This window comes from Polyodon spathula, chromosome 4 (genome assembly GCF_017654505.1).
Source record: "Polyodon spathula isolate WHYD16114869_AA chromosome 4, ASM1765450v1, whole genome shotgun sequence".
Taxonomy (NCBI): Eukaryota; Metazoa; Chordata; class Actinopteri; order Acipenseriformes; family Polyodontidae; genus Polyodon; species Polyodon spathula.
This window is the reverse complement of record NC_054537.1, coordinates 92,786,220-92,858,308: the sequence shown is the minus strand read 5'-3', so window position 1 is coordinate 92,858,308 and position 72,089 is coordinate 92,786,220. Positions and strand designations below refer to the sequence as shown.

Here is a 72,089-nt window from a genome sequence, read left to right as displayed (position 1 = left end):
TTGAGTTTTAAACAACGGTTCTAGTTTCCTTTTAATTAACACAAATTTACTGAGGGGGGAAAAAAACGGACTGTTTTATTTTGAAATTGATAATTACAGCAGAAATTGAGTCATGTGACTTAATAATCTGTGAAGTTACAATATATCCATGAGGTGCCGGCACAGTCAGAGCTACAAATCTCCAGCTATAATCTTTATTTATAAAACGTATTGTTTGGATGCTGCAAGCTGATTGGCTGTTGAGGATTTTTGACACTAGTTAAATAGCACAATGCATGGCTGAACTTATTTTTGCCGAAGCACAGTTCAATGACTACATTATCATTACACAACATATTAAACTCACAATAAATACACATTGTTGTGTGAGGTCTGTGGCAAAGTGCCCGCCCCTGTGTGTATTTTGTGTTGTATGTTGTGTGTTAATGTTGGTGTGTAGTCATTGATACACAGGATATAAACGGGTCTGTGTAACACAAGTTTTTAAAATGTATATTTGTATTTAGGCACAAGGATTGCACAGCACTTCACATGCAGGTAAAATGTAATGATATGCGAGCACGGGGAATTGCACTTTATTAATTCACATGCAGTTGTACCGCGACTCCAACTGAATGATTGATTAGCAATCAAGTCTCGGTACAGCTGCATAAAAGCTGCATATTTTCACTCACTCTGGGTTGTGTGTTCGGGAGTGGAGAACGGGAGAGAGAGAGGAGAAACATAAACTATATCAATTGCTACGAGTTCTGGAAGGACCAGACCCTTGCTTGTTTTGTGTAGCGTTCGTCCACCCTGTTTTCTTAGTGTTTACTCGTTTTGTTTGTCAATTTATTTTGGCCACAAGTACCATGTCCTATTTTGGTGTCAGTGTTTTCGTACAATTATTTTATTTTCTAGTAATAATAAACCATGCAGCAGCGCATTCATTCATTATTTTACTCACAGTGCTGTGTATTCACTAACAAGTAACTATGATGTGATAGGTGTTACAGAAACTTGGTTGTCTGAGAGTGATGGGGACGAATATAATATTTGTGGGTATACACTGTATAGGAAAGACAGGCAGGACAGAAGAGGAGGAGGGGTAGCGCTATACATAAGAAACAGTCTTGAAGCCCAGGTGTTAAACCTGGACAAAGAAAATAAAGCCGAATCAATATGGGTTAGAATAACGGACAAAAATTCAAAGGGCATAATAATAGGAGCATGCTATAGACCGCCAGATTCAGACGGTGAGCAAAATAATCTGTTATACAATGACATTAGAAATGCGTGTAGCAAAGGAGAAGCCATACTAATGGGGGATTTCAACTACCCCCATATAAAATGGGAAAACCCGGTGAGTAGCACGAAGGATGAAAGTGAAATGGTGGAAATGACAAATGACTGCTTCCTAACACAATTTGTCAAGGCACCGACTAGAGGGGAGGCATGCCGTGATTTAGTCTTTTCAAATAACGAAGACAGAATAACTAAAACAGAGGTCAGAGAACCATTGTCAAACTCAGACCACAACATGGTCTCATTTGAAGTGTTTTTTAAAACCCCAAAAGTAATGGCTAAAGCTAAGGTTTACAATTTTAGAAAAGCAAACTATGAAGGTATGAAACAGAGACTAACAGAAGTAGACTGGAGTAAAATAGAGAAAACACCCACAGAAGAAGGATGGTTGTTCTTCAAAAATGTAGTACTAGAGGCGCAAAACAATTACATCCCTAAAGTAGACAAATCTAAATGTAAAACTAAATTGCCAAAATGGTTTAATAGATCAATTAAAAAAAAAATTCAGCGAAAAAAGGCACTTTATAGAGCATTAAAAAAGGACCAAAAAGAAAGTACGCAGAAAGAGTACACGGAACTGCAAACGCAAGTCAAAAAGGAAGTTAGAAAGGCCAAGAGAGAAATAGAAATGAACATTGCTAAGGGAGCTAAAACCAATTCCAAAATGTTTTTCCAATATTACAACAGCAAGCGAACATTCAAAGAGGAGATTAAATGTTTAAGAGATACAAATGGCAAAATCGTAGATGAAAAAAAAAAAATAGCAAATATATTAAATGATTACTTTTCACAAGTTTTTACAAAGGAAGATACTGACAACATGCCCCACATGTCATCCAGTTCCTATCCAGTTTTAAATAACTTTAGCATAACTGAGGCAGAAGTGTTAAAGGGACTAGGAGCTCTTAAAATAAACAAATCCCCTGGGCCAGATGAGATCCTCCCAGTAGTACTCAAAGAAATGAAAGAAGTAATTTACAAACCGCTAACCAAGATCATGCAGCAGTCTCTTGACACAGGGGTGGTACCAACAGACTGGAAAATTGCAAACGTAATACCGATCCACAAAAAGGGAAACAAAACTGAACCAGGTAACTACAGACCAGTAAGCCTGACTTCTATTATATGCAAACTTATGGAAACTATAATAAGATCCAAAATGGAAAATTACCTATATGGTAACAGGGTCCTGGGAGACAGTCAACATGGTTTTAGGAAAGGGAGATCGTGTCTAACTAACTTGCTTGATTTTTTTGAGGATGCAACATCGATAATGGATAATTGCAAAGCATATGACATGGTTTATTTAGATTTCCAGAAAGCTTTTGACAAAGTCCCGCACAAAAGATTAATTCTCAAACTGAACGCAGTTGGGATTCAAGGAAACACATGTACATGGATTAGGGAGTGGTTAACATGTAGAAAACAGAAAGTACTGATTAGAGGAAAAACCTCAGAATGGAGTGTGGTAACCAGTGGTGTACCACAGGGATCAGTATTAGGTCCTCTGCTATTCCTAATCTACATTAATGATTTAGATTCTGGTATAGTAAGCAAACTTGTTAAATTTGCAGACGACACAAAAGTAGGAGGAGTGGCAAACACTGTTGCAGCAGCAAAGGTCATTCAAAATGATCTAGACAACATTCAGAACTGGGCAGACACATGGCAAATGACATTTAATAGAGAAAAGTGTAAGGTACTGCACGCAGGAAATAAAAATGTGCATTATAAATATCATATGGGAGATACTGAAATTGGAGAAGGAATCTATGAAAAAGACCTAGGAGTTTTTGTTGACTCAGAAATGTCTTCATCTAGACAATGTGGGGAAGCTATAAAAAAGGCTAACAAGATGCTCGGATACATTGTGAAAAGTGTTGAATTTAAATCAAGGGAAGTAATGTTAAAACTGTACAATGCACTAGTAAGACCTCATCTTGAATATTGTGTGCAGTTCTGGTCACCTCGCTATAAAAAAGATATTGCTGCTCTAGAAAGAGTGCAAAGAAGAGCGACCAGAATTATTCAGGGCTTAAAAGGCATGTCATAGGCAGACAGGCTAAAAGAATTGAATCTGTTCAGTCTTGAACAAAGAAGACTATGTGGCGACCTAATTCAAGCATTCAAAATTCTAAAAGGTATTGCCAGTGTCGACCCAAGGGACTTTTTCAACCTGAAAAAAGAAACAAGGACCAGGGGTCACAAATGGAGATTAGACAAAGGGGCATTCAGAACAGAAAATAGGAGGCACTTTTTTACACAGAGAATTGTGAGGGTCTGGAATCAACTCCCCAGTAATGTTGTTGAAGCTGACACCCTGGGATCCTTCAAGAAGCTGCTTGATGAGATTCTGGGATCAATAAGCTACTAACAACCAAACGAGCAAGATGGGCTGAATGGCCTCCTCTCGTTTGTAAACTTTCTTATGTTCTTATGTTCTTATTCATTTCTGGTCCGATGTTACCCACTACAGCCGTCTTTGCGACAGGTCATTTAAACTTTTTTAAAAATGAGTGACATTCCTTTTTTCACATTTGATCTTAACTTAGGCAAGATAGTAACAAATGGCTAGAATTACAAGGAGCAAAACAAGTTTTAGAGGTCTCTCTTTGGGTTTGCAATGGGATCTATAAACTATGCTGTCGTTTCCTTTCCGTAATTATGTAACCTTTCCACAGACTCCCTGAAGGGAGCCGGCGGACCAGAGATTGAGAACCATTGAAGTAGACAAGCGTTTTGGCTGCTGCCTAATTAAAGTCCAGGGTCCTTCTCCTCAAAGCTGCTTGAACCTCAACCCATTTGCACTAAACAAATGTTAAAATATATTTAATTAGTACCATAAACTAGTGGTTTTACTTTACATGTGACTGATCATAAACCTTTGGGTGGTCCATATGGGAGAATGTTCTTCTTGCAAACAGGCCTTTTTGAAATCAATGTATAAAAATCATGTCCATTTAAAAAACATTTCATTCTGGCAAATAGTCAAACAAAACTATATTGAAAACATCTGATAAAGTTAGAATCTCACAGGCATTCTGGTAGTTTATTGCAAGTCTGTATTTTATAAAATACTTTTTAAAATCAATACCATATTTTTATAATGAAGAGCAGTGTGCTGTTTTCACCGCATCTATTACTACCATTAATTCACTTTGAATTAAAATACATGTCAAATAGGGGCTTAAGTAACAGCTAAGCACCTTGAACCGATACTGCAAGCGTGGATCCCTATACGAGATGCTACCAAACAACTTTTGTTAAATGTTTAGTTTTAATCATTTCCAGGCAAGAAGTGACAGCAGACAGATGCAAAGTGCAGATGTATTATAACCAAGGGTGGCTTCATTGTTTTTGCAAAACACCTTTCCCACACTTGGCTATAGAAGGGACATTAATTGCTGGAGTATCATTATTTTTATATTAATCCAAATAGCCATAATCATTCTTCTCAACATAATGTTGGCACCAATGTATAAAACAAATTATTTTTCTTTCAATCAAAGTCTTTGCTTGTTTTAAAGGGGAAGCTTCAACATGGGGTTGAGCACACAGGTCCCTATCACACAGCATTAACCTCTATGCTAAGTTTGCAGCATTTTGTTTTTGTCCAAGTAAATACTACTAATGTTACAAAACTACTGTAGCAAAAAACAACAAAGGGCTATATAGGAATTCTTTAATGAACCCCTTGATTTGTTTATTTAAAGTACAGTGACGTAAACACTTGTTTTCATTTTGGGAAGAAGAAAACAGCCGAAAACTACTTGTAACTGTAGATTTGTCTAGTCAAAAAACAAAAACAGGCTCCAAATGATGTAAACATGTGTCTTCAATCGAGAATTCACTGGCCTGCCAACGAATGCTAGGTACTGTGCTGTACGACTATGGAGGGCCAAGAACCAAATTAAGTAAATATTCTACTAGTAGCTGCTGAGTTTATATGTGACACAAATGTATATTCCAAGTGCCCAGTGAGCTCAGAAAAGACACCTGCAGGGCTGGCCTTAGTCCTCCAGAGGTCAGTAGCTCACTGACATCTGCTCTCGAGTTGCTGGGTGGAAGAGGAAGCTGGCTTGGTCGTGGGATCGGAGGACGCCCACTGAACCTTCAGGTCTTCTGAGCCATGAGCCATGTAGGGAATTCCAGAGGTGAGGAGAAAAGCGATTGGGCATTCCAAATTGGGAAAACATCGAGGGGTGGGGAGGAGATTCTGTATCATATAAGTTATAATTTACATTTACCCTCCACCAGAAATTTGATATGTAAGTTATCAATTCAATGTCAAGAATTATATTCAATATAGTGATTACTGATACAAGTAAACGTGAATGGTAAGCTGTCTGTTCTCTGGTGTCTATTTCTTTTGCTGTGGTAAAATCAGCAACATCAAACCAAACTGCTGAGCATGTTTGCTGTGTTTTGTGAATTCCACTCAAGGGCATAACAAAGCAAAGCCTAAGGGATGAGACATCCTATTAAATCATAAACGGTATAGATAAAGTTAACCCAAGACACAACTTAAAATGCAGCACATAGAGAAGAACAAGAGGACATAAGTGGAAGCTGAGTAAAGGCTGCCACACACCAGATTTTTCATGGGGCCACATAAAAGCTAAAGAACTTGCCTGAACATAATCTAGTTCAAATGTTATACATGTTGTGATTTAAACTGATTTGGGGAACAAAAATATATTGAGACATGTAAAAAAAAAAACACAGGTGAACAGGTCTTGTCTCATCCCCACTTCCATCTATCAAACCTAGATTAGCAATGATTGTTTTTTCCAGTGCTTTTTAGAATATGCTAGTAGATAGAATCCGTTATGTGCAAATCATTCAGAGACCAATTCATTCAAAAAAGAAGTGTTTAATGGTAAAAGAATGACTAAGATCGAAACTGGAAGATCGATTTGTGTGGAGTCCCACAACCACAATAAATCTCAACTGTTCGGGAAACATTGATTAACTGGCAATTACAAAAAAAGACAAGGTTAAGTGTTAAACTAGTTTCATTGCTATTGCTGCAGTACCTCAAAGACACCTTTATTCAGGGACCAAAAACAACATTGTGCAGGTATATAATCGCAGCTAACAGATTTCTGCTCTTCACATTCTGTGACTGACTCTTTAAAGGGGGGGGGGGGGGGGGGGGGGGGGGGGGGGGTGGGGGGTGGGGGTTTTTGAACTGTGTTCTGGAGAACAGTAAGTTCAATACATTTAATAAATGGTACCAAACAAAAAAATAAACTGTCTATCTGTGTTTAATGCTGTAATCCATGATGCAGTAGGCCACAACTTCCTCTACAGCGTTGAAATGAAAAATGTGTTATTTCAACTTGCCTGTTTGCTTTATTAAGTTTGTATTTCAAAGGACAATCTATAGTTGCTACAGAAAGTGTGTGTATCATCTTTAACTGAAACTGTTTTAAAAGCTCTCTTAGCAAACTGGCAAAAACTATTGTATAGTATATTGATCTTGAATGTAATAAAAAGCCCAACTTGCGTAAATAGTTTTTCAATTTTAAAGTTATAAATAATTCCCCTGTTGGTCAGAAGCTAGTTCCAGTGACGCATACAGTACCGTGGGGTCAGAATAGGAGAGATGCAAAGCCAGCACTGCATGAACTATAGCAATGACTTGCAATACACCTCTCTGTGCCTGCTAGCCCTAAACTCCTTTGCACACAAAGCCTGAGCTAACAGGCCAACAGTAAACATCCAATCCCACACTTGAACTATTTCATCATTGAAAGGTACACAGTAAACAAACAAAAAAAAAAAACTAATACATTTTAAGGAAAATTACTGTCAGTGCGGATGCCAGTCAAATGAAATAAAATAACTGTTCAACGTGTATTTATAGACAGTCATTACTGTAGTACAAGCTGACAAAACAGAAGATTTTACAGTAAATACCAAATACATTTATGTGATTTAACACTAGATAAGACTGCAAAGTTTTAATTTGAGAATCTGAACGGCATGTAAAAGTTAAAAATTGCACTTGAAAAGTTTTTGTTTTAAATGAAAACCTATTTAACATTGAAAATACACTAAACCCAGTCTGGCTTGGAAATGATAGGGCTAAAGCTCACAGCCAGCTCTTTATTAATGTGATGTTTGCAAATACATTTCAAATGCAGCACATGTTTCCGGAAGGCAGTTACAGAGATAGACTACTTATGCAAAATGTAGCCTTCTTCATGTTTTTTAGAAACATTAAGAAGCTAATTAAAAAGATAAATAATATCCACAGCACAATAATCTTAATACCAAGTTTCATAAGAGCTGGATAAGCAGCTCTGGCGATATGTATGTAAACAATGTAAGGATATCCCTCATGTTTTTCAAATGAAAATACAGAAATACCTGCTTGCTATTATACGCATGTCTCTTGAACCTGAATGTTTGAGACATACAGTGTGTAGCAACTGGATCTCCAAACAGGTTCGATTTATAGAATTTATTATTATTTGATGTATAGAAAGTACCCAAGAACAATAAAAGTTAAACAGTGGCAGCTCTGCCCACACTTTATTATTTATGTTGTGTTGTCTAACTCACTGAAACAAAAGCTTTTGTAAGACGATGGTTATTTAGGGTTTGTACATGTCTAACACTTGGATTAGGTTTCTACTTAAAGAAACTATTTTAAACAACCAGATTCTTAATAGGGTTTGCTAAATAATAATGCTAAGACCAAGTTTGCATTTTAGCATCTGAGGCAGCAAATCACATTTGCCCCGCCACCACCACCCACTTCCACCATCACCCCCTCACGTTTTTTTCCTCCCACCCATACTGCAAATACTTAATGGCATGAAGCATATTCAGAAAACATAAAATCACATTTACATCTATACAGTTAGCAAAAAGAAAATTTGTTGTTGGCACTTTTTAGTAATGAGTCCATCTGCAACTAAACCATATTATAGAAAAAAAATTACCTAATGAGAACACAACATGAAATGACAACAGGGTGACCCATTTACAGAGGATCTTTCCTAGCCTTAGCACTCACAAACTCGTCTATTATACAGTGTCAGAGTTTATTGAGCTGGTTAAAGTGTGCTTGACGGAGAGAATCGCCAAGTTAGAGAGATGTGCTTGTCAAGCTTCCACCTGACCACAGGGACCTTTGTCAGCCAATTCTCCCACTGTTGAGAAAGCTTACGAATTCGGTTCTTTGGAGGCATCTTAGTCATTTATTTATTTAGTTTTCACTTTGTATTAAACGCTTCTCACATCAAATGGTTTGTGTAGAACCAGGTTAGTGGTTGTTAAGACTGTTGCTAAGGAAGTGACACAGAAAACATTGAGAACTGCAAAATAAAATGATTACTCGGATGTCCCGCTCGCCTCACCCTAGTTACAGCTCTGCAGACAGTTATCCCCCTATAGCCCCAGAATCTTATACTTTCCATAACTTATGCTATATAATGTTAATACCAGCTTTCATGATAACTGGAGATTGGAGACCAATGACAGTGAGATGACACTTTATTAGCAGGCCTTGTATTGATAAAGAAATTAATGCTTTAGCAGTGTGCACTATACAATAGGTAGTTGTAATGTAAAAAATCAAATTATACAGAGGTGGGCAGCTGATTACAGTAATGTCACATTTAAGATTGTACGGCAGTTGGCTTCTTGATGAGACTAAGTGTAATCCTTACACTGTGCAAAACACATTTTAGAAATTAGCTTGTATTACAACATAATTGGGTATGTGTTAATTTGAAAACAAAAACAGTTTCTCAGAAACTACTGTGTTTTTTGTATGTTGTCCAATGTCTACACGTTTAAATTTTCTTTTTTTCTGTTAGATGTGATTTTGTTGCAAATGCTTTTGTTGTAAAACACAGATTTTACTAGAACAATAGAGATTCTATCCATGATGGTAGACAACATTTTAAGCATATATTAAGCATTTACTGAAAAAACATGAATGAATTTTCTGTTGTTACTGCATCTTGTAAAGCGCTTTGCGATGGCGGTCCTCTATGAAAGGCGCTATATAAAATAAAGATTGATTGATTATGTAGGAACTCTTGATTGATTGATTGATTGATTGATTGATTGATGATTGATTGATTGAATAAATAAATAAATAAAAGGCTTTGTGAAAATAAATACAGCATAGTATATGACCTGCTTGTAGAAACCCAGTTCCGTATTAGATCTAACTTTAGTATCAATAAGTACATGTTTTATATGTTTTAAAGGGTGGGAGGTTTGAATATTGCAGTAGATACAGTATTCAAGATTACTTTAATCCTCAGTGCATCCTTCAGTCAGGACAGGCATGTTTCTACAATGCTGAAGACATCGGGTTGGCTGATGGGAGCTGTTGGGCTAGTGGAAACACACTTGTGTTTAACATCAAGGACCAGTTCTTATTAAGCAGAGGGAGACAACAATTGATTCTGAGTTGACAGGTTTATAACACTGATATACGCATACTACCCATACTTACCTCTCTGAGAGCGAGCTAACTGTTTATTTGAGTGGTAGGATGTTGAACGGTAAGACACTCTTATTTGAACCGTTAGGTACAGTAAGTGGCTTGTATCCTCTCCATTCAATTCATTCAAGATGGGAGCTGAGGAGTGGAATAACACTGCACAAATATTAATTCAAGGAAAAAAATGAACATGCAAGTTTCAATACAGACTCGATCCCAATGGAAAGTGATGACAGAGAGATTCCACTTGTCATATAATTAACAGTATTGCATCAGTATTTAAGCAACAACACATCAGTTACAACAGAGAGGATCTGCTGCCATCTACATGCTTATAATATATCCATCCTTACTCATGCAATATTATACATAACAGAATCTGAATGCACAGAGAACAGGTGATAAAGTAAATGTTTTATTTAGCATGTCTTGTTTCTTTCCATAAACCTGGGATGACCAGTGGTAATCCTATGCTCTGCAAATATTGTACTGGTACTGTTATCCGTATGGTGTCACAGTTCTAATTGAGAGCTCTCTAAAGCAAATATGTTTGAGCAATGCTAAAATCCTCTAATACACTGGTTCAGATCCTGGTATTTTTTCCAGACAGGATGCAAAATGTACAAAATGCTGCTGCAAGAGTTTTAACTAGTACTAAGAGATGTGATCATATCACTCTGTGCTGGCATCTCTACACTGGCTTCCTGTCCAATTTTGGATAGATTTTAAGGTGTTATTAACCTATAAGGCTCTAAATGGCTTTGCTCCTCTTTACCTTAAAGATATTTTAACACCATACCTCCCCAATCGGTCACACTGATCTGAGGATGCCAGGTTACTTTCTACACTCATTATTCAGAAAAAAAAAAAAACTCTGGTGGCAGATGCTTCAGCTGTGTTGCACAGAAATTATGGAATGACCTGTCCAGTACTGTAAGGGAAGCTCCCACGGTTGATTGTTTTTAAATCTCGATTAAAAACACATTTTTATATCCTGGTGCATCCAGTTATCTAAAAAGGTATTCTCTCATCTCTATATGGCATATTCTACTATTTGTACCATTAACATTGTTTGACTTTTATTTATTTAAAATACTTTAAACTATTTTATGGGTATTGTTCTTGTTATTATTACAATTACTGTTATTAATTTATTAGTTTTTTTTTGTTTTTTTTCTTCATGTGAAGCACTTGTGGTGGCCCTCTTAAAGGCGCTGTACAAAAAGAAAGATTGATTGATTGATTGATTTTATTTGGAGATTTGTTGGTGAATATGTATGCAAATACTTGACACTTTATAACACACACACACACACACACACACACACACACACACACACACACACACACACACACAAGAGCAACCACATTGTAACAGTTAAACTACTTATCTCTTACAATCTCAGTACTCATTTCTCAGTTATTCTGATAAAACATTTGAATATGTATCAAGATATCCATTTCAAATCTATTCTTAATTTTACACTTTAAAAAGCACTGCGACTTTGGCAGTGTGTTCTATCAAGGTTTTGAATACGCATCACTACATCAGACAAATGAAACTCACAGAATGGGCACCCACCACTGACACAGCCTATAGTGTTTCACATTCAAAGACAGAGTTGGATTTTGTCTTTAGAAAGCCAAGTCACGTCTCCAGTATTAGTTTCATAGCTATTAATTATATTTCAGATATACTTGGTGAAAATATGAATACGACTACTACTACTACTACTACTAATAATAATAATAATAATAATAATAATAATAATAATAATAATAATAATAATAATAATAATAATAAACAAACGATTTCAGTGAAAACGAGATCGACAGTAAACTCTATATTCGTGACTGTTGATTTAACACTTGCGGCAGTGGTGAGAGCTACCAAAGCGCCAGATGTTTAGCAGGCTTTTAAATATTTAAATGTACCCAAGAAAGAGATTCCAAGCAAATAATTTGTTATACAGCCAGTGTTACACATTCTTAACATCTATTGGGTTCACTAAACATCCAGAAATGGACAATACAATATTTACTTTTATTAATTATTGTTTGTTGTCTGAATTGTCTATCGGCCAGAATGTACACATAGTCTCGTAGTTTTATGGTAACAATTAATACATTACTGTATATGTATATTCAGGAATCGATATGACTAAATGTATTTGCATACACTTATTTTAAAGAATTCGGCACACATCTACGCATTCTATACAGGTATTATTTTTCGATGTATGCCTATAAGCTCTTGATGTGTCTTTTTATTAGTTCTGTTCAGAATGGCTTGAGGAAGTTATTGGAAAATAAATTATACATTTACCTTGCTTATAATAATAATAATAATAATAATAATAATAATAATAATAATAATAATAATAATAATAATAATAATAATTTATCTTTTGCAGTCAGTATAGCAGAGTTCTTGTATATTCCTCTCCAACGATTTTAAAACAAACAAAAAAAGTAGTTCCATTTAAGCCGTACATCATAAATTATAAATAGTTAAAAAAAATAAAAATACAACATTGTTTTTAAATTAAGGTATTCTCACTCACCAGTGCCTCAATCAGTCTGGCGGCTGCATCTGGTCCTCAGTGGCGGCTTCGGATCCAGAACCACGGGCGATAAGATAGAGCCAGTCTGGCCGCTGCGGATCCAGAACCACAGGTTACAAGATAGAGCCAGTCTGGCCGCTGCGGATCCAGAACCACAGGTTACAAGATAGAGCCAGTCTGGCCGCTGCGGATCCAGAACCACAGGTTACAAGATAGAGCCAGTCTGGCCGCCGCGGATCCAGAACCACAGGTTACAAAATAGAGCCAGTCTGGCCGCTGCGGATCCAAGGGGTACAAGGTGGGGGGAAACGTTCATACATACAGGTGAGCATGATGTCGCGTATACCGTTCGTCTTTTTAAAAATTTTACCCTTCGTGATGTAGTTAGTGTAAACATGTACAGGTACTCTGAAGTTCTTCGCCAGAAATGTTTTTTCCAGTAGTGTGTTACGTGAATAGGTCGAGTTCGTGCTCACAAAAACTTAATTTCCATTAAAAAAGAAAAGAAAAGCAAACGCAACTAAATCAGACGTTCTTTAAAAATGCACCTGGTAATTAAACACTGGTCAGAGTTGACAAGTCATCCATGCTTTATCTGAAAAAGAAAATTGTTATAAAAATATGTATATATTTAGGAGAGATGTTCTGTACTAAACAGTTGTCTCATATGCAATTACACGTGCCTGTTCTTGAGAATCCTATTTTAATACACAATTCACTGTTCTTAAATAAATAGCAAAATACTTTTTTTTGAGTGAATGGATCATTCTTGAACGCTATTGTACTTGGATTACCAGTCGATAAAATTGTTTTTATAATAATAATAATAATAATAATAATAATAATAATAATAATAATAATAATAATAATAATAAAAGATGTTAAAGGGCGCAAGTGGTGGTCTACTGGATTATATCAGAAACCCCTTTAAACGAAACGTTGTGTGGTAATATTGCATTGATAACTTTGCAAATTTGGTTAACCAACTATTAAAAAGTAGGCTTTAAATAACTTTAAATTCGAAACTTGTACATCAGAATTGATCACAAGCATTAAGCATTCACGATAAGGTAACTTCAGTTGAATACATAATTTATTGCCAAGAATTTACATTATTCTAAAGTCCAAAGTAGGCTACGTTTATTTTATATTTAAAACTGAAACCTTTTATTTGAAGCAGTTTAATATAGCCCTCTGTGTTTTAATATTGGTCTACATAAACTGCTGTTTGTCAAGTAACGTAAAATAAATAAAAGGCGTTAACACATACCCGTCATGTTTTGCTTGGCTTAAAAGCAGCTACAAAGAATTTGTGAAAAACTTGCAAATATAACATGAATTGCATTGTAGGCACTGGCCTTAGTTTAAACTGTTTTTATTTATTTTTCTTATGACAGGTAAGAATGTGGAGTGCAAAAATTAAAATAAATGAGAGTGTGACTGAAAAAAAAAAAAAAAAAATCTCCTGGCAGCCACTACTTCTCCCGGGTACTGTAAAAACTCAGCCCCCGAGGAGCTCGCATTACAGCGAGTGTATAAAACAGCACTTGTCTTGAGAAAGGGTTCTGCTAAGACTGACAAATCATCGATTCGAGCATCAGAAACTGGGAGGGGTTGTTCTCATTTACCTGACTTCCTTTCCGAAATCCCTCCTCCCGCGTCTGTCTAAGCACCTCGTGCTTTAACCCGCGCTGGGCTCACTTGCATTCATTCCATTCACTCAAATGTAATAGACACAGCTGCTGAGAAGAAGAGGGGGAGAGAGAGAGAGAGAGAGAGAGAGAGAGAGAGAGAGAGAGAGAGAGAGAGAGAGAGAGAGAGAGAGAGAGAGAGAGAGAGAGAGAGAGAGAGAGAGAGAGAGAGAGAGAGAGAGAGAGAGAGAGAGAGAGAGAGAGAGAGATTAAGTCTGCGCGAGTTTTTGATCTGAGGACTTTTCCCTTATTGGATCCATCAAGGTGGGCAACAGCTAAACTGACTTCTCAACTTTTGATGGGAAACCAGACTCTTGGCAGGCTCTGCTAACTTTGGCGTCCTTGCAGGTACAAGTAGTAAGTTATTTGTTTGTTATGTGTAGGCTGCTTGTAAAACTGTAATTCATTCCCAATTTAAGTCAGCACCTGTAATATACTATATATATATATATATATATATATATATATATATATATATATATATATATATATATATATATATATATGTGTGTGTGTGTGTGTGTGTGTGTGTGTGTGTGTGTGTGTGTGTGTGTGTGTGTGTGTGTGTTCAGCTTTATATAACGACTGTAGGAATGTCCTTAGATTAACAACAACAACAACAACAACAACAACAACAACAACAAAACAACTCTTTAAAATCAAACAGCCGAGTCTGTATTCCTGTAAAGCACGACAGGAAGACGGTACCACGTACACCTGTTTTCTTTTTATTTGCAGCAGTGTTACGCACAGACAACCAGACCTGCCGCACAGTGCCCGTAATATTTAATCTACCGAGTTTTGTTTCGTTCATTTCAGCATTACAATAATGCATAGTAATACGTTGACTTTTTTTTTTTCGTTTTAGTGCAGTATATGGAGACAGGTTTAGCTATTTGTAAGTTGTTCATGAACGACTGTGTATTGTAGAACTTAACACCCGAGCTGTCAAAAAGGTCTTGCAGAAGTGACATGTGATTCGGGTAAGCCATGTCAAGGCTATGTTTACCAGTAAATAACAAGGCATTACAAACAAAGATAAGACTTCAGTATATACTCCCGGTCATTTTTTGCTGTGACGCAGTCAGTTTAGCCTTTTGATTTAAATTCTAAACGCGTGCAGGCATCCAGCATCCTGAGGTGTAGAAACAATACATAAAACCGCCTCTTTAGGGCAGTTTTAATACACTGATCCTGTTTTTTACTGTATTTGTTGACTTCAATCTATTTTACTTAGACTACATTCTTAATTGTTCATTGTTGTGTTAATGCATCGGTGAATGCTCACAGAAGTGAATGTGTTAGATGCACTGTGTTGTACTTTACACGCGTTTATTATTTGTGAAAGCCAGTTTGTAAAAGCGACTGCCGTATCGCATTCACCACCACTTTTGTTTTACTTTGCCCTGAATATAAACCCAAATGCCTGTTGCTTAACATATACAAAATGTATAGTGGAGATGCAGAACATTGAAACCGTATTTGCAGGGTGTTTAAAGCAATGTTGTCAATGTGTTTATCAGGCTGTTAAAATGTTTCTATGGAAAGCCTGATGCCAGCCAGATTGTTCTGAAATGGGTCTGTTTGTTCATAAATAAACAGGAATGATTCATATTTTCACATTTCTTTTGTCATGGAAATTGATTGATTAAATAGAATATTTGTATCTTTCTGAAATACAGGTTTTCTTTACTGATGCACAATATTTCAAATAATTAGCCACTATTTCCATCAGAATAGTAACAAATATAGAACCAACATGAACATATTTTAGTATGTAATAGCAAGATATTTTAAAGTATCACCATATTGCTAAATTGTTTTCATGTACTTTTTGTGTAGTGTCTAAAAAATAATTTTGTAAACGTGTATTTCAATTACTGTAGCTTCAGTATATATATATATATATATATATATATATATATATATATATATATATATATATATATATATTATATATATATATATATTAGTAATACCAAGTATGTAATACTAATACCAGATTTATTCATGACTTGGTACATATTCAGCCTTGTATGTGTTTGTGCCTGGAAAGACCACATAAGTATTCTGTGTAAGATAAAGATTGAATTAATGATTGCTGTTTGATAAAATGTAAGTAAAAGATGTGCAGTGTGTTTGTTTCTCTGAACATGTTATTACCGAGGAAATTGGTGGTCAGACTGATAATTCAAGATATTGAATAGAAGTTAAACTTCTATTTCCATCTGTCTAAAAAAAAAAAAAAAAAAAAAAAAAAAAAAAAAGCACACACACATCTGGACTTTTAGTTTGTACCCATACAGTTAAATGGACAGGATGTGGCAATATAATTCAAATGTAATATAAAAACACAACATGCATGCTACAGGAAAAATACTGGATGCAATATGCTCAATTGAAACACTTGTAGATCCCTGGACACTCTTCGTTTTCATTTACCTGACTCGGAAGTGAAACGAGCATTCTTTCTTTTTGAATTGTAGTGTATCAGTTAACTTAAACCAGATCTTCTTTCAATGATGATAAAGTTTGTGACAGTCTTTGTAAGGATTCAGAGTAATAGGGAGTACATGTGTCTGTTTTTAATCAAAGCATATACTTATACATATTTTTAGTATTGTAGTATATAAACAGCTTCTAAGTGTGGTTGTAAAATAAAACTGTTGTATTTGTATGGATTGTTTGAGTTGTATGTGGATCCCGAATAGGGGTACTCCATTATCGTAGTAGAAGGTGAGCTACAGTGTTGCAAGAAAAGTTCTCTGTTATGGACACTTCACAAAGTAAAAAGGAGTATACTGTACATGCTTATAGTGCTGGCTTGATGGGCTCAGATTTAGCCGCCTTCAGGGAATTATCATGTGTAAATTAATGGTGAATAACAGTCATTTACTGGCTTTGTTATTGCTGCAGGGTATTTTGCATGTAAGACTACTGACGTAAACCAGGTTTTTCTCAAGTAAGTGAAGTCACTAATGGGAAGTCAACCACTTACATATTGGTGGAGAAGTGTGGGTGGTAGTGTTTAAATTTACACCTTTTATATTAATAAGCATTTACTGGACCATTACTTAAAATTATAATATCAGTTAAAATGCTCAGGCGTAAAAGACGTTGAAGCTCAGAAAGATAGTTCAAATCGGATGTGTACAATCCTTCATATCACGGCTAATTTAAAATTATTTTTAAAGAGCTACGTGCTATTGGGATCAAGTTAATAGAGCAATTTGTTTTCAAGCAAGCTCACTTTAATGCATTGTTGTTAGTTTCCATGGAGAAATACATTGCACAGCAAAGACAGCTGGCAAATTTTATATTAATAATTTGTAGGAAAGTATGTCCTGTACATTTTTTTTTAAATTGATTATTAGAATATATTGTAATTTAGCTTCTTCTGGTTTTATTCTTCTAGATGTATGTTTCATCGTGTTATGGATGTTGTGCATTTTTAATAAAATATGTGTTCAGGGAATATTACCTTTTGGAAAAACCCAGGTTAACCATTATTTGCAACAGTAGTGACAGATGTTGGGTCACAAAGCTGCTTTTTAAGGGGTTTTTAAAGGCACCTCGCCAATACAGATGCAAATCGATATCCTGTGCCTTAAATAACTGCATTTATTATTATTTATTTCTTAGGAGACACCCTTATTCAGGGAAACTTACAGTTACTACAAAATATCACAGACAAAGTGCAGAGTGAAACAGAGCAAAGTGCTGTAGCATGTTCTCAGAAACACTGATGTACGTCTATATCTTTTACACAGGATTCTTGTGCTTTTTGAAAGGACAATAACCCTGATAATTAGACCAGTCATATATATATCTATATAAAAAAGAATATTCCATGTTTATAACAAGCTGTGTAATGTTCATATCAGACTGGAGATTTTGCCCTGGTATCACAACCAAAGTGTAGGCCGAAGAAAAAAATACAATGTGTAAAATTTCACTTGTTAGAAATCCTGTCAATTCTTGTAAGTGTTTTTATACTTCTAAGGCTATAGTAAGTTAAATGAATGTTAAGAATATTCTCAGTCTTACTGTACCCTTTCACAACAGATGATTAAAGCGTTAAATATGCATTTGGCAGGTGTGCAAATTATGAGAAGTGTTGTATTAATTGTATTAACCCATTTTCATTGGCATGACTTAACAAATGTATTGCAGCGTAGACTGTAACTTGTTAAGGCACCCATGCTGAGAAGCTGTTTGCAAGTATAGCCATTAATATCTTTAGACCAGTAACTAAAACTGTGTAGCTGCCTTATAATTGTCAGGCAGAGCTGTACTTTATGAGTGTGATGCTTTTAATTTGCTACATTTTACATAGACATTTTTAAATGGAAAATATCACATGATAATATTTGTAATATAGCATTTTGTTTCAAAAGAAGCCTGAAAATATACATGTTATTAAAGTAAAGTATTGGTAGATTGTGGTGCAGTGGTTAATAATTACAGGAAATCTCTATGTCCCTCTAACTAGGACAGTCTTTAAAAAGCATTTAATGAATGGGTACACATTAGCTGGCATTCGAATAGTCTGACAGTGCTAACCATTCATTTATTCTGGGACAGAAAATGCTTAAAACAATAGGAAATGTTTTCTTGCTTAAAGCTTTGCCATAGGCAAACACCTTCGGTGCGAGCAGTGTGTTAGATAAATCAGGGTCATTTAGCATCGTTTATCTTACTTTTCTTTTAAATATTCCATTCTGTTTCATGCCAGATTAATTACTTGTACAGTACCTGTCTTCACAGTGCTGTGTTGACAAGCCAAACATAAAAGATGCATCCATTCACAAGTGTTATTGCCTTCAGTAGCAGGAAGCCAGTCGCTGTTTTTACTGTGATGTGAACTTCAGTGATCACAGACTCCAATGATCGAGGTCTACCTCACGTTGAGCACTAATTGGCTCTTAATTCAGCAGCTTTATCTTCAAGGTAGAAGAAGTAGAAAGTGAAACAGAAAATCAGGTAAAGCAATGGGTAATGTTTTTACAGGTTAGGTGTCTGGGTGAATGAGCTGAATATAAAAGCTGCAGTCTTCAGGATTGTCACTGGCAGTCAAGAGATCTAAAACGCCAGGGCACTAAATATATATCCTGTACTAAATACTGTACTGTAAAAAAATACATTTAATAAAAGGAAGACAAAACACTCCTGCACAAAACCTCTGAGACCAATCAGTCTACATTCATTCTGATATTTGAGGGCTGTGTGAGGTGCAATAAGTGTCAGCTACAGTATAAGCAGATATGTTTGTTTGTTTGTTTTTTAATTTTTTGTTTGTAGATTCTATTGCAAAGAAACATCCTCCTGTCCAGTGTCTTTAATAAATTGTAGGCATAGAAAGTTATGGGGTCTGCCAGCAGTTGTATCTAATGCTAGCTACAACATTATTCAACAGCATCGTTAATCCCTTACTGTTGTAAATAGTTCAAGTATTTCAGCAATCTGAATTCAAAGCTAAGATAGAGGGAACACTTTGATTCCCAGCAATGCATCACACTTGTCCAAACTAGTTATTTTCAAGTCCCTATGATGAAATGTAATGTAAAGGATATTAAAAAAAGAACATTGGTATACATCTTTATGATTGCATTGTAAACTAAAAGCAAAGGTATTTAGTATGCACATAAAACACACACACACCTTTTATTTGTTGTTTTGTTTTTTTGGGGATTTTGCTATATTAAACCTACCTGTCATGTGGGTTACTATAGGTTTTACACTATAATAGTTCTTATTATAGGGATGAAGTGAGGTTTGTACAGAAGTTCTTTAATTTAGATTTATTTTATTTTTTTTTGTCTAGTGAATGACTGCGCGTTGCCATTCTGGCTATTGAGGGTTTCAGTAATCTGCCCCACTTAAGGGATGAGGTCTAATATCCCACCTGAAACCATTCCCACCACTCCCCTTGATAATTTACACTGAAGTGAAATAACAGCTCAGCACACAGAGGGAAATTATACCTGTGGTAACGGGAGAGTAAATACCTGTCTCCCTGCCAGAGCATGTGTTTATTTTCCTGTCGCCAGTAAATAAGGGCTGTGTCTCTCTTTTAATACCTACCTGTGATGTGATTCCTTTTTAAAAAAAGTTCTGTTATAGCTCCAAACGATGAACAAAAAAAAAAAAAAAAAAAAAACAATAAACAGTGATAAAGAATGGCATGCTGCAACCAGTTTTAAAGAGACAGCATATCTTTCTGTGCTGTTTGTGCATTCCTGGACTCCATGTCAAAAAACATAAGAACTAAAAACTACACACATACCTGAGAACATATATGTTCATACATGAAATGCCAGACATTTTTATTAAAGTTGAATTTACACTTTTCATTTAAAACAATTATGTATGCACAATTTGAAGATCTTACTGTTGAATGAAAGGAATATTTTAACCAAAAAAAAAAGTTATCAGTTTACCTACCAATGAATCACTGTGCTTTGCCTCCTTGTATTAACTCATTTGTATTTATTTATTTATTTATGTATTTTTCAGAAAGGTAAATTGCAGAAGCTTTTGTCATTTTATTTAAGTGTTACAGTTTGCATGAAACCTGAATTTCATTCGGGTGCTGTTACAAAGGTACCGGGGCTCCAAATAAGTTATTGTTTTGATGATTTTTCTAAACTTCTGATAATGGTACACAGCCTTTTATATCGGACTATTCCTTTTTGATTTGGTTAAAAACAAAACAAATGGTATGCTTGTCACCATCGCATCTGCGTAGGTTTATCCCAGTGTATTATTCTCATACACATATAGAACACAGGGCTTTGGTTTTATCCGAAAGAGGCATTACATCTTGGGCTGTACTGTGGGGAAGAGGTTCTAATTCCCACCCACATATTTATAATAAAATGATTTAAAACAGTGTCTTTTTTAAACATGACATTGATATTCATCTTTTATTATAGTTATCTGAAGTGAGTTAATGGCCAAAGGGAGCCCAGTATGATCCTATATTGTAACCCTTTGTACTGCTGTATAACTATCTAAAAGAAACATTCAAACAGCAGGTCTGTTTTGCAGTTAATTGGTTTCTCATATCCCAAATGATGTCACCAGTGCGCCTAAGTCAGTGATTTGAAGTATTGTTTTGGAGGATTTCTATCTAAAAGTTAAGCTTGTTCTGTAGACTGCCATAAAGGAATTGGCTAGTCACTTGAACTGCCAGCAATGTGCTGAGTGTGTACAGTCACAGCACTCCAATCCATGTATTATTACACAGATTCGCTGTGTGGCCGTAAGGAGGGGCACGCTTTAAACCTGGTTGTGAATCACTCATGTTGAGTCCCAAGGGTAAATGTTCAGTTGACAAATTCACTCTACTTTAAATGGGTATGTACCAAAACCATTTAGGAACAATATTTAGGGAATGTTAAATCCATTAGCTACCAGTGTACTTTAACACCTCTGAGGTGTATTGGGGTTTTTGTTTGGGGGGGAGGGGGGGTTTACCACCAGTTGCATTTATTACCAAGTATTGTAACTAGTATTTCCCCCCTTGCTAACAGCAATGAAATCCAAGGATTCTCAATGATAGATGAAAAAAAGGAAGGCGTGCTTGGATGCTTGGGTCTTAATGACCATACAAGCCCCTTTCATGTGTACTACATAGTATCAAAAAGTAAATAAAACCTGCGTGTGTGTGTGTGTGTGTGTGTGTGTGTGTGTGTGTATAATTTCATCTGTGAAGTCATAAACATACATTGATAAAGGTTTTCAGTTACTCGTTCTTATTTATAACATATATTTAATCAGAGTTGTGTTCCAAACTACAGTCTAGCCATGCAGAACACCATTTCAGTGAAAACAAATGATTTTCAAGTCAGCTACATTGCTGGTTTAAATAAACATAGAAACGCAAACCTTAGCTGTCCTGTGAGAACGACACATTACCCCCACGCACACAGGCACACACACACACTTGCACACACTGTGATGTATTTACTTTGTACCTTTGGGGCTCATTTTTATTTTGAGCCTGTGTTATTTTCTTTCTGTTACATTTACAAGTATGTACAACTTTCTCCTGGGCAAGACATTTTACACCAAGCTGTCCCAGGTGTTAATTTATGTATTCAAAATTTTTAAAACTATCAGAATAGTTTTCTTCTGAATTAACTGTCTCCTCTATGAACTCTTAATCTAAATAAAAAATACCATTTTAATTTTACTCAAAGCCCATCCATTCTAATCCATTGTTCTTTTTTGTATTTGTTTTTTCTGTAGAGGTTTCATATCTTGAAAGCACCCTCACACAGTGGTGTTTGGGAGGTATTGTTAGATTCCTACAACCCTGCTGAGTTTATTCACTACTGCCCCCATTTACATAAAGCTTAATAAGAATATTTTCCCACTGGCCATGTCATTGGTTACATCACCATGATAGCAATAGAGAAGAGTCAAATAGTGTCTGCAATTATTTTTCTAAAGCTGAAAAACCAATGGAATACAGGCCCCTGTCTCTTTAACATCTTGTTTAACTCTATTAATTGTTGATCTGTTGCAATCCACGAGGCAAACATTACAGCTCTGATTATTTCCTCGTGATTTTGCTCCTGTGTACCAGTGACAGAAAAGTAATTTTCAAGGCCCTCAAACTGAGATGTTTGTTGATTGTTATATGACTAATATATTTTATAATTTAATAAAATCGGGAGGAATAAGCACCAGGCTGGCTGATAAAGAAAGAATTTCCTTAGCACACACGCACAAACCTCATCTGTGATGAAGTAATTGGTTTTAAATCATTAATACTGATACGGTATTTACACTGAGGGTTAGCTAAATGAAAGTATCTTCCTGCGGGTTCACACATTTTAACAGCAAGACAAAAATTGGGAAACTTGCAAAACAATTAGGCTGGTACATCATCACCTTTTACATAAAAAGGGTTGCTTTAACCGCAAAAAGAGTGGTTGCATACATCTGCCAACGGTCTTGCTTTGTTCTTAATCCCCATCTTTTATAAAATTCCCCGCAATTACACCTCGCTTATAAACCATCACTGCACAACACTCTGTTATTCATTCTCATGTGTCTAGTAAGAATGTATGTGTGTGCATCTATGAAGAAAGAACATACTGTATAGTAAGTAACCTGTTAACAATTGTTTTAATTATTTTTTTTATCTAGATATTAACCATAAGTAACTGAAATTATGTTCTCAGGTATAATGCATAGTACTTAACAGCTGTATTAAATAAAACCGAAAAATGATTATGATTATTTTTAATAATTGTCCTTTTTCAAGAGAGTGCTAGTTGTTGTCAGATGTAAATTTCAGTAAGTTTCAATGACTTTTTTTTCTTCACTTTAATAAGGAATTTGAGCGGTTTAATAGAATACCATATAGCCAATTGGAAGAAAATTATGCCATGTAAAATATAATTTTATTTGCCTCGGCACTGTCGACAATTGTGAAGGAGTGGAACTCAACTAGCTAATGGAAATATTTTGGAAAAAATATTTAAACTACCACAGTATATTTGCAATCAATATATGTATAAAAATAATTAATTACAGTGCTTATGTGAAAAAAAAGAACATTATCATGTATTATCTGCCAGGCAAGGGAATGGCTGCTGTTAAATCGAAAACATTTTTAAGTATTTAAAAATCACAATAACATTGATTTTAATTGCCTTTAATTAAAACATTTAGCTTACCATACCTTACAGTATTATAACATTAAAGCTGCTGACAAAAGAGAGGTTTATTTTCGGATTAAACAATATATGCTTACATGACTATATTATTTACTTGTACTTTGCATTTTAGGTTTTCCAAAGTAAGACGTACATTAATGATCCTCAGTTGAATAAAGGTAAACACTGGTTGTAGTGACTGGCTGTACGTCATGCAGCCAAGGGGGTAAAAATACCCAACCCTAAGGATACAGGAGTTATTTTATTACCCACTACTAATAATAGCTTGATTTTTTTTTTTTTTAAATGTAATATTATTACTTAATTTGTTTTGTTTTAGTGTTAGTTTCTAGCATTCATAATACACTGTCATTAGTAATAAAAAAGCCAAAATGAATCATGTATTTGTTTGTTTGTTTTGCTGTGTTCTTGCACAGCAGTTGATGGAGGCAGTGATGGGGCTTATCAAGTACGATGCACAGTAGCTAAGACTGTAAGGCTGTCCTGTTGATTCAGCTGCTGTGACGTATTCACCCCTGTCCTGGGAGGTGTGGATAAAAAACCCAGAGACTGTCGGTGGATAGTCTTTGGGGAAAAAAATAAATAAATAAAAACGACCCGGTTAGTTGTCAATTTTTTCTATCTCTATTGCTCTCGTGAGTAAATTGTGTATTGAAACCTATTCAATCTGCACATTTTTACATTCAGAAACTCGTAATACTCTGTCAACACCTGTTCCTTTGATTTGTCTTATTTCCTCTTGTATGTTGTTGCTTACAATCTCTTTCAGTTTCTGAAAGAGATTGTTACAGCAAAGGATCTCAGCCCATATTCCCAGCTCAAACTGTAGGAGTCCCAGATCAAATGGCATCAGTACCAATCTGATGTGAATGGAAACGAACAGGGCATAATCGCTTTCAACTCAGCAGGCCGGAGAGAAACGAAACCTTCTTGCTATCGGCTGCAGTGACCTATGATCTTGAGGGCTGTTCCAGAATCTTGTTACCATCACTTCGGATCCCTCACCTCCACATCTACCTGCCAGTATAACCGTTCAAGCCTCAAATGTCTACTAGACCTAATATAATCATTTTAATAAAATTGTCTTTGACTTTCTGTAATTAGGATTAATATTTTTCTTACACAGTAATATTTTTTGTGACAGAACTAAAGCGGTATTGATGGCTTTACCCCATGCTGTTTGTGTTCAAAAACTGTTTAACTGCATGGAAAATGATTTGCAATAGCAATCCAAATAATCTTGTTAATGCACATTAGACAGAGCAAATGAAAAAACAAAAAAAACCTTTGCAACACCTGCATCGATATACATTCTCTATTATCAGAATAAAGCATACCACTTTAAAGCAAGGATCGCAGTGAAGGCTATGCAGCACATATTAAGATTATGGTATAAAATAATAACTTAGTCTTCAGTTTCATCACAAAACAAACGAGAAGCAATAACATTTTCTTAAAATAAAAGTGAGATACGAATGAAAAAGCAGGCTGCAAAGTATGTTTGAAAGAATGTTTCACTCATTCAACTTACTGTAAAAATTGATAGCACAAAGGGTTGATTAATTATACATATTTTTTTTCAAATCAATTAATGTAGGAGTTCAGTGACTAAACTAGTTTAAGGAAAAAAATATTAGATTTCATCAAGTAACAGTTTTTTTTGTGCATGTCTGTTATCCAAGATAATAAGTATATTGTCTTATGAGGGTGTTATACTGTAGTTCAGTCCTCTAATTGCACTATTGTGCCTGATACTTTTAAAGAGGTACTTTATATTATCTATATTTTCATAATATGTTATTGCTTACCTCTTCAACATTCTGTTATGTGTGTGCTTGATCATTCTGTATTTTTATAGCTAGGGGTGTAACAGTACACATCTCACGGTATAATACATATCACGATATGCAGGGCACGATACGATATGTATCACGCTACACCAAAAGCCCCTTTCACACTGACACTCCTACCCGGGTCACAGCCCTGTGTAGTGTGAAATCACTTACCTGGGTTGTACTCTGGTTAACCCGGGTCCCAGCGACCCACCTCAGGATGTGGGTCGAAATGCTTTGACCCGGGTTTAGTGAGACAAAATGCTTGACGGCCGTTCGTGAGCAGACGCAATAACAGACAGCCAGGCCTGCTTGAAGGTTTCCCTTCCACAAGGAACATTTCTGTTTATTCTGTTTAGCCATATTTGTGTTGCTTGACACACACCATGAGCCAGATTGCAGCAGGGATGAAGAAACATTTGCTCTAATCAACATTTGGGCCGACAGTTCAATCCAAAGAAGCTTGGATGGAAGCGTCTGTAACAAGCTGCTTCCGGGGCATTGATACCCGCATTGTGTGCTTGCCTGTGTCACCCAGGCCAACCCTGCTTTATCAAAAGCAGTGTGAAATCACATAGCCGACACGCATGACACCGGATCCTGCCTGGGTAGGTTCTGACCCGGGTAGATCATGCCAGTGTAAGTGTAGTTTAATTGTCTTGATTTGCTATGTGTGTGATACATAATAAGATCAAATGGTCATTTAATGATGGACCATTTTGATAAAATACCAAAATGAAATAAGATGGAGAGTATGAAACCATACCATCTCAAACACTTATTCTTCATTCAAGACCCACTTGGTGTTCTACAATGAGCTATGTTGTGCTTTTGGTCTTGTATCATGATACAATCGATACATACCTTTATTACAATATGTAAAGAAAGTATTATGATTCATCGATACACAATGAATCATTACACCCCACCGCAGAGTGGACATTACAGTGGCACATCCCCAGCGGTCTTTCTGTAATGTCAGAAACAGTCTTTTAAAAATGGTTGAAAAGTAATTTTGTTTTCTGGAATAGTTAGTAATCATGATATATAATTATAAATTTGACTGAGTGTTTTGAAGTCATGGAAGGTATACAATGAGCCATACATGAATCCCAGCAGAGAAACGATAGCGGTTATTAAACAAGTAAGAAAATAAATACAGAAGTCTAACACCAAAGCTGCTTTTTGTCCCAATAAAAGAATGAGAGGGGCACCTTCAATAAGTAGCCCTGTTGGTGACTGGATAATTGAGGTATTACTGAAATATTTAAACGTGGCACTTTGTTTCAACAAGAACATGATCACTATCATAAGAGAGTTTTTACCTCTTTGCTAAATGTCTAATTTTTGCTCCAGCTGTAATTAAAAGGGGTTATTTCCCTTAGCATTGTGTGGCATTTGTTTATCATCTGTGGTTTTTGTAAAGCTACACAAAGAATGTTTGTGGTATTATGCCCAAAGCAGGTATGTTTGTTGTTACAAAGACGAACAGATTCCAACATACCTGTTTTATACTTTGATAGGCACACTTCGAATATATTGCTGTATAATACATCATTGTACATGACAAACATTTACTCTTCTGTCGTCATTCACAGTAACCCACTAATATGATTCAGTATCTCTTACCTGTGCTGTATAGTGCAGTATTAATGTGTAACTGCTTTCTAAGTTCTGCAACACCTGCATTGAATGGGATTCAGACTAGCATGTACTCTGTTGGTTTGTTTTGCTTTTTACCTGAATAACACCCTAGTAAAGACGTTGCATTTTTAATTCAAATCTGCATGCTACTTCTCTAGTGAACAGTGGCAAACGAAACTTTTATAAAATTAAATGGTAAGAAATGCATTTCATTAGGGGCATCTAAATATCCATTTGTTTTCTATAGATTATGCTTTGAAAAACAGCATACATATATTTAACAGATATGTAAAAAGAAAACCTGTATTAGGGTTGTAATAAATGTGTTAGCGGGCAAGCCCTGGAGTAACATTGTTGGCAGTAATCTATTTTTTGTACTTGCTACTAGATAAATTCTTTGATGTTTTTCACTGTATGTTTAGGCTCACTTACAACAAATAAATGTATTTCATGACAACCTATATGTCAACTTTAGTTTCCCTTGTTTGTCTGTTAGTTATTCTGATACTTTGTCACTTGCCCTGCTTCTTAATGTAGATAGTGCCATTTTAAACTTTGTTTCAGTTCTGGGGTTGACTTGAATGTTACATTATAACACCTTTTGTAATGCAAAGACTCCATTTGCGGTCTGGTTTGACCAAGTTTGTGTTTTTGTGAGCAGAATGCTTACACAATTTGAATAATGATCCTTATTCTTGTAGTTTTACTCTCCGTCGTGTCACAAAGGATTTTGTTTGCAATTTAGTAAATTTTAAACTCTGCTCTGAGTTTGATGTTTTCTTTCCCTTTTTCTGTAAGCATGTGTTTACTAACTTGCATATCTCGACCCACTCTTTCTGTCTAATGCAGATTCCCCTGTACTGCCAGATTTAGTGGAAAGGCTAACTATATTTGTGTTTTTCTGAATTGTAGAGCAGCCTTTCAATAACCACAAGTTTTATTGCATGCTGGAATGGACAGTGTGCACACCTTAAGGCATCAGCAATTGCAGTCCCCTGATATTTAAATCTCAAGCTTACAGAAAATTTTCTGCTGTGTGGTTTCTGTCACATGTACCATATATTTTATTGGGTGTGGGATCCTTCCTGCTGTGTGTTTAGTAATTCGCCAGTTCCTTGTCTTTCCCCTCTGGATGTTGAACGCGTAGCCTGTGAGTGTAATTTATATTGTGGTAAGGCTCTGTAACTAGTTCTGAAATGTGATCTGTTCAGTGCAGTTAATAATCTCTGTTTCCCCTCTGCACTCTGTTCTGTTGCGTGTTGCTGGTGAATATTATCTATTGCCCGCTTGCAGAACCTGTTATTCTAATTCTCGTTCAGGCTGTTCTGAAGCGCGTGATAACTGTTTTGCTCCCACTCTGCCGTGTGACTTTGGTTTTTATTTCCTTTTTTTTTTTTTTTTTTTGATACGGTAAAGAAATGCAATATGCAACACTTTTCATGAGTTTTATTTTTACTTTTATTCCCTCTACCTTACTCCATCTTATTCTTTACCGTACGGTGTGTTGGCTATCGGTGATGCTACTGACGTACTACAGAATCCATAATGCAGATATACTAAAACTGTCCTATTCTGTGTTGCATGTTGCAAGGCTATGCTTAATAATTCCAATATTTGTAACACCCCTCCCTCTCTTCGTGTTTAATGTTCCTTGAGTGTCTTTGTATCTGTGTCCGTGTCTCTGTGTGTGTGTGTGTGTGTGTGTACTCTGTAACAAATGCAGAGCCGCCTCACTGTAATCAAGCTGATTAAAAATTCCTGCGCGCATAGCCGGAAATCGCACCCTCCTCTCGCTTTTCTTTGCACTTTTTAGTTTAATTTTCTGGTCCCTATTTCAGCAGGGCGTCGGATGCTGGAGAAGGTCTGGTTTGCGTGTTTCTCCATGCGCTTTAAACCCGGATCATTTCGGTGTTATTTTGTATTGAAATGAGGAGAAAGAGGAGAGGCAGTAGAAACAGCAGCGACAGGAGGAGTGATGAGTCAATACAACTAATATAATTTAATGGGGACAGAGAGAGAGGGAGAGGAAGAATGAGAAGCTCCGTCCGGGTACAAAATACATCGTAATACAGAGATTTGTCATTTATCGTAATGCAGGGATTTGTCATTTATCGTAATACAGGGATTTGTCATTTATCTCAAACACTATTGCACCGCTTTTTTTCGATTGGAAACTAAAACGCACTTTACCTGTTTGCGTATTGTTAAACGTGCATCGTAGAAGAACAAGAAGATAGATCTTTTTTCGGCTTTATATTTCTGGACAGAGAAGGAGAAACTAACGTACTCTTTGAAACCCTTCATTTAATATCGATCCGATAATTAGGTATCTTATTTACTTAATGTCGATCATTCCCTATTCAGTACGCACTGGATCTCTTCTTGCTGGATAGTGACAACTCCAGAGCGCACCTCTATGCACTTGTAACGTAATTTTACTTTTGCAGTCAGTTGTTATTTTTTTAAATTATTGTTATTATTTTACTTGTTTTAATGTGCTGCAAAATAGCGTCTCTGTCAATTACGGTTTTGCATATCCCCCTCTGGAATGTCAGTTTTTGCATTTCAACTGAGTTCCTATAGGTAGCCTATTTTGCCTTTCTTCTTTGGACAGTTGCCTTTCTTGCCCTTAGAGAGAGTGAATATTACCCGTATAAAGAAGCCGTGATGTACGCTGCTGTACAGACCTAGAAAGCATCGAACGTTCAAGTTTTCCGTTCCTTCAAATAACCCAAGGAAAGGAGGCGCTCTGTTTGCAGTGTTTATGCTTTCAAGTTTCGAAGTGGTAAGTTTCAGTTTGGTTTTGCTAATTTGACTTAGTTCAGCGGCACTGTTTCTGTTTCTAAATGCTACCCTGCTTCTTTGTCTTTTAAAAGGTCACCACAAAATCCTGACCTGGACGTCAACCAAATGTAGAATCTGGACTGCAGTTAGCCTAGTGCATGCGAATATTGGCCATTTATTCAGTACTCGGATTAACTTTTAACAGCAGTGTACATCCAACAAGATTATACAAAAGATATATATCTATATATATATATATATCATATATATATATATATATATATTATCTATATACTAATATATATTGATATATATATATATTGCTAATTTGTAATTGTATATATAATATTTGTAAAATAATGTTTTTTTTTTTGTTTGTTTGTTTTTTTAAGTACTTGCATGGGTGATAGTACAGTATTAGTACATAGAAAACGGCATAACGCACATGTGTTGATGTGATGTGTTAGTCCTTCGTTTTTTTTTTGTTGTATTTAATACAAATTAAATAAACAGCGTGCCATATTCCTGAACCTCACTTCTATTAAAGGAAACGGGGTAATATTGAATACAAATACTGTTTTAAAGTAAGCTCTGCATGGCTTTGAGAGAACGTTTTCTAAACTATAACATCAGGTTTACAACAGCCCAGAAATGCATTGAAGCGTTTGAGTATTGCCGGGTTTTGCAGATTCAGTAACTTGAGTGTACTTGCAGCTCACAAGCTTTTCACTATACATCCGGACTGCTGCCCCTGCCTGCAGAGTTTATAGACTTGCTATTCCTGTGGCCTTCTGGATTGTTTGCCAGCTCCGCTATGTAATGTTATACTGTACCTTTTTGACTGTGAGAGAGGCTCACTGTACTACACAGGTGGTTGAGATTTGGATTTAAATGACCGTTTTTTAAGAATAATAATTGGAGTTTTGAAGTTTGATGCGCTGGGGAGGCAAAATAAGCTGATCCCTGGAGCCAGCATTACACTTCAGTCATTAACACCAGGCAGAAGGATATCAACAACATCAGATGGAAAGAAACGCAAATGGATAGAGATGCAGATGGATCACATTAGTTTACTGTAAAGCTATGTCTTCCTTGGTGCTTATCTTGGCGAGAGCCGAGCTCAAATCAGCATGTAGTTTTAACATCTATCTACTCTCATGTAATGGAAATCTTAAATCTTGACCGTGCATGTTTGTTTTTTTCATTTTTAAGCTTTAAAGACCCTTTTCTAAAATTCACTTTATATTAGGGAATGGAAGTTTTCCTTACATTCTGTAGTCAGCACGCCACTTTGTACAGAGAGCTGCTGTTTTCTTTACCATTTAAGTGTACAAACTGGTAAATTGAGTAATCCTTGAACCAGAATATTTTGCAAGGTAATTATTTTTCATAAATCTGAAGCTTGTTTTGTTTCCACCAGGGAATGCATAGCGGGACAAGCATGCATAATATATAGTTTTAAAAGCAATTTCAATTAAAAAATCAGTCCTAGCAGCCAGGGACATGTGCATTGAAGTGAATACAGGTAATCCCATTTGCTGAATAACCTGTATAATGGTTTTACACTGTAAATGGTAATATGTAGACATTTATTATTGAAATGAGTCTAGATTGAAGATATTAACTGGTTTCATTTAAGCATTAAGTGCTGTACACTTTTTATTTGATTTTTATTCCTAGAGTTATCAAGGACAAGAAGATGCAATTTGCACCATATTATGTGAAAGTAAAACTTTTATTGAAACAAAAAAGTATCTAACAAATTCCTCAAAACGGTAATTATAAGGACTCAAAGTCAAGCCTTGATAAATATGTTTAGAAATCTTCAAATAAAGAACAACTTTGCTATTAAACCAGATTCTAAACTTCCCCCACACACTATCTTCAAGTGTGTGCATTTGCATAGACTTATTTATATGACCCTAAAGTGTCTTCCTGGGAGTGGGGTGTTTGTGGTGGAACATGGTGGTCTAAAATAAAGATAATACCTTTGTGCATAGTAATATAAAACTTCTAGGTAACAGATTGTTTCTGATTCTTCCCATATGTTATAAAGCACTACAGAGCTGTGTCTCTGCTTTCAATCCTTTCTACAAAGGACAAGATCAGACCATGCAGATGATGATCCCCTACAGTTCTGTATAAAGGGCTCCTCAGAGATCAGCTCAAAGAGTGTTTTTGTGCGAGTGTTCGTGTTATTAAAGTTCATACTATGGCTATGTTCTATGATTATAATACACTAGATGTACATGGTTTTCATGTCAAATAGTGCTGACAGAAGTTTTAAATACTCATTATCCAGCTCACAACTAATACTTGGCAATGGCAATATGTTAATGTAATTACCATCCAACCTACATCTTTGAGACTACCAAAACCTACAGCTTTGAGACTACCAAAACCTACAGCTTTGCAGAACTTACTTCTTAGTGCAAATTAGATTACTAGTTTGTTTGAATTCTAGTATAATACTCAGCTCATTTGGTGACGAAAATCTGAAAAATAATTGTATAATGTTTTTTGGTGTTTTCTTTAAAGCAACTTTGGTTACCTATGCTCACTGACTGGGTTTATTCACAATTAGATTTTCTGTCTTTATTGAAAAAAATACGTTATTCTTTTAGCTATTAAAGTGAGTATGTCATTTCCTTGTATTTGAGGAAAGGGAATTTCTGTTACCATTTTTCATTGTCTAATTCAGTCTCATTCTCATGCAGGTGATTTTAGAAGCTGGTGCTGAGGATGGATCAGCTCAGCGATTCCGGCCATGGAAAGGATAACTGTGAAATGCTCAACAACATTGGTGACCCCAAGGGGCCTCCGGCCAAGATAGCACGCCTGGAGCAGAATGGAAGCCCTCTAGGAAGAGGGAGATTGGGCAGCACTGGTGCCAAGCTCCCTGGAGTGTGTCTCAAGCCTGCCGGACACCTTTTAAAAACATGGCATAAGAAAGGTAACTCCTCACACGTTTTTCGGGGTTTTCTTTTGTTCATATGATAAGCTGCTCTGTTGTTCATGTGTGCTGTTTGGCAAGAAGAATGAAAATATATATATATAATAAATGAGTATATATATATATATATATATATATATATATATATATATATATATATATATATATATATATACACATATTTAATAATTCCATGTTACAAGAAATAAGTGGCATTTTTCAACTGAAGTTCTGTTTTTTTAACTAAAGTGAATGCAACTAATCTAATGCTGCAAGGAACATTAGATTAGTTGCATATGTCACTGAGAACCATTGATTAAACGTTATCTGTGCTGCTGTCGTCTCAAAAATCAGATGTTCGTATTTACTACAAATGACAAAAATATCTTGCGCTTATTTACTGTCATCAGAAGTTGCGCGTCAGTTTAAAAAAAAAAGAGCTGAGATTAATGTATTAAAAAAAACAGGATCACACAGCAGCTCTTGAGCCTCTGTTTAAAAGTGTGACACAAAAAAGTAAACAAACCAGTAACAAACCAGATTGTGCGTGCACACGCATAGTGATCTCTATGGAAGGCCTTACAGCGAACCATAATCTCATCGGACAGAAAAAAGGCAAGCACATCATTTTGAAATGCCTCGCTTAAACCGTACCCAACTTCCACAACATGTTTGTAGTGATTTTTATATAGATCGTGTATGTTACTTATTTTTTGTTATGACTTTGTTCTGTGGAATGTAATAAGTGAGAACCAAAACAGTGAGTTTTTCCCCTTAACAACGCTAGTTTCACGTATATTTTATTTGAAGTGTTTAAAGTTACATTTCAGTTTTGGTTTGCTTGTTCAGCTACAAAAAGGCACAAGTAAACCTCATGTTATTACTTTATGAAAACGTGTCTATGGCCACTGTTTACTGTGAAGAATCAGCAATGGCAAGGAAAGAAAAATAAATAAATTAATAAAATGCAGTGTCAACGTTATGTACTATTTATTTTGGAAATAAACAAAACGGTGTTTAACTTGAACTGCTATTTGGTATCATTTGTTTTGTAATTAATTCACAGGGTCCTACACAACTTTTTTTTTTTTTTTACTCCTAAGATATTTTTCTATTTTAACGTGTTACATATTGTAAGGTCTTCATGTAAAATAAAGGCACACACACACAGGGGCCACGTCCATGCCCCTTGCCCCTGCTACTGTTCTGTCTCTGCCTTCGTTCAGAGCAATATAATGGCTTTTATTAATTTTTTAAAAAAGAACAAATATCCGAACGAATATTTAAATTGAGCTTATATCCGAAAATTATATATATATATCTCATAAGAAAGTTTACCAACAAGAGGAGGTCATTCGGCCCTTTTTGCTCATTTGGTTGTTAGTAGCTTATTGATCCCAGAATCGCATCAAGCAGCTTCTTGAAGGATCCCAGGTTGTCAGCATCAATAACATTACTGGGGAGTTGGTTCCAGACTCCCACAATTCTCTGTGTAAAAAAGTGCCAGGTTGAAAAAGTCCCTTGGGTCGACATTATCAATACCTTTTAGAATTTTCAATTCTTTAATCAGATCGCCACGTAGTCTTCTTTGTTCAAGACTGAATAGATTCAATTTTTTTTTAGTCTGTCTGCATGTGACATGCCTTTTAAACAATTCTGGTCGCTTTTCTTTGCACTCTTTCTATAGCAGCAATATCGTTTTTGTAGCAAGGTGACCAGAACTGGACACAATATTATAGATGAGATATTACTAATGCATTGTACAGTTTTAACATTACTTCCCTTGATTTAAATTCAACACTTTTTACAATATATCCGAGCATTTTGTTGGCCTTTTTTATGGCTTCCCCACATTGTCTAGATGAAGACATTTTTGAGTCAACAAAAACTCCTAGGTCTTTTTCATAGATTCCTTCTTCAATTTCAATATCTCCCATATGGTATTTATAATGCACATTTTTATTGCCTGTATGCAGTACCTTACACTTTTCTCTATTAAATGTCGTTTGCCATGTGTCTGCCCAGTTCTGAATGCTGTCTAGATCATTTTGAATGACCTTTGCTGCTGCAAAAGCGTTTGCCACCCCTCCTGTTTTTAACAAGTTTGCTTACTATACCAGAGTCTAAGTCATTAATGTAGACTAGGAATAGCAGAGGACCTACTACTTATCCCTATGGTACTCCACTGGTAACCACGCTCCATTTTGAGGTTTCTCCTCAAATCAGTACTTTCCGTTTTCTACATGTTAACCACTCCCTAATCCATATGCATGCATTTTCTTGACTCCCTACTGCGTTCAGTTTGAGAACTAATCTTGTATGCAGGACTCTGTCAAAAGCTTTCTGGAAATCTAAATAAACCATGTCATATGCTTTGCAACTGTCCATTGTTGATGTTGCATCCTCAAAAAAAAATTAAGCAGGTTAGTGAAACACTATCTCTGTTTCCTAAAGCCGTGCTGACTATCTCCTAGGATACTGTTACCCTATAGGTAATTTCCATTTTGGATGTTATTATAGTTTCCATAAGTTTTCATATACTAGCAGTCAGGCTTATTGGTCTGTAGTTACCTGGTTCGGTTTTGTCTCTGTTTTTGTGGAACGTTAATACGTTTGCAATTCTCTAGTTTGTCAGCACAACCCCTGTGTCAAGAGACTGTTGCATGATCTTGGTTAGCAGCTTGTAAAGAACTTCTTTCATTTCTTTGAGTACTATTGGGAGGATCTTATCCATCCCTGGGTTTTTTTGCTTCCTAGCGCCTCCCTTGCATGCAACCTTTGAGAAGTTTCTGAAAGCATTTGTGAAGTTGGGAGCGAGGCAGCAGAATGTATTGTGAAGCTGAATAACATTTACCATACAATCCTTTATTTTTCCTCTGTTCCCTGAAAACAAAGCACATATTGATCCAGAAATGAACCTACACAGCAGTCCTTATAGTTAGATCTTTATCTATTAAAAACAAAAAAGCGACTCCTTCAGCAAATTCTTTGGCATCTGCTCACGATTACCCTATGCATTGATTGTTTGCCAGGAATGTGTGCATCTTAAGAAAGCCAGGATAGGAGCATTAAACATATAATTTATTACGGCTTCTCAAATAGAGTGCATTAATAATGTGCCACGATTCACTGGGGCTATATAAAAAAGCCTCCCTGACGCCTGCAAAGTTATAAGTTCCATAAATTCCTGAATAGGAGATTTCAGCTGTCTGGTATTATGTGATATTTGCAACTGTAATGCCAGGATAGTTTTAGACAAGGATTCTTCAGACTACTTCTGCTTCTTATGGCAAGCACACTGTTTACGCAAGCTCATAAACCCTATGCGAACGCTTTAACACTGCCTTTAGGTTTGAATCATGCTGTATTTTTAGCACTAAACGGTCACCAGTGCTCTCCTTCATCTTATATCAGAAGGTTATAAAGTTGCTGCACTGCAGGGGAGAGGAGAGGGGTTATGTATCAGGCGAGGGTGAAAAGCCTGCTGGGAGAAGGTCCATGTAAGATTATCCCCTTTTAATAGAAAGAATCAGGTGACAGCCTGTCAAGAGAATCAGTAGTGATATGTAGTCAAATGGTTGCTGATCCACGTAATGCATACACCTTTGCAGCATAACCTTTTAATTCAGGACCCTGGCCAGAAGGGAAAACTTGATTAATTGCTAGGCTGTGAATGAGCTTTGCCTTTACTTTATATGTACCTGTATTAGGAGCCAGATTATTATTATTATTATTATTATTATTGTTATTTTTTTTTCTATTAGCAAAACATTCCCAGCAAAAGCTACTGTACATTCATTCCAAGAAGCAATGTCTAGGAAGGATCAGAGGTTGTGTCATAGCTGCTATGTAATGACTGCAAATATGCTTCTCTTGTGATTGTTCTACTGTACTATTCTTACTGTAAAAGCTTCAGGGCTTCACTACAGGCTAAAGAAAATGAGGCCTATATTTGTAACTAATCGGGCTTGCTGTTGTGTCTGCCTGTACTGTTACTGGGACTTCAAATGTCAACATTTATTCCTAGCATTTCTTGTATTTTATTACTTTTTGTTAAGCAAGTAATATGTTCTTCTAAATATCATTTTGCTTTGAATGCTTTCACAATGTTATGCAAGTGAATACATCCTTGCAAGTTACTACGCCCTTGGCACATTTTTGAAAAGTAGATCCACAGAGCTTTTCTTGTGAAGAGGGCAACCCTGGAGCTGACATTTTGCAATGTAACCATTTTTCTTCATAGGAAACATGCTTCCAGTGTTTTGCGTGGTTGAGCATTACGAAAGCCCCATTGAATTTGATAGCAAAGAAGAACATGCAGAGTTTGTGCTTGTGAGAAAGGACATGCTCTTCAACCAGCTAATTGAAATGGCTTTGCTTTCTCTCGGATATTCCCACAGTTCTGCAGCACAGGCAAAAGGTAGGCATCAATTAACATTTATAATAATTATAGGTTGCAGTGGGTGTTTATTGCAAATCCACTTTCCTATGCAAATATATAGCGAGGTGCTACTTAATTAAAAGCAGAGCTACATTCTAACTGAGGTGGATGCTTTCTGTTCCTGGGTGAACCCTGAACAGATTTCATTCTATCTGGTTTCTAATAATACATGTTCCAGGTGGGACTGAAGGGGCTGGCTTTGAGTTTATGGTAATTATACCCCTGTAGTAGTGTGACTATTTTAAGGAGTTTAGCTCTACCTCTGGATGTATATTATTAAATATCTAAAGTGATCCCCCCCGCTCTGCTTTTGAGACTGTGTTAAAAACACAAAGAGAAAAACACCTTTTACAGTAAGATGATTCGTAGGTTGTTGTTGATTTGGAGGGTAAGTGTTTAAATCTATTGCAGGGACTTTTATTTGCCTTCCTACATAATATCTATCCAGAGTAAAACAAGTACTGTGTGTGTGTGTGTGTGTGTGTGTGTGTACATGCCTGCCCCTCCCACACTGCAGCATGTTTATTATTATTATTATTATTATTATTATTATGATTATTATATTTTACATTCAAATCCCTGTGAGTATAAAGCTGAAACCTTTATTATTTGTGTCTCTGCCTGTACCAGGCTTAATCCAGGTTGGCAAATGGAATCCAGTCCCACTCTCCTATGTGACAGATGCACCGGACGCCACGGTGGCAGACATGCTGCAGGATGTGTATCATGTGGTCACATTGAAAATTCAGTTACACAGGTTAGTTACAACACACCAGTCGAAGGGCATGTGTCGCTGTTTATCAGCTCTGCTGTGCTCAGGGTTTCAGCTTTCTTCAAACTCCCAGGCTGCTCAGTCCTTTAAGGTGTTCCAGATCATGTTCTGCCTACTGTATGTGTAGAGAAATCTGAGTATTAGCATTTTATAAGGTTTGTGTGTGTGTGTGTGTGTGTGTGAGTGTGATTACCTGTAGTTAACAACTCATTTTTAATGCATGTTTACTCTTAATAGCAAAATATTTATATTGGGGAGGTCTACAAAATCTACAAAAGCATTGTAAAAATGCATTTTTCAGAATTGTGATTTCTCTTTTTTTTTTTTTTTTTTTTTTATGGCCATAACATGATTCCCTAATAAAATGCATTTTGAACCCTTACAAGCTCTTGTAACTGATCTTTCAAAACTAGGAACTGTTTCAGCAGGTATGTGAATCATGCAGCCAAAGCAATTACATTGTTACCACTGGCACTGTTTTTAGTAAAACGTAATTTCTAGCCTTCCAGTTTGAAGACAAAACTAAGCAACAACACCTTAAATTGTTTCACCAAGCACATCAGAGCAAGAAGGTAGAAGTAACATGAAATAATAGTCGCCACATGCAGCTGATGTATAATTCATGCATCAATACAGCAGATGTGTTGTATAAAGTAATTAACTAATCAGAACAATCAGGAGACTGAGAGCAATCTCCAGATGCATCTGCTTGATGCGCCAAATGAAATCTGTCTGTTTTAAAGGAATGTTTGCAGCAGGATGCAGCGTTGTATTAACCCTATTTTTAATCTGTCCCCTTCTCTATACAGTTGCCCTAAACTGGAAGACTTGCCTCCTGAACAGTGGACACATTCCACAGTAAGAAATGCCCTCAAGGAGTTACTGAAAGACATGAACCAGAGCTCATTGGCTAAAGAATGTCCCCTGTCACAGGTGCTGGAGCTTTAAACAAACCCAACAAACCAAAACAACACACTAACAGCAACTGCAGTGTCCCTTTTCAAATGCCAAATGCCTGATAAAATATAAAGTACTTTTCTGGAACAAATGAAGGCAATAAATAGGACTGGAACAAATGAAGGAATAAATAGGACAAATCGCTTCGTAGGTATCTGGTTTCCAATAATTATTTTTTTCACACCATTTTAACATCTTTATATATTTTTGAAATAATACATTTTAAAAAGCTAATTTTTTTTTTTTTTTTTCCTAAATGTATAATTATTAAGTTTAGGATGGGAAGAGCAGCCTTGTCTGGAAATACATTTATGTTAATATTTCCTGTGTAGAATCGCCTTCCATAAACAACAATAATAATGTATGTTTCAGGGAATTGTGTATTTGAGGAAAATGTAGAATCTCAATGTTGTAAATAGTCCCTCGGTGTCATTAAGATTGAATTGAGCCCAGATCCATGCAGGTCTATGTAATGTGCAGGAATTGTAATCTCGCTTTGTGTCTGGCTATAACGACTTTGCTTATCATAATGTGGAGTGGGGTTGTATGAATTGACATGGTGAATAATATTTTTGTTTATACATGTATGTATGTGTGTGTTCATATTTATTTATTTATTATTCGTAAATTTCCCTTTTTGTATTATTTTATTAATACTCCAGCCGCCTGGCCCTTCAAAGGATGCATTGTTTAAATGTGTTTCAGTGATGCATGTTGACTCTTATTTGATTGGGCTGTCTCGCTCATCACTTATCTCCAAAGAGATCTCGCTGAACCCCTATCCTCTTTGAGACTACTGCAACAAAAGACTCCACCCACCCCCTCTCCTGGCCCCAGAACGAGCAGCTGTTTAGTTGTGGAGCAGCAAATAGCCGTCAAAACCATCTTTGGGTTGCTTTCTGGAGCTGATAGAAACAGGTTGAAGTGCTGGGTTGATGTTAAGCTGTAGCCTAGTGGCATCAATAGTGCAGGACATGTTAACATTTGGATTTGTAGCATTTGTTTTGTTAAGGGGCATACTGGGAGTTGAATAGAGACATATCTAGAGATCTATTAGATATGTGTAGACCAGTTTTATTTAAAAAATAAATTATCTGCAAGCCTCACCCATTACGGAAAATAAGAGATGGTTTAGTCTGATAATGTGTTCTGTCTCTTCCTGGGCATTCTGATAAGGTTGCTGATAATAATCGTTAAAGAAGCCGAGCACAATTCAGTACGTGTTGATCTAAATATTGAGGCAATAGTAACAGTTGGATTTTTCTGCTGGGAAGACAAGGCACCAGTATAGTAATCCAGCCAAGACGGTATGGTGATGTATTGCATGAGAAGTGTGAATTAATGAAATGCATTCATTACAACATATGTATCAAGACACTGGTACAGCAAACTGGAGTCTTCAGCAGACCCTGCTGAGATTTATGACATCAGTAGTTTAACGGTAATAATGGTAATGATAAATGCAGATTGTTCTGCAGTTTGAACATCTTTCAAAACTTTCTTTTATTGTAATGTCATTACTACTTCAGTAAATCCCATGTTAAATTCCTCAAACCTTTGTGCCAGCTTCTGTTAAAAAGAAAATAAAACAATAAAAAATGCAGCATTTTGATGTATATAAGTATGGGCAGGATTTTTAGAAGTTCGTAAATGATAACTCCAATGTTAATCAACAAATTGGTATATAGCATTGATTTAGGCATTTAAGAGGTTGTTAAATAATCATTCCTACATGATTTCTTTTGTTTGCATGGGAATTTAATAGCAAATCCATGTTATTTGTCAAAATTTATCCATAGTTAATTTGCATTTTGGGGGGGGGGGGGGGTTAATTAACGAAACACTGTAACTCACCTTGAAACCAGAAATTTAACAGACTGCAGCTGTGATGCCAACGATACAGAGACTACCTAGCTAATTCAATATATGAAAACATTTTAGACTTCTATATACTTGTGGTTATGAATGAGAGTTGTTCACTTGTTCTAACAATTTTTAACCTTAAGCCCAGAACACGCTGCCAATGACATCGCAGAAAGGGATGCATGGATGCGTAAAATACAATGGCAATGGAGCGAATCAGTAGGTGAAAATATAAAACTATGGCCGTAATAAATAGCTACAGTTTTGGCTAGAACTTAATGAAAACCACATAAGACTAGAGACATGCATGTATTCTCTCTCTGTTAAACATACACACACACACACACACACACACACACACGGTATTCCATTGGTTTGTATATAATATCCATGCCATGCCAATATTTTTTGAAAACAAGACCTGACAGCCCCACATTGTACTTTTTAACTATTAGTCGAAATAATTACAGAAAACTGCTGCTATAATCATGATTCATTTATTATTAATGGCGTTATCATTAAATTATACCAAATCACGTTTACAATGAAGGTACCTATACTATGTTACCAAAATGCTTATAAAGTCAGCAAAAACATGTTTTCCCTTTGTTGTAAATAAAAGTGTGATTTGGTATAGTTTAACTATAACGCTATTAATAATAAACAAATCATGTAGCATAGTCCTAATAGCAGTTAAGTATTCTGTAAACATTTAATCTAATAGTTAAATGCAATATGGAATTCGCTTTCAAAAGGTATCGCCACAGACATGAATGGAATACCCAATGTGATCTAGATCATTGGCATAGATTTTGCCTAACTTACTCATCTTCACACGTCTGTATGCACAAATTTTAAAACATAATACTGAAAATGTTTGGTGGCTACTTCTATTCATGTTGAGTTTATCTATCGTGGGGGCAAGCAAACAGTACCAGAGAAAATGCATGATTGGAGGAATTCACTGAACAATTAACTATAAGTAAATTGTGTATTGGGTTGGGGAGTTCTATTGTAATTTTAAAAGCTTAATAAATGTATAATGAAGTGTTACACACACATGATAACTAACAACTACAAACACAAATGACACTTCAAATGTATTTACTCATAACCTACAGTCGAACACACACCAGATTGTAAATCAGCACTGTATATGTGAAGTTATCTAAATAAATGTACATTCTGCATGACAAAATACACAACTTTAAACAAAGTTTACAAATTATACTCAAAATAAATATTCCCATTATTGTTTATTTAATTTCCATTTGGCTGCTGCTCGCTGGTGGGAGAGATGCCTCCCTGTATGCTAGTAGTTTCCATAACGGCGAATTACGTTCATTTTTCTTGATCTCGTTAACATGCATTTTGATTAACGAATTCCCCTTATTTAGTCGTTGACAGAAAGTGTTGTATGTGACCTGCGACAATTAAGCTTTAAAGAGGGAAATACGTTCATTAACGACCTCATTGACTCAATTTCAAAACATAACAGATTGATTTAATTAATTTGAAAATCGCTTTCTACTAAAGCTCTTGTTACTATACCACGAGTTCGATACAATAACACTCTTTTTAAAATCCTGCCCCTTGTTCCTTCTGGGGGGGGGATATGATTTCTCTCTGGTGCTAAAAGTGTGTGTTTGGAATTTTTAATACCTTGTTTGATAAAATAATTTTATATATTTAATGCAGTTTTTACGTTATTAAAAGTTAATCATTTTAAGCATGCTGAAAGTAGGCCAGATACAAACCTCTTGGTGTATTTTAACATGTTTTGTTGTATTAACAATGTACAAGTTTTTGAGATTAAACAATACATTATTTTTGATAATGATACTGCTTTTATTTTTCATTTTTAAAAACATTTTAGAATATTATTATTATTATTATTATTATTATTATTATTATTATTATTAGTGTGCTGTAAGCGTAGCCTACACCCTGATATCTACAGGGCTGTCTTTTAGTGGATTTGACTCTTCTTGTTGTTGTTATTATTAACAATGGTAGATCTAATTCCGTTTTTTAAATACAGATTCATACTTCAGCTTGTTCATTTTCCATCATTTTGCATACCATATCCTTGTTAACCAGTGCATATAAAAAGACTGTAATAATACTAATATCCCTTTATACTTGAGGTTGTACAATACAATGTAATTGTTATGAAACAAAACTGTTAAAGTTGTGTGTCAGTTGGAACTAAGTAACAAAGTGGCTGGAATGTTTAAATTGAGTTACGATGTTGCTGCAAGGTTGTGTGTTAGCGGCTTCTCTGACCGCATGTGAAGCTAGTGATCTAATATAAACGCTGGTCTCAAATAATTACAGGTCTCTAAAGTTTTGCGGTATTTAAATATGCCCAGCATTTCTCAAATCAAAAGTTTATAAGCAGAACAATTTAATTATGAACTACTGAAAAGTTGTTTATGAAAATACACAGTATTTTGTTATTAACAGTTCTTGTATATTAATGTACAGTCAGAATACAATGCATTCAAGTCCTCTCACACCCTAACCAAGGACAAACAGTATCTTCTGTCTCTGTTTGCAAGGGTCAGTTATATAAATAAAATGACAGCTAAGCTTCATGCACTTTACATAAGTTTTATAGAAACCCAGAGGCCTAATAATGCCCTAAATGTTCAGAATTCATACAGATATCATGGCAGTACACCTGTCATTTGAAAACAGATGGTTTTGTCTTGTGAATATTTATAACAATCAAAACAATCTCTCTGCTACTCACCCTAAGGCCTGTAAGGTGTTAGCAACGGCTTCAGTTTAATACAAAGAAATCTCTCTTGTTTGTGCTTTTAAAAAAAAATAAGAAAGTTGCACTCATTTTATAGCTAGTCAGTTTATTCCCTTCCTTACCATTTCTTAAAGGTACATTATCATGTGTGCCTGGTAATTTAAGCAGGTAGTGTGGGCCATTCCATTGTGTCACTTGAAAAAGCTTGAACATTTCTCATGGGCATGGCTTGTGTTTTTTATATATATATATATATAGAATGAAGCAGAAAGTGGAAAACAGAACATTACCTTCACATTTTTTTTTTTTTTTTTTAATAAGACTGATTTAATTAGCATCGTAATTCTTTAAGGAAGCCCTACTAGTACCGTTGCTAACCCAACTGTGCCTCTGTTCCAGACTTCTTAATGTAGTATTGCAGTCCTATTAAAAAAAAAAAAAATTCTTTATGCTTCATCAGGCTTGGTGGCGTTTGTAGAAATGGGACATTTTGTATATAAAAAGTTGCCGGACAGGCATGTGGCACTTGTAGTGAAATATGTATTGTCGGCAGTTTCCAAATCAAAAACCTATTTAATAGTCACAGGGTGCATGCTAGTGTACTTAAACTGATTGTTTTACAGCATTGCAATCTGTTATGAATGGATGGCACAAGACCTCTTTCTTGTACCAACTCTCTCTTCTTTATTGCAGAGTATGATTTCTTCCATTGTGAACAGCACTTACTATGCAAATGTCTCAGCAGCAAAATGTCAGGAATTCGGGAGATGGTATAAACATTTCAAGAAGACAAAAGATATGATGGGTAAGCAAAACATTTTTGTATAAAATTGAGTAATTATTTAAATCATGCCATCAAACCTTGAGTCAAGGTCTATTACTGTTAATTTGCTGTTATTAATAAATTATTATCATTGTTATTTTGTAATTAGGTCTTTTTAAATGTAGTGTTCGCAGTAAAATCAGATTCATGATTTAGATGCAACATCAGCTAGAAATAATGATATGAGTGTAATCTGATTTATTAGAGAGGAAAAAAAAATCCCTGTTTTAGAAAATATGCTGCAAACCATATATCTACACAATGAACTGACCATGACAGCTAAGCATGCATTACGCTTATTTTTAAACCTTGTTATAAACAAAAGTGTAATGAATGCAGAAAAAAAGCTCTGTTAGACCTGTTTAGTCAAAGCTTTTATGTACCTCAGCTGTCATTTGGTCAAACGATTAGGTGGTTCTTGGTTTATCCTCCTGTTGCAAACATTTTCCAATACCTTTTTTTTTTTTTTTTTTGTATCTTTCAGTATACAAATAAAGTGTCTTGGGGCTGTTGTTGTAGGTTTAGTTCTCATTTGTGGCATGTAATATTCGATATATTAAAAAGCATAGTTAATGAGTTTTGTTTTTATTTTTTTATGTTTGTTTGTTTGTTTGTTTGTTTGTTTTGTTTGTGCCTGTGTATCTGCACAGTAACATGCCAGCCCTCCCAGTTGGAGGGATACCTGGAGACATGCATTCTCCAAGACAGCCCGAGAGCCACTGCAATAGGTATGTGAGAAAATAGAAACCACAACTGGGGACCCCTGTGGCCTGGCATGTGTGTGTGTGCGTGACCCTTCTGGAGGACAGCTAGGAATTAGGCTGAATAAGAGCAATCCTGTTAGTCAATGGAGACCTCATTGGTGATGAGTTCATTTGGGTTCATTGTGAGGCAGTACTGGCATGCCTCCAAAGGGGAGTGTTTACAGCTGTGATTCTTTACTTTGCATTTGCATGAGCAATCCAGTGTTGAAGGTTAGGCAGGTGGTTTCTTGGGATTAGTACTGTAGTGTCATAACCAATACGGACTCATGGCTCTTCCAGTCCTAAGAAACCAGACTCCCTGTTGCTAGAAGTGTGCATGGCTCTGTCTATGTGGGATGAATAAAACACTTTTTGTCTCCAGTACATATTTACTATATATTTTGTAAGTGCTAGTTCAAGGCACGGAGTGTAAACCCTATGCATGCTATAATATTTAGAAGGATGACGCTGCATTAAAATACAATACAGGTAGCTTTATCGCATTTTGGATGTCAAAATGAACCCACAGTCTTATCATACTGACTCATTTTTTATGTTAATTGAATGTCCATTTGCCAAAGTGAACTATTAATTATAGTATCATATAATTATGGTGATTGGTTCATGTTGGTACCTTAATACGAATCCTGATTTTATAAAACAAACCTCTAAGGCAGTGGTGCGCAAACTTTTTATATAACACCCCCTTTTCTTAGCATTCATTTTGTTGCGCCCACCCTCCTGACCCACATATTTAATGTAAACCCTGTATTTTTTCCTCGATTTAACCACAAAGTCCAGATTTAGTTGAATGCATAAATGATAACAAACACATTCTTAAAAGTTTTGAAATGTGTGCTTTCAGAGAGAATTTATAAATGTTAAATGCATGTCACAAATGCAACATTTAAAATCAGTAGGACAATTATATGTGGGGGGGGGGGTGGGGCGAGAAAATGCTTGAGTCAATAAAATGTTGTTTTTACACTTAGCAAGTTAATATTTAGCTGACACTTTAAATCCTGGGTTTCTAACAAATAAATCTGTGGAAAAATACATGCAACTTAATTTTTTTTTTACACTTGTCGATTCTAATAGAGACATCTGAAAAACTTTGTTTAGCAATTAAATCTGAAAAAAACAAGCGTTGGTTTTCACAAAATAAATATTTATTTTGCATGCTTAATCTGAAGCCAACATGCAAATGAGCCCCCGCCCATTGAATCATTTGATTTGGCATTGTATGATACAGAGCAAACCCTCCGTTCCTCGCCTCTTCTGCATACAATGCCAATTTTTTTTTCACGTTTCAAAACTTAAGAATGTGTTGGTTAACATTTATGTATTTATCTAAATCTGGACTTTTTGTGGTTAAATCTAGGAAAAAATAAATAAGCGGTTTACATTAAATTTAGGAAAAAATATTACCCCCCCCCCCCCAAATTTAGATCCTTTTTTATTCCCCCACTGCACCCCCGCCCGCCCACTCGGGCGCAGCCACCCCCCCCCCCCCCCCCCTTCCCAACCCCCCCCCCCCCCCCAACCCCCTGTAGATTTCCACTGTGACAATTATCTAGACTGTATTGTTTTGCAAATTTGTCTTCAATGCAAGCATATTTGGAGCACTTTGTAACATAGCTAGAGCCAGTGTTTCATGATTACAAGTCCACACAAGTTTCCAAATGATAGTTGCAATATTTAATTGGGTAAAACAATTATATAAAGTAGACTTAACAATTATATCGGGTTTAATCAGTACATCAACCTATTTTTTAACCTGGGTAACTTTCTTCAACCGACTGTACTTAGTTAGCTTAGTTAGTTACTTAACTTAGTTAGTTGTACTGTGTTAGCACTCGCCTACCTAGTTTTAGATTTAAGTGCAGAGAAAAGTAATCGCACTTAATAAGTTCCAGTCCAGTTTTAAATTATCAATGCAGTATTATGACTCTAAGCATTTTCACTACTCATGTGATACCGATGTGGACGTTATTAATGTATTTTCAACTGCCAAGTAAGGAACCAAGAGGTTGCTGCAGACTGGTTTACTGTGCATAAGTATGTAGCTTTGCTCTTCTTGTGTGTGTATATGTATGTATGTGTGTGTGTGTGTATGTATGTGTATGTATATGTATATGTATATGTGTGTGTGTGTATATATATATATATATAGAGAGAGAGAGAGAGAGAGAGAGAGAGAGAGAGAGAGAGAGAGAGAGAGAGAGAGAGAGAGAGAGAGAGAGAGAGAGAGAGAGAGAGAGAGAGAGAGAGAGAGAAGCTGTGCCTCACTTTTATAATGTTATTCCATGTTTGTATTTAAAGAAATAGAAAACACACATTTTTGGATTTGTTTTTTAACATGTATTTGAAGTGTATGCTGGCTGTAACGTTACTAGTGCTCTTTGCTTCAGGACTTTTATAGAAATAAGATATTTCTTGTTTGATCATTTAAACAACAGAAACTGACAACTTCTGACAGTCTAAGTCAAATCTTCAGTCAAATTTCTGTTAGATTTATAATTCTGAATAAAACAAAATATCTGTGTCACAATAACAGTACTGTAAGCAGAAATAGGTGGGGTACTTTATGAAGTATTTCTAATTTCCAATTTAATATGTGAGATTAACACTATATGGGTGCGTGTTTGTGTCTAACTAATATTTAGCTTTAATGCATTATTAGGAGTGTGTGTATACTTGTAATTAACTTTTTAAGAAATTGAATAAAATGTGTTTTTTACTTGACGCAACAATGCAGGTCCTCGGTTTCCCCTGTTTACACGGTTATTGAGTATTCATCAATGACAATCTGACAGTGTTATTTAATATAGAACATGTCAATCAAACTTGCTAAAACTCAGTTTAGATTTTTTTAAGCGCCTTTTAACTTTTTTATACTTCTGATTTGAAATCCATTTTTATTTAATTTTCCTCAGAAATGTGTCGGCTCTGCAGTGAATTGTGGGATTGTAGTCCTACGCAAGATACAATCTCTGATCTAAACTCGACAAAGAAATACATATCCCAGTTTCCACAGCGGTAACTGTCAAGTTAGGTTTAAGCAAAGCTTGCATTTACATGACAAATCAATTTGTATTTGCTAGTTTTGCAACCTATTTTCATTCAGTTTACGGCCTTGGTATGGCATTAAAAATGTCAGCACCCCGGGTGAGAAGAAAATTCACTTTGTTGGCTTTTAAAACACAATGTAGAAGTTAATTGCCATTGATTGGTACTCAGTTACAAAGGTGATGGAAGGTTTTGCTTGGAAATCAACAAATTATTGAATGGATTTATGTAATACCTTCCAACAAAATACACAACCTCGGTTCATTCGACTGGCGGAGACAGACAGTCTTAGGCCTGGATTTCTCCATATAGAATATATGCATCCTGCCTCTTTTTTAATTTTTTAATTCAACACAGCACTTTACTCATAACTCAACACTTATTACCAGTACCAAAGGGATAAAAACTATTAAAGACTAGTGGATAACTCGACACTGTCGTTTCACGTGACTACTCTACTTAACGCTCTTGTTTCACATGACTGACCTCTGACTAGAAATGGATCATTCATTCATTTGCAGCTACCAAGTGCAGCTGGTTATAGTATCAGTTCATAATGAATGAGAAGCAAAAAATGAGTTACCATTCAGTTGGCTTTAACTCTTGTTTGGGATAACAAGCTTGTCAGCAGAAATTTCAAAGCACACGTTTTTACATGCAAAACAATCGATAGGACTTGATTTCTGTGTGAAACTAAGTTTTGTTATTGTTTTTTTTTTTTTTTTTTTTTTACAGAGTTAATTCTGTATAATGTACATTTGTTAGCTTTTGCTATTTAACCTGTCAAATTAGACAATACAAGCCAAAACCTAAAAGTATAGTCAACAGTTTGTGGTTAGATTGTTTTCATAAAAATAACATTGTAGTTATTTTATTAATTCTTATTTCAATCAAACTATACGAGTTGTACCGAATTTGTACAGTCCTTATGCTGCAATTGATGCATTCACTACAGTTATTTCTACTGTTTTCATAAGGACAGTTAACTAAAAATAAACTTGTAAATACTGTAAACTGTAAACAGATATCATGGTGTGTAAGGTTGGGAAAGTTAAAATGAAAAAAATAAGAAAAAAGTCTTCCTTTTTGCAGTTCTTATAAATGAGAATTTCTTTCTTTTTTTCCCATCCTGCAGCTGAAATGGAAAGCCTTTCTGATCTTTCTCCGCCCAGCGCTAACCATGTGAATTTCAGCCAGCAGCCAATCCCAGGGAGCACAGCTGAGCAGCCTCCTTCCCCAGCCCAGCTTTCTCATGGCGGGCAGCCCCCGGTGCGGGCCCAGCTACCCAGCCTGCACCCCGGACTTGTATCCACGCCGATCAGCCCACAGCTGGTCAACCAGCAGCTCGTCATGGCCCAGCTTCTAAACCAGCAGTATGCAGTGAACAGACTCTTGGCGCAGCAGTCCCTCAGCCAGCAGTACCTAAACCACCCTCCCGTGATCCGCTCCCTGAACAAACCACTCGAACAGCAGGTCTCCTCCAACAGCGAGGTGTCTTCCGAAGTCTACCAGTGGGTTCGTGACGAGCTCAAGCGGGCAGGGATCTCCCAGGCTGTGTTTGCACGTGTGGCTTTTAATAGAACTCAGGTAAGACCTTGAATTTGTTGTTCTTTCTTTGTAATTGTTTACTTACTCTCTTTTATAAAAGTGCATGGCAGTTAAGCACAGCGGTTCCCAGCTCCAGTCTTTTGAGACCACTATCAGTCTGGGTTATATTGTTTAATTAGTACTTCAATGTCTTGAACTGCTCAACCAGTAAAAGGTGTGTGGACATGGCACAAGTTCTGAATACTGATGGAATCCTAACTACAGCGATGGCCAAAAGTTTTGCAACACCCTATAGAATGAACACATTTTGCTTCATAAAATCAAATGAAACCTGCTCAGTAATGTTACATTAACATTTTGAATTGCATACCAGTTTGTAGTTTTCCATATACTTAATGAAAAATGGATAAATTGAAAAATGTTACATTTCGAAATCTAACATGAAATACTGTACTACTATTCTGGCTTGCGGTAGACTTGCGATATCATTTTGTAGTTTTGTTTGATTACATGGTGTTAAATAAAATATTTAAATTACGTTCATATAGTTTTTATTTTTAAATTATGTCTCAATCCAAAAATTCTAGATGATGCAAAACTTTTGGCCACAGCTGTCTGGTGGTTAATGGAAGGGATAATCTTCTTATCCTACATAAATTCCACGTAATGTTAATGTAGGTAATGGTGGCCTTATTTTTCAGAATACTGACACTTGATTGGCTGTTGTTGGAGGCTATATCTTGGGAACCACTTGTACGGTTTTGATGGAGCTGCTGTTTTTGCATGCGGTGAATGTAAGTCATTGTGACTTGCTTGTTCATGGAGCCAAAACCAATCCTGTAGTGTCTGTATCCTTAGCTAGGGGATATGTTCCGTACCATTGGGTTGTTTTATTTTATTTTGTTTATTTTTCTGTCTGCAGTGCTTTCAGTTCAGGTAAAACAGTACTTGCAGCCTCAGATTTATTTTTTATTTTTTTTAATGTGTGTGAATAATTAATTACAATGCGTGCACCACCAGACAACAATGCACAAAAAAATAGACAAATCTAAATAAAAACCTGGAGCTGTTTGCTGTCTTTGAGGATGATGATACTGTGGCTTCATTCCTCCCACTTTTTAATGTTACATAAAGAAAAAAAACTAAGCTGATAGTTCTTGGTGATTTGAAAAAGCCCTTTCCTTTTTTTTTTTTTTTTTTTTGAACAATTTTTTTTTTTTTTTTTTTTTGACAATTTTTTTTTAAATTTATTTAGAAAAGAGGAAAAGTACAGAAGTACATAGAACATCGTAACATAAAACCTTAAACAGAAACCAACCCCTCTCTGTTAGTGCCCCTGCTATCCTATGGACTTCTCGCCACAGGATCTTACAATGATGACCTGACAATGGTCACAGCTGCACCCCATGTCTCCACGGTCCCAAAAAAGCCTTTTCTAATAAAAGCACCTCAGCAGGACGGACTGAGCAAGCCTATGGGTTTGGTTAGTCCATGCCCTTTTCTTGCAGATGCTGCTGGTAGCATTGCTGTCCCCGCTGATAACTAAGCCTGGCTGTGTACATGTTTAAACATGACGCTATCAGAATCTGTGGCTATAAGGTGGTGCCTGTCTGTCTGTGCTTACATGCGTAACTAGCATTGTGTATGTGGCACATATTGACATGTACCTTTTTCTCTAGAGAGTCACTTATTCTGTATACATGCAAAAAGAGTGGTTGGATTTTCGCTTTAATCTCAGAGTTCTCCAAATTGTAATGTCAAACAAGTTGAGATTTGTATCTTTTTGACTTTTTGCTGAGAGAGAGAGAAAGACACATTTTAAGTATGTGGGCTTCATGTTTTTTTTTTCTTTTTCTAAACAACTAAATGGAATAATTAGCATATTTTACAAAGTGCCAGCGTTTGCTCTAGCGTATAGAGGAGTAACACAGTGTGTGGTAATCAATCAGTACTTTTGGTTAATACTGAAACTGAAAAACCTAGATGTTTTAAGTGTGGTAGGAGAGTTGAGCTGTTTTAATACTGCATGCACATACTGCAGGCTGTTTGGCTGGAGATAGTAATCGGATGTGAACTCTATCGGGCCCCAACGTTTCCATCGAATTGGAAAGGGGGGGGGTACGTTGTGGAAGTTCTGATGACTGACTGCACCATTCTGAAAATGAATAAACCTGACTAAATAAAAATGGAAAAAATCCTTTAGGGCAAACTTTAAAAACCGTCTCTAAACTAGCATTGTGTATGAAAGAAAGGATACACGTCATGGATTTGGAACTTCAGGGAGAGGCCATGCATCTGTATCCCAGTGTCACATGAGGTTATTAATAGAGGGTGAAGTGTTGCACGTTATTATTATTATTATTATTATTATTATTACAATTAATTCTTAAAACAATCCATCTTGAATTCCTTAAGATTGACTGCCATGACGATTCTATTTGTCGTCAGGTGACACTGAAGAACGCCTCTGCTCCTGTCGACCTGGCAAACATCTAGGCTGGTGGATGGGGCCTGGTTGCGGACCACCACTAAAACGTGTGATCTCAGTTTATGGCAAGAGAAAGATACTGTGTACAGTTGTTCTACATATTTTTTGGGAGGTTTCAGCAAACCGTGTTTCTTTGCAAGATCTTTGAATTTCTGTGAGGTTGATACAATCTATTGGAATCAGTGATTGATGTTCAAAGAGGAGATAAGTGGAGACCAGACAGGCGATGTTTTTGTGCAAATTGGCAGCCTCTTTAATTTATCAGCAGTTTAAAGAATTCATAATGAGCTTTTGAAATCTCTGATAATGTTTATTGTACATGTTTGAGCAATGTTCTGATGAGTGTTGCTTGTAATGACTTGTAAACTGGTAGTTAAAAGAAAAGAAAATAATAAACTAGACAGGGCAATCTCCCGGTGAAGTATTTTCACTGGGAAAAGAAAGGGAAACACCTTATTGTTTTAAACAGCCGGGAGTAGTGATGATTTTGTGTTTGGTTTCGCAGTGTACGTATTGGTTCAGACCAAACAGTGAGGCAAACTAGAAGAGATAGTTTGTTTGTATTGGCCTTGAGGCTTAATGGGGTCAGTGGTTAACCAGTGTGAGTTATGAACTGCACAGACATGCCTGTTTTTGTATCACATCTTAGATTATTGGTTTGGAGCTATAGAAAAAAAAAAGGATTAGTAATATCAGAATCCCAGACAAGCACATTTGTCAGACAATGTATGGCGTTTTGACTGAACCGTTTCCCGCTTTTTTTTTTTTTTTTAATGTATTTTTTGGGGAGCAGCCTTTAATGCCCGCTTTCAACAGTGAGTCAATCCCCAATTGAGTCTTAACAAGGCAAGCCACAGATGAAGCTGCTAATGACACTTTGCAGTTCTGCAGCTGGGCCTGGTGGATATGTGGTAGCAAAACTGTGTGTGTGTTTTTGATCTATTTAAATATTTATTTATTTATTATGGTGTTTTTTCAGGTGGAAATGTTGTCCATTTATAAATGTTTTCTTTATAACTCACAAATCTGCACTTGAGTATATTGCCTTCCATCTAAACCTATTGGGGTTCTGTGTTAATTCCAATAGGCATAAGCATATGCATATAAATATATAAAAATACTTTTTTTTTTTTAATTATATGTAGAATACAAACCATATTGTTGTCCTGTAATAAACAAGACTAGTGTGACCTGCAGCTACAAAGCAGTATCCTATTTCACAAAGTTTAGCTGAATCGACTTAGTTTTACAGCTGGAAAGCACTGACCCCCCCACACAGCCACACCCGGGTGGGGAGGGGGGTGTGGAAGCCTTGTCATTTCATTACCGAATGTATAGATCTGTGCAAGATTACAGCCATGCCTGCTGTTGAACATGTGTGTACTCCCAGATGCCAGCCCTATTAACCTGAGCCTTACTGGTGTTACAAAAAGGAACAAAGCCAACCCCCACCTTTTCGAATTTAACGCAAGAAAAATTAAATAAAATCACATTTTGATTGGATGCCAAGACAACCAGTGTTTGTGTCATGATTTAAACATTAGAAACTATGTAGAAAAATGTAAATTAAAGTTGTCCCTTGTAAAAGTATTGCCACAAATGCTATTTTGAAAGGTGTTTTATTTTTCATGTATATTTAAATACTGTACAACACAATTGATTCCTAACTAGTTGTGGTTGCCAAAAGAGCATAGCCTCCAGTACCTCCCAAAAAATCAAGTGAGGCATGATAGGTAGTTATCGAAGAAGAAGAAGAAACATTAGCATTTTGTATACAGATTGAATCGTTTTAGCTCTGGGCTCTGTTTATTCATGCTGAAAAGTGCAAACTCCGGTGTAACACTTTTCCCATTGTTCCAGAGATGCTATTTAGTATTAGCTTCCTACAATGGTTTGATTGTCAGGATTTCATGGTAGGTAAGATCCTTAAAAGAAATTATACCAGTTATCCAGATCCAGAATTATTCAGAATGTAAAGGACAAATTTTATAAAATTAAGGACGCAATGCAGGCTTTCTTCCTTGCTACCTAAGTAATTATAACGTATTCTTCCACAGGACTGACTGTTCAATTTTGAAATGTAGCGGAAATGAAAGGATGAGAGGATGGTTAGTGAGTCAGTCTGCTAGTACATACTGTGGGAAAACAGCGCTGAGTTTATTTTTCTAATTTTTTAATATATTGACGGCGTATTTATTTTACAAAAGGGCTTGCTCTCAGAAATCCTCCGAAAGGAAGAGGACCCCAAGACTGCCTCTCAGTCTCTGCTGGTCAACCTGAGGGCAATGCAGAACTTCCTGCAGCTGCCAGAGGCAGAACGGGACCGCATCTACCAGGATGAGAGGGAGAGGAGCCTGACTGCCGCCTCAGCCATGGGACCTGCTCCTCTTGTAAGCGCTTCTCCCAATCGCCCCTTACAGGTAAGCCACAGAAAGGTACAGTGGCACCCGCCAAAAGTAGTAGGTCAGTCTTTCCCTGAAGAATGGGGCATATGGGACAAAAGCAGACATGTTAAGTTTTCAACCAAATTTAGTTAATAAAAAAAAAGGTTTTCGTGCTGCTTCTGCTATTCTTGGTTTCCCCAAGTTATTTATCCAAAACCATACTCGTGTGTTTTTGCTTTTTTACATTTACTGTGGAAAATTTTTTTTTTTTTTTTTTTTTTCCTCAAACCTTAAAATCCGATGATGTTTGCTTTAGGCAGAAAATATGGAGAGACAACTAACGCAGTGGATTTCTGGTTTGCTTCTTAGTATTGAAATTCACATTCACTAAGCAGGGTCCCCTTCCTTTCCATCCATGGCAGCTCCACATGGTAACCCTGGTGGGATCTTCAGAGTGGCACGCTAGAAATTCAACCTGACCGGATTTCAAACATGTGGCATCTGGGTGTGCACAGTTCTGGCTTTCATTGCTATTAACATGCCAAATTTCCAGAATGTCAGAGATTATTATATCATTATTTATTATTGCCAGTAGTGTGATATACTGTAGTCCTCAAAGCTAATGGCTGAGTCTATCATTCTGTCTTGATTACAGGATGTATATTCTTGTTTCCCCCCTCTGTGCACCTGCTGTAAAACTGGGAACAAATACAACTCTACTATAAATTATATGTCCTCAAATCAGGCAATTCTGGTCACATTCATTAAAATAAATTAAGAACAAGTCACAGTTTCACTAGTTCTGCCTCCGATGTTAGTAAATACTAGTATATAAAGAACATTTTGTTTGTTTGTTTTGTGCATTATGAGATGGACATTGCTGCAATTTCATTTGCACTCATCTTCTCATTTTAATATCTTTTATGTATTTTATTTGGTATGTTTTGCTTTTGTTTTAAATCCCTTTTATTCCCTGTGACTCTGCCTGGAAACACCAGACGGATGATGAGGAGGGTTGTCTTGTAGAAGGGTCTTGTCTAATGCAGCTGCACCGGCTGATTTAATTATGGGCAGGGAGACAGAAAACATTTAACTAGCTCCTCTCAAGGTCTCGCCAAAATGAAACGCTGCTGTGTTTGTGAAAGAAGCCTCGCCAAGCACCTTGATACTGAGCTACTGAACCTGAGAACGTCTGTTTAAATCTTTAGCCCATCATCTTCTGCCTCAACACATCTCAATAAATTGGGCCCCTTCAAACGGGCAATAAGTGTATGCATGTTTGGTCCACGGGTACCAGCTTTTTTTACTGTCAGGAGCTCAAACATGAAGTATGCTCGCTTTGAGCAGGCAAGGCCCTTTTGTGGTTCCATAATTGTATTATGTGTGGAGGCAGTCCCACCTCCAAGGTTATTATTCTGTAGTGCATCAGACAGATGTAGTAGTGTGACAGCTGATCAACAGTTAATGTAGGCGTGCTGTATTATTAGTATCAAATTTCATCTTGCACAAAAATGATTATTTTGAAGGCAAGAAATACAGTAGGCTACAGTATGAGGACTTGGTAGAAGAAAAAAAAAAAAAACATTTTACTTCAGGTATTAAATGTGCCGATATCAATAAAAAGAATTTAATGATTGCAGAATGTCCGAGTTTGACTGTGAAGTGGTTTGGTACTTCATTTGCAGTGTGCATTTGTTTTAAATAATTTGTCAAGGTCTGAAATTGTTATCAGTGCTTTGTTTTTATTAGGGTGTCTTTATTTTGATCTGCTGAGAGTATCCATTGGCTGAGGGTAGAACTGTAGAGCTGTATTTCTTCTGCTTGCTAGCCTGTCACAGTCATTCTGTTGCTGAAAATGCCCTCCCGGTGTTGAGAGCGGGCTCCATATCATACTCCAGATTATACAAAGCTACACCTTCAAAGGACTGAATTGATGTTTAACCCTTGTGTTGTCCTGGGAATGATGCCCAGATAATGTTTTATAAGCACAGTTGTATGTTGGCAAGTACATGAGTTCATCTACCTCCGACTTCATTTAAAACTTCCATGGCAGCCAAAACAAACATTGATTTCTAACAGCGGGGTTCCATGATAAGCTTGGCTGTAAGATATGCCTTTAAAAGATCAAAGATATGCCTTTTTAGTGCAGGCAGGTTTGTTTTTCAACCAGGAATCCAGGTTCAGTACTTCCTGAATAGGACCCTTTGCAGTATATCCCTGGTGACACTTCTTCAACGCATGAGCAGTAGAACTTTTGAAATGGCTACAATGTGTAATGTATGTTTAATTTTGTTTGTAGCATTCTGAAGAATCAATGTAGGTATATGGTTGTTGTATTAATACTGAGCTGCTTTTGCTGAACTAAGTGTGATCTGAGTTATCAAATTACATTGCAAATAATTTTTTTTTTTTTTATTGCCAGCCAAGAAGAGAGGAGTGCAGTAGTACGAGGCCTGAGGATTGGAATTCTAGGATCCAGGTGGGTATCTTTTATATGTGTACAAGAACATCATAAAAATTAACGCATGATGATAGTTGAAAAACATATTTTCATATAGAGATAACCCTTACCAAAAGCTTTCCATGAAACAAATACTGAATTAAGAAATGTCCTGAACATGTACCAAATGCTAATAACATTTTTAAATCTGTTGCATTGAAACTTTAAAAAAAAAAAAAGTAAAACCTGTTTTTTTTTTTTTTTTTTTTTTATTTATTATTATTAATTTTTAAAATGTATACATGACATGACGTTTAAATTTTTTTTCAAAAAAAGTGTTGTGTATCTATATATATTATTATATATATATATATATATATATATATATATATATATATATATATATATTTTTAAATGTGTTTCGTTGTGCAGTGCCGATATATTTTGTATCTGGTAATGGTTCCTAATCCAATTACTGTATCATTAAGGTTTAATTGACAGATTTTGTTAGGTGAAGTTTTTCCCTAGTGTATTTCAGCGATCCCATTATTTTCTTCCTAGGTGATACCATCTCCGATCTCCACAGAAAGGAATGGCAAAACGGACAGCTGTGTCTTGAATATTAATTCTTCCATTTACGACGAGATACAACAAGAAATGAAGAGGGCTAAAGTGTCCCAAGCCTTGTTTGCTAAGGTTGCTGCTTCTAAGAGCCAGGTACGTTTGAATATGGGCTAGCAATGTTGAAGTTGGTTACTGCTCCTGGTCAGAATCATTTTGAAAAGCACAAACAGAATAAAGTCCTTAAGTAATGGTGATTTAAGTAATTTCTTTAACATACAACCCTTTCTCTAAAGTTGTTACTACAGTATCAAATCTATAAAAATACACTCATGCTTGTTTTTTCAGCATTGTAGGTAACTTTTTTGTCTAAGGGAGGATTAGTTGTTCAAAATCTTGATTAAATAAATACAAATCCCAAGATTAAGTGTGTACAAGGTTCTCAAGTTGCATAACTTTCAGTCACTGTCAAACCAATCATTTTTACAATGACACGTCTCTTTTCTTGTGAGTTTCAGAACACCAGAAGCTGTTTAAACATAAAACAAGTGTGTTTACATTAGCATAGCTCTTGGTTTGTCATACATCAGGGTACTGTAATCCTATCCCAGAGAGTGCATCCCAGCTATGAATCATGGCTTGTACTTGTGAAATTACTGTCATTTAAATCCGTAATAATGGGGTTGCTGGAGATTATTTTGAATTAAATAAAATCTTTATTAAAACTTTATCTCCTATAGGCATGCAGTTTAAACATCTACAACACCTTACTCAGCGTAAAAATTCAGTTTGATTAAAGACTGAATTATCTCAAGCCTACAAGTTTTGCTGATGCAGTAGATTAACATTGGAGATGCACTTTTTTTTTTTCTTCGAAGCACAGTTTAGTTCACAAACCTTTTCTTTTTCCGGTAGGTAGCGTGAGAGTGAGGGTTGAAACAACCACTTGATCATTTTATAACTTTTGAAAGCTGTTCGCAGAAGATGAAGAATATTTACTCCAGTCTTTAACTTCTGTTGGTTAAAGACTCCTATAAATGAGAAAAGATAAATTTTATTTTGTAAAACTAGCAACTAAGTCATAATCTAGGAAGTCTATTTTAAGGATCTAAACATTGGCAGATCTATATACTGCCATGCTTTAACTCTGCATTAATCTAGCTGGGATTTTGCGGTCTCTCAGAAGTTGCAACTTTATCCTTATACAAAAAATGTAGTTAATAATGCGTTTCATAAATCTTTAAACAGTATTTAGGGCATTTTGTAAAGGCTACTCTTTTTTTTCCTTTCTTTCTTTAAGGTGAGAGCATTGTGTGTGCTTTCACATATCTGCTATCATTTCCCTATCTGTCTCTAGTTTGAATTCAGTACAAGGTAAGAACAGTGCTAATTATGTAGCTAAAAGGGTGCCTGAGAGAGTCATTATCAGAAGCACTATCTAGTAATAGAGACTCTATGGGCAGCTGGGGCACTTCTTAATGCATAAGGGGGCTGACTTGAAATCCTAGCAGAAGGCAGCATATGCATATCTAATCTGTATCCAGTACAGGCATTCTCAGTCGTGGCACGCAGAATGGAGTTTTGGCATGCTGGGGGATAGGCTGGCACTTGTGTTCTTGTGCACCTTGAATCATTCACAGGGACGGTGGGGGAGAACACCTCTCTTACTGCTGTAGTCCCGGGAGATCACAGTAGACCTGGAACAGTGCACTGAACCTGTGTTGGGCCATATGGTTTCCACTGGGGGCCAGTCATTGTTAGATGTATGTCTTTCTCTACCAAGGTTTATACATTTTCAGTTCTTTTCACAGTTTGTGTTGCAGAGACACTGTACTCTGTGTGTGTTTGTGTGTCTCTTTATTGATAAAATATCCTTTTATATCTGGAATCTACTGATTTTAATTTGTTATCAGATGTCAAAACCCAATACAAAAAGAACTGACAGGTATTATGGAGCAGCTTTGATAGTTTTTTTTATATTAATTCCAGATGTGGCAGGTATATTGTGATTAATGATATTAAATGCATTTTTTACTTTGTCTGGCAGTGTCTTTATTTTCCTTCTGAGGAGTTGAGGAATTCATTTTAGCATCTGATGACTAGAGATTGTGCAGGTTTCTATGATTACAGGGTAACTTTTAGGCTGGCATATTACAGGAAGCATACACAGTTGAAGACCACAAATGAAGGAATATAACATAGATGTTATCTAGAAACATTTCCTTAAGGATAATTTTGAGTGCATTTCAATTAGATAGATTAATAACGTAACTTGGAGCTGATACGTGCATGTTACAAGGAACCTCGACGAGGCCCTGGCCTTTTAGCAAATGAAGGGCATTCCCATCAACTTTTGTCTTGTTAGCAACCTTTGTCTTAGCAGAGCCAGCTGGATTATTATTTTATTGTTATTATTATTATTTATTTCTTAGCAAACGCCTTATCCAGGGCAACTTACAATTGTTACAAAATACCACATTATAAAATATCACATTACAAATAATAGCAGTTGTAAAGTACAGTAAAATTAGTAGAAAATAAGATCAAATTAAAATAAGAGCAAAATAAAAAATACAGTAAATAATTACTTTGAGAGAGTTTGACTGAGCAGTTAACATATAGTAAAAATATCTGCTTATACGAGTAAAGTCCATTAAGAGCACATAGTAAGTACGAGAAGTGGATGAGAACCATTTCAAATAAGAGCAATTACAAAAAATGTGAATACAGATACCTAGAAGAGTAAAATCAAATACAAGATAAAGGAAATAGTTATACTTAAGAGCAGTAGTAGAATACAGCAAGGTATGGAGCAGTTCAGTGCAAGTACAAGCTGATGCAAATATTGTAACAGTTGGGTGCCATATAGTCCAGTATGTCGTGCAGAGCTGACTTGCTAATATAGCCATTGGTTTCACTGCAATGTTACTTAAAAAAAAAAAACAAACAAAAAAAATAACACACGAGTCAGTTGTATTCATTAATACAAATTGTTTTCATGTTCCTATGCCCTGGTTCATCCCGAGTGTATCAGATTCCATAAATCAGATCACAGGCAGCCTGCTGTCACATAATGAGGAGCACTGTCCTTATTACCTGTTTGTTGATGCACAGACTTCTTCAAATTGACCATTGCAACACGTGCTTTCCCCCTGAAACTAACTGTGATAATTAACATGGCTCTAATGAGATGGAATGCCACTGATCTTGTGCAGAACTGTGGAGTATCAATGTCACGGATAGGAGCTGTCAAAGTCTGCCATCTGTGAGGGAGCGTGGCACATTAGGATTCTGTGCAGGGAGCATGATCACCAGCGCCTTTTGGGAATTAGGAGCCAGTCTCCCTGCTGCCAAAATAGAGTTTTATATTATTGTATTTGGTTAAAACAATGAATGTTCCTTTTGAACTAGCTCAGATCCATGTGTCCTGCACAGAGGACAGTTGGAGGTCCTGTATCAAAGATTGTGAAGTAAACTGATTTATTATTGTTTTTATGGAACAAGGACTGATGTCACGTGACCAGCAAATAATGTTTAATGTGATGTGCTTTGCATGTCTATTAATGTATGCACTCCCTGTGTCCATTTACATGAATGTTGATTTTATAAATTTTTTTATTATAAATTGAACATGGTAATTTTATTTTTATTTTTATTTTATTTTTTTTTCCCGTGCACGGAAAGAGCATGAGCATTTAAGCAAAGGCATTAGGAATTCTTTGTCCGAGCATCAGAAAATGACCGTGTATGATTTAATACTTAAGATAATCCTGAAATTTGAGTGGACCAGATAGTTTGGATGAGGGTCTAATGTCATTTATGTAAGTTTATAACATGCACTACAATTAATTGGACTGAAAAGGGAGCTCCTGGTATATTGATAGGACTGACTGGCTGATTTTATATTAAAGGAAACGAGAAACTACACACCCTCGCAATGGGTGTGTTGTTTTTCTGAATTGATGTCATAGATAGAGTGAAATAGATCAACAACAAACAGGAATGCACAGAAAGAAAGGCTAGGCTTATTTATTCATTGATTGATTTATTAAACTGGTTGCTTGATTATCAGGTTTCCTGGGAAATGGCAACAGAGAGAATGTGCTGTATTAACTTTTCTTGAACCAGGGTCCTAGACATGTACATTAGTATATCAGTTCATGAGCTCTAACCTCTGAAAAGGACACAGCCCGCAAAAACCTCTCCATTAAAAAGCAGAATTGGTTTCTTTCCCTTTTACAGAAAAAAACTGACCCCAGACGATACGACCGGTGGTTCTTAGGTTTCCAAAATCTTCAGCAGCAAAACGTCAGTATGATCCTTTTTGCTACCTGTCCTTATTTGCTTTACTAAAGATTGCGGCCTTGGCTTTACAAGGCAGAAGCGCCAACACTCTGCTTATCACTCCAAAAAATCTGCTTTGTTGCTTTTTGTATTTCCTTCTCCTCTGGCAGACCACACAGGGCTTGTTCTGAAGAACATTTTCACTAATCTGATCAGGCAGCCAAATACGCCGGGAAAACTGCTTTAATGATCCCACTAATTACCTCAAGTCAATATGAACTGTATTATTAGACTGAGGGAAAATATTCCATTAGGGAACCCCCCTTGGGAGTTCCTCTGCTCTGTGATGTCACTGCCGCTCTCGCCCTCTTGCTTGTAATTTTAATGTTATTTACACACGCAGGCACACACAAGGTCACACCTGCACAACCAGAGCTGGCCGGGGAGCTGGTGGCACTCAGGCTTAATCAGATCTGTCATAATTACCATTCTGCAGGTTTCTGACACACGCTGTGAAATATTTCAATTTAACTGCCGCTACCAGCAGAAACAGATGTAGTGTAAGTGCCGCTGCATTGGAAATATTATTCCTTGCTGTAAGCTTTACCCTCTCCTTCCCCTTTCTCTCTCTCTCTCTGCTTATGTGCCACAGAAGCTGAAATATCCTGTAAATCTTGAACGCACTAGAAGGCTGATAACAACCGATTAGACAGTTTAACCACAAACCGCTTGTTCATTTTTCTCAAATGAAAACCACATGTGTGAGAAATCTGCCAGCTTTCTTTATTCACTTACTAATTACAAATACTGTAAAGCCGTAAATATTTTTTTAATGCGTTTTTCGCATATGAAAGTAAAAACGCAAACATTTTTGGCATGAAATCAAATTCCACTAACAGTACATACTTTGTATATTGCAACAGGTCGGCAACATTTTTGGAGCAAAATAGGTTTTATTGGTGTGCTTCGCCAAATATTTTGGTCGCAAATATTTATGGCTTTACCTCATTGCTTCTTGACATTGGTCTTATTTCTTGTTCTTCTCACTCATTTTTAATTACCTGAGTTATCTGTTTTGTTTCTTCTACAATGTTTATTCCTCACGGTCTTTATTTCTGGTGTCTATTGTGGAGTTATGTACTAGGCTTCAAAACCTAGACTGGGGCATCTTCACATGGGCATCCAGTATATAGGGCAGAGTTGGCACTGATATTATTTTGCATAGTACTGAACTTGCATAGTCAATTTTTTTAGCACAAAGTACAGAACATATCACAATCTGTGGGTATGTGGAGCATATTTGCCGATGTATCACACTTGTCATGTTGAAAAAACATATTAATATGTTTTAGTGTAAGAAGCCAAGCTGACAAACTTATACACTGTGGTTGTTCACAAGTCTGAAGGTTTAGCTGTCTTCCTGGAGTTCATGGTTATGCCAGTATAACAGCAGGCTTCTTAACCGCTGTGTAAAAGAGAAAGGCTTATTTGCACTAACAGTTCTAGAACCTAAAGTAACATCGCCATGGTTGCACCACTGTGTCTGCCGGTGCATCTCATTTATCATCTGCTCCAACACTAGCCAACGACGCTGAGTGGAATCTGGACAGTAAGTAAATTATTTGGGAGTTTACATTCCCTAATTTTGCTATTTTTAGGTCATTTATATCTGATAGTTTTGGTTGCTGGACTTCCTAGTATAGAAATATAGAACCCCTTTTTATCCATTGTCAAATATATTAGTCTGGCAAGGAAGCCGGTCTTACTAATAAAAAGTCTAACCCTAAAAACTAAAACTAAACCGTCCGTTAAAGCTTCTTGATGGGTTTCTAATTGAACTTTCAGACTTCAGTTTCAGTAGTGTCATTTATATGTGTGTGGTTATATTGCATTGTGAGGGGAAATCGATCCATTCTGTTTCCTATTTTCATTTAGTAAATTTCATATTGTAAAGGTTAGAAGCATAACTGTAGGACAAAGAACGAGAAGAGGATCTCTTTTATTCCAGGACATGAAGGGCCAGTCCTTATTAAATTAACAATTGATACGAACCGGAGGGGGGGGCAAAGTGTAATATTTCTTATCCACACCTTTTAATGCCTTTAATCAAATAACTCTCTTTGAGAAATAGTACATTTTAAACATTTGCTAAGATCAATACCACTTTACCACCAAAAAATAGCCCGGATTATGAAATCTGATGTATTTAAGCACTAGTTCACCCTTTTAACCTAGTAAATTATTTAAAAATGCTTTACAGCACCTTCGGAGGCATTTTGAGTTCCAGTGTACTGAGATGTCAAATTATTTTGCAACAGCAACAATTTTTTGAATTTTTTTTTTTTTTCATATAATATTTATCAGCCTACAACAGAACTTAAAACTAGAGAACTAAACTGAGGGAAGTGAAAATGGCAGGATGTCCTGAACAGAAAACACCACACATAAACACAAATAACATTGTCCGTCTGGAAAGAGCCAGTTGTAGATTATTTTTCCCAGCATGTTTGTATTGAACTCGAGTAGCTTTTGGCACTTCCGTCTGCGTGTTAAAGGAAAGATTTTAAAAATGTATGCTACATGCAAGGAGTTGTGCCAGCCGCTCATAGACTCCCTCTGGTATGTAACAGGGCAAGACCTTTACCCTATATACTACAAGAGACAGCCTTAAAGCATCCCCACACTGCCATGTGCTAAAGACCACACATTGTTATAGTGTTAAAAGATAAACATTATGCTAGGTAGAATATCAAACAGTGTCTCACGAATGCTAAAAGTATTTGTCCATAGATCAAAAGTGTTTTTTGTTTTTTTCTTAGCACCAAGTGTGCTTAACCAATAAAAATAAATGAGTAGAATTTATATGTAGAGTAAATATTACGATTTCCAAAAGACTTTTTTTTTTTTTAACTATATTTATTAAACTCAAAACTGGCCAGTAATGTGTGTTTCAAAGCGATGCAGTGCTGTAGAGTGTATCTTGCAGCACCTGTTAAAGCTTCTAGCCTGCTTAAGTGCACCTTTTTTTAACCCTTTCATGAAAATATTAATGATGAAGTGTTAGCTGGTTGTACAAGGTTTTTTTTTTTTTTCCTTGGTTTGCCGCTTTGGAATCCCTTTTATGTTTTTTATATTTAATGGTAAAATTGTAACATTGATTGGAATTATAGATGGTACGCTTTTACATATTTCTTATACTTTTTCTAAGAATAAGAAAATACAATTACATATAATTGTCAAATTGCCTCTTTTTGGTAAGTAAAATGCCATGTAGTTCTGGATAAAATGTTTCGTTTTATTTTGTGATTTGGTATATTTAATTTGCTGGAATTGAGAAAAAATGGATACACTAATTCATTGTAAACCTCTGTGTGTGTGTGCTTTCGTCACATGAAATGTTTAGTAATTGATTTAACTTCTTTATTTTTTTTAATCCGCGTAAGATTCTGATGATCTTAAAATGTGATGTTTAGCTCCATAACCCTAATTAAGAATGCTGTATAACAGCAGCTTTTTAAGTTTAAAAAAAAAAAAAAACCACGAATAGATCAAACCTTTTCTTTTTTAAGCATGTTAAGAAATAAATTTGCCAGAGTAAAGAATTTTAAATTGTTGTACAGTTTTATATCTTAAGTTTTACATTTCCAAGTGCTAAAAAATTCAAATAAATTGCGCTACATTTGAAAATGTACTGTAAAGGTTGATGTGTGAACTCATTCAGGGTATTGGCCCATTTTCCCTGTCCTTGTTTCCAGAAAATTTGAAGACCTGGTGGTTATATCTGCATAATGGGAAGATTCCTCAAAATGCGTTTGTTCACATTCTATTTTCAGCATGTGTTTGCCTATTGTTGCAAGAGATTCACATATGCTGTTGGATCATAGGCAAGTGCACATTAATATTTCTTCAGTGGCAGATGGACGTGGAGTTTAGTGTTATTTAGCTGAATCTTTACAACACATAACTTTACAGGGTTGTTTGCTGTGAATAACAGGTTTCAACCTATTATCTTTGAATTTATCTGCATACCATTTTCGGGTTGTGCTGGGTTTGTGCCAGTATCAAGAAAAACAACAATACTTTGTCTGTAACTATCACTCTCTTTTGCCTAGTTTTTCTCAAAGGTGTTCATTATGTATTTTGCATTTCTACTGGAATTGAAATTTGTGAAGCGCTAGCAACCATTATTTGTCTCACTCTTGACCATGAAACTGTTTTTTTAATGCATTCTGTCCAAATGTTTTTTAATTGGTTAGCATTAAATGTTTTTTTTTTTTTTTTTATTATTATTTTTTGTTTGTTTGTTTTGTTTTTTCTTTGGGGGGGGGGGGGGTAAATCATTCATTTGAGGGGAAAAAACGAATTCCCTTTTACCACTGCTGATCATGTGCCTTGAATTTAATTTCATATTTAACAATTTTCTGAAAATATATGCCATCACTGCCTGTCGCACGCTGACAGTTAAAACGGGATATTGAAACTTTTATAGTCACACAGACCAGACCTGTTAATATAGTACATATCACACTTGTACCAGTACTAGGTGTGCAGTATATTGTACAACATCTGTTCTTCCGTTACACAGGTTATGATTTTGCATTTACAGCTTATGGTTGTGAAGAAATTGTGCTTTGTGAAATAACGTTGCACATATTACTGCTGTATGTAGATGCCATTGTGTCTTACAAAGCGCATTTATTTGTTGCATGTTTTCTCTACAACTCAGTAACTATTTGAATACTTTTAATGGGTCTGTAAATGGCCAGCATTTTTAAATAACATTTACACTGGGTTCTTCAGTGTTAGCAGTGTTACACAGTCCTCTTCAGAGCTAGTTTAACCCAGAAAAAGATAATGTTAAAGCTATTGAAACACTGGCCTTCTGCAAGCTTGTTACTGTCTTCTGTGCATCCCACACAGTTGATAGGATGTTCTTTGTTTTAATAATTCATGCCTGGCATTCAGTATTGACAAAGATGTCTTCAGTATGGAGGAATTAGCACTAAGTTATAACCTATCTCAAGCAAAATACTGCAGGTTATACAACAGGAATGACATGATTCAGGATTGGTAGTTGGGACTTGAAATACAAAAAATAATGTTTGGAAAATCTGTGTGTTTAGATAATGTATCCTTTAATGTACATATGTTTTTTCATATCTGTAATTAACCATTTTATTACTGCATGGTTCTCTTGTAAGAGAGACCATGTAGGTCCATTATACTTACTGTAAAATATTTGTTACATTAATTAGTAGTATTATGTGTATTGCGACTCCTGAATATACTGTAGCTCTGTGATGTATTCCTGTTGGTGTTACACTTTTTGCTTCAGTAAAATCTTGTTGAAATGAGCCAACGGTACAAGCATATCTTTTTAAGTTTGTTTTGCAAGTGTTAGAGTAATGATTGGGTGAGGCTGATTTAATAAGGTTCATAGAAGCTCAGTATTACATTCCCAGTGCCTACAGTTGTTTTATGTTCCAGTAACCCTGAGGAAGTGGAAAGAAATGAGATAAAACACAAACACAAAAGTGGCGTCTGTGAAATGCCAAACAGAGATGTTAAAGGTTTTGTGCAAGTCCGTAGTTTACCCACGATTTGGAAGTTGCCTTTTTTACGAGTTACGATTTTTACATTTTAATGTTATCCAAACATTCTCCTTTGGTTATGACATTTTCTGGTATGTTTAGGTGCATAAATAGTCATGCTTAAAACTGAACTTTATATTAAAAGATTCAAATAAAATGCTGAAAATGATGTATGTAACTTCTGACTGGCAATGCCGTTTTGGCAATGCCCAGGTTTGGGTTTTCAATATGTAACTTCTATTTTTTTTTTTTTTTTTTTTTTTTGTAATATAACTGTATATGCTGCTTTTACCACCTTTTTCTTCTGTGTTTCTCTTCAGGTAGTAATTGAAAAAAGACAGATAGTTACACTGGGGAATACTACAAAGTGATTTTTGTTTGAGCCAAGAAAATCTTACAAAAGCCATTATAAGGACAAAACACTATTAAAATGACTAAACACTGGTAGCAGAACAAGGTGGAACCTTGTTTTTATGTTCCATTTCGGAAGAGGCAAAAGCAGTGAAAAGAAAGTGCAGCACTTATCTTTGCTTTGCAGTGGACCTTCTCTTTACTATGGCTAGCAAACTGGTCTGTTGTTTGTACTGAGTGAGCAGCCCCTGAAATGCCTTCTTTTTGTCCTGCACAAATTGAAGGTGCTGCTGCTGCTCCCTGTGTTGTAGATTATTGGTGCCAGGACAAGTGCTGTCCAAACAGATTCACACTTGCTTTCTTTTAAGTCTTCCAAGTTCTTACGTGGAAGAACAGAACAGTAAAGTAAAAGAAACCTAAACCATAATTAGTACGATATGTAGACTCTTTATTGAATACTTAAAAACCAAAGGGATGTGGAGGTTGTTGTGGTTATCCAGTAGCTGGATATATAACTCTTAATGCTACTAAATGTAGTGTTGCTTAAAGTGTAAGACTGTTTTGTTTTGTTTTGTTTTGTTGACTACAGGGTTGGCTGTGTGAGCTCCTGCGCTGGAAGGAGGACCCGTCTCCTGAGAACAGAACTCTCTGGGAAAACCTCTCCATGATCCGCCGGTTCCTGAGTCTTCCCCAGGCCGAGCGAGATGCCATTTACGAGCAGGAGAGTAATGGGAGCCAACACCATGTCGACAGGCCACCCCTCATGATGCATGTTCCTACAGACCCAATTCAGGTTAGTTTAGGCAACAAAAACAAAATGTTAAGCAACTTTCTCATTTTAAAGCGGCAAATCTGTTACAGGATGTGCCAAAACGAAAGTTGTTTTGCATAACTGAGAAGGGAGAACTTTTAGAACTTCTTGCTCTCAGGTTCTAACTGCTTGAAGAAAAAACATAACAGGAAAATCCGTGCCTCTGGTCACACTATTTTCCACCCGTCTAGTAAAAAGGCATAGAATTTAGAACTTAAGACATTTATGAGATGGTTATGCAAAATATAAGGCACATCTATATTTAGCACAGCACCATTCTGACCAATGAAAATTTAAATGACTGTTTGCTCATGACTGTTGTCTTGTCTTTTGTTTTTTTTTACAGCAGTCACAACAGCAGCATTCACATCCACAGCAGCAACACCAGCAGCAGCAGCAGCAGCAGCACCACCACCACCACCAACACCAACAGGCAGGTCCCAGACTGCCCCCAAGGCAGCCTTCCACAGCATCACCAGCAGAGTCCGAAGATGACAGCCGGCAAAAATCGAGGCCCCGAACCAAGATCTCCATGGAAGCCCTAGGAATCCTGCAGAGCTTTATCCAAGACGTAGGCCTGTATCCAGACGAAGAAGCCATCCAGACACTGTCCGCACAACTGGACCTGCCCAAGCACACCATCATCAAGTTCTTTCAAAACCAGCGCTTCTATCTGAATCACCACGGGAAGCTCAAGGACAATTCGGTGTTCGAGGTGGACGTGGCAGAATATAAAGAAGATGAGCTGCTCAAAGACTTGAAGGAAAGCACTCAAACTAAAAGTACAATCTTTTCCATTAAAATAGAGGAGCAGTTGTCTAGAGACATGAATTCACAGTCTGATGCTGAATCTAAAGACTAATTAATAATAATAATAATCCTTTCATTTTTTAATTTTTACAGTGCCACTGAAAATACTATTTAAATAGACTTGATGTTTTTGTTTTGGGTTTTTCTTTTCTGTGTTTTTGGTAAACCCGTATTAGTCACTGTAAAGACTGATGCATCTCTATAAAAACTTGCACAACATTGATAAAACATGCACCCCATGGATTTTGCAGACTGCACTTAATGTCCTTTGTTTATACACTGATATGCAGCTACTGATGAAGCTATTGGAATTGATAGACAATGTTTAATTGCTGTTCACTGGATTTTACTGCAGATTAATTTATAGGAACCATATTAATGACAAGGCCTTAGGTACTAATTCTGAAGCCTGCTGGCAAGCATTAAGCTTCTCTTATAGACTCTGGAAACTGACACAGCAAACTAAAATAGAAGAGTGTGCCATACACTAGCATATTTGTTAGAGTTTTATATATATAATATATATAAACTGTAGAAGAATACCGTTTGAAAGAAACTATGCCAACAAATGCCTTGTATTATATGGCACTGCCGATATTCAGTTATTTTGCAAAAACGTTGTCACTGACTTTCTGAATCTCACCTTTACACAGTTTTTAAAATGTGAAACACAACTTTTTTTTGTATGTGTCTCGTCTTAACATTATTTATTTGCAGAACCTGCAGCATCCTGATGTAATTAATTTCTTGGAAGTTTCTGTTAAGTAATATTGCCATTTTATTTTTTAACTGTACCAATTTTATATATTTTTTTTCTATTTATAAATGTATTTTGATGGGCAGTAAAACAAAGTGTCTTAAATGGAAAATAATGTGCTTTAAAGGTTGCCTATAAAAGTGCTATATGTTAAGAAACTCGCGCTAAAAGCTTCACAATTAATGTTGTATGCAATTTTTACTCATGCAAATAATCTTAGGTAAATGACTAACTGATAGAACACCTTAGAAAAACATATGCAATTTATGTGAAAATTGATGTTTGCAATGTGTCTTCCTTTTGATTTCCAATCAAATTTGAAGCTATTCCTGTATAAATATTCTGTATAAAAAGTGTATTTCTTTTTTATGAGTTTCTTGCAACCAGAACACCAGTTATTTTGTTAACTGGCTGTTTTATAAATGTATCTCAGTTTCTTTATGCAGAAATGTTCTAATTAGGAGTGGTTATTGATTGTTAAATGACACAATTAAACTCTGTTTGTATGGTACAATAATGGTTGTCTGCTTGACTCAAATGTCTATTTCATAGTACAACAGAATAATGGCATGAAAACCTTAAAACATGAGCTGGCATGAACATCCAGCTTCAGATCATTGAATATGTTTGCTAACAGCATTTCACAGAAGCAGTCCAACAAGCCCAGCATTGAAGGTTACCTTATAATGAGTAGTATCTCAGAGCATTTTAGTAGCTTTGTCTCTTTACACAAAGGAAAATATAAATAAGTCAATCATTGCCTGCCTTGCTTTTCTACTCATGAAAAAAACATGCGTTTTTAATTCTTCATGCAATGGAACATCCAGCATGTTCTTGGTTTTTCGGGTCATCTTTTGCAGTGGTCAAGTCTATCTCAGCTCATCCCAGTAATGCTCAGTGAGGTCAAAACCAAACACAAGCTACTGAACTATATTCATCCATGTGTGACCTATTGGGGGCAATAAACATATCAAATTTAATCAGCTATTCAAGATACTGATTGAAAACCTTCTACCAAAATAACATAAACAAATTATACACCAAACCATTTTCTATCCAAACTCCCTTGAAACTCCCGTCTGTGTGTGTTTTTAACTGAGGTTGACTTGACTGCGATACTGGTTTCCAATAATGCGAGGCAGTTGTATGTATAACATGTTCTTCATGCATTTTTTGTATATTTTTGACACTGAATGTTATCAGATCTTCAACCAAAATCTAATATCACATAAAAGGGACCCTGCGTGAACTAATAACACAAAATTATGATACTTAGTTCATTTATTTATTAAAGAAAGTTGTGCAAGACCCAATACCTCCATTTCAAAAAGTGAATGTCCTCTTAGACTCAGTAACTGGTTACGCCACCTTTAGCAGAAATAACTGCAACCAAACGCTTCCTGTAATTATTGATCAGTCTCTCACAGCGCCGTGGAGGAATTTTGGCCTACTCCTTCATGCAGAACTGCTTCAACTCCTTGACATTTGGGGGTTTTCGAGCATAAAGTGCTTGTTTCAGGTCCTGCCGCAATATTTCAATGGAGTTTAGGTCTGGACTTTGACTAGGCCATTCCAAAACTTTAAATATCTTGTTCTTCAACCATTCTGATATAGACTTGCTTGTGTGTTTCGGATCAGTGTCTTGCTGCATGACCCAGCTGCGCTTCAGCTTCAGCTCAGAGACGGATGGCCTAACATTCTCCTGTAGAATTTTCTGATAT

At 36.1% G+C, this 72,089-nt stretch overlaps 1 protein-coding gene across 6 annotated transcripts; it reads left to right on the top strand.

Annotated features, from left to right (window-relative positions):
• The first annotated feature begins 14,180 nt into the window (after window positions 1-14,180).
• LOC121315133 (DNA-binding protein SATB1-like) lies at window positions 14,181-70,885 on the top strand. 6 transcript variants are annotated; one of them, XM_041249080.1, is made up of 14 exons: window positions 14,181-14,357; window positions 32,679-32,914; window positions 37,158-37,334; window positions 37,986-38,112; window positions 38,937-38,985; window positions 44,402-44,513; window positions 45,182-45,259; window positions 49,479-49,930; window positions 54,587-54,799; window positions 57,186-57,242; window positions 57,765-57,920; window positions 62,007-62,072; window positions 68,580-68,783; window positions 69,148-70,885. In XM_041249080.1, the coding sequence occupies exons 2-14, from the start codon at window positions 32,704-32,706 to the stop codon at window positions 69,661-69,663; spliced, it is 2,418 nt and encodes an 805-aa protein (XP_041105014.1). In that variant the 5' UTR covers window positions 14,181-14,357; window positions 32,679-32,703; the 3' UTR covers window positions 69,664-70,885. The 6 variants fall into 6 exon arrangements, with proteins under 6 accessions (XP_041105014.1, XP_041105010.1, XP_041105012.1 ...); XM_041249076.1 differs by having other exon boundaries at window positions 38,937-39,060; XM_041249078.1 differs by having other exon boundaries at window positions 14,181-14,366; window positions 38,937-39,060.
• The last annotated feature ends 1,204 nt before the right edge of the window (window positions 70,886-72,089 follow it).

What these genes read in the sequence shown, in the direction of transcription:
- LOC121315133 (XM_041249076.1), top strand. Translation starts at nt 32,704, where the DNA reads ATGGATCAGCTCAGCGATTCCGGCCATGGAAAGGATAACTGTGAAATG. An exon ending in TTCTGCAGCACAGGCAAAAG is followed by an intron (nt 37,335 to 37,985) that starts GTAGGCATCAAT and finishes TGCCTGTACCAG; the next exon opens with GCTTAATCCAGGTTGGCAAA. An exon ending in TTGAAAATTCAGTTACACAG is followed by an intron (nt 38,113 to 38,936) that starts GTTAGTTACAAC and finishes TTCTCTATACAG; the next exon opens with TTGCCCTAAACTGGAAGACT.